The 71701-nt window shown below is 42.1% G+C and overlaps 4 protein-coding genes across 6 annotated transcripts; all 4 read left to right on the top strand.

Annotated features, from left to right (window-relative positions):
- Nucleotides 1-37839: 37839 nt before the first annotated feature.
- Nucleotides 37840-43301, top strand: gtpbp8 (GTP binding protein 8 (putative)). Its single transcript, XM_029137641.3, has 8 exons — nt 37840-37994; nt 38503-38687; nt 38787-38940; nt 40018-40116; nt 40570-40700; nt 41134-41233; nt 42231-42349; nt 42474-43301. The coding sequence occupies exons 2-8, from the start codon at nt 38524-38526 to the stop codon at nt 42562-42564; spliced, it is 858 nt and encodes a 285-aa protein (XP_028993474.1). The 5' UTR covers nt 37840-37994; nt 38503-38523; the 3' UTR covers nt 42565-43301.
- Nucleotides 43302-45071: 1770 nt separating this feature from the next.
- Nucleotides 45072-50422, top strand: slc10a2 (solute carrier family 10 member 2). Its single transcript, XM_029137438.3, has 6 exons — nt 45072-47612; nt 47809-47927; nt 48036-48124; nt 48247-48422; nt 48527-48684; nt 49530-50422. Exons 1-6 carry the CDS (start codon nt 47215-47217, stop codon nt 49715-49717), a joined length of 1128 nt encoding a protein of 375 aa, XP_028993271.1. The 5' UTR covers nt 45072-47214; the 3' UTR covers nt 49718-50422.
- Nucleotides 50423-51281: 859 nt separating this feature from the next.
- On the top strand, nt 51282-62078 carry si:dkey-3d4.3 (ras guanine nucleotide exchange factor F). Of its 3 annotated transcripts, none has more exons than XM_055505005.1 (8): nt 51282-51379; nt 57395-57582; nt 57737-57819; nt 58053-58131; nt 58750-58796; nt 59241-59361; nt 60515-60701; nt 61055-61220. In XM_055505005.1, the coding sequence occupies exons 1-8, from the start codon at nt 51375-51377 to the stop codon at nt 61077-61079; spliced, it is 735 nt and encodes a 244-aa protein (XP_055360980.1). In that variant the 5' UTR covers nt 51282-51374; the 3' UTR covers nt 61080-61220. The 3 variants fall into 3 exon arrangements, with proteins under 3 accessions (XP_055360980.1, XP_028993268.1, XP_028993270.1); XM_029137435.3 differs by having other exon boundaries at nt 51283-51379; nt 61080-62078; XM_029137437.3 differs by having other exon boundaries at nt 51287-51379; nt 57391-57582; nt 61080-62078.
- Nucleotides 62079-64032: 1954 nt separating this feature from the next.
- Nucleotides 64033-71196, top strand: inhbb (inhibin subunit beta B). The gene is made up of 2 exons (XM_029137614.3): nt 64033-64943; nt 68812-71196. The coding sequence occupies exons 1-2, from the start codon at nt 64556-64558 to the stop codon at nt 69609-69611; spliced, it is 1188 nt and encodes a 395-aa protein (XP_028993447.1). The 5' UTR covers nt 64033-64555; the 3' UTR covers nt 69612-71196.
- The last annotated feature ends 505 nt before the right edge of the window (nt 71197-71701 follow it).

The raw sequence follows: 71701 nt of genomic DNA, 5'->3' as shown, positions 1-71701 counted from the left end.
GCCAACAACAGCATAGCATCGATCTGTATTTAGTGGATTAAATGTGTGTGAATGAGCAGCTGAGCTGAAATCATGTTATATTCTCAGAAAACTATGTTTGGTTCCAGACAACTTAGAATGACATTATGTGGAAGAAAGACCCTATTATTATTATAATAATAATAATAATAATAATAGGCATTCACCTAAAGATAGCTCAGATGACTGCAGCATTGCATGCTGGAAACCAAAGTCTAAAGCTCTCTCTCCCTTTTCTCCTGAGTGGATCACAGCCTACAGCCAGATCTGGGTTCTGCTCCATCACCCTTGATCATGTAATTGCCTCTCAGAGGATCCTCCGAAGGCCACAGTTGCAAGCAAAGGCAAAGGTTTTGAGGTAATTTACCCCCATGCATAGTGCTGTGGTCTGTGGGATCAGAAGGGACAGTGTGAGGGTGTGATCAAGCTAAGGTAAGTGGCTCTGCATTGACATTTTCCAGTTTTACATGGAGGCATGGACAAACATCTTCAAATCTTTTCTTTTCTGCCATGTCAGTTTCACTATACAGTAGGAGACCTATGAACATAGTTTGGCAGAGAACAACACTGAACATAATAGATTATCACATCAACTGTAAAAAATGAATGACCAGGTAAAGGAGGCACGACCTGCACAAGATGGTTGATGCTAGCCTCTGAATGATAAAGGTAACTATTTAGTTTGATAGAATTATTTTAAAGAATCATAAATGGTAAAGCAATTGATAAGGCGAAGGCGGCACGGTGGTGCGGTGGGTAGCACAGTCGCCTGCTTCAGCAAGAAGGTTCTGGGTTCGATTCCCAGAGGCAGCCCTGCTGCCTTTCTGTGTGGAGTTTGCACGTTCTCCCCGTGTTTGCGTGGGTTCTCTCCGGGTTCTCCAGCTTCCTCCCACAGTCCAAAGACATGCATTAGGTTGATTGGACTCTCTCCATTCCAGTTCAGTTACTGTAAGTCATATGGTGAAACTCATTTGCTTTAGAGCACATTAGTGTCAAAAAAGGTTTGTTTTGTCATTGGAATTCTTTTTAATTTGGTACAAACCTTGTCGTCACTAAATAAATAACTGATTGGATCTTGGTGTTCTTTGAACAAATGTTTAGCTCATAGTTCTATTGGCATTTATAAGTTAGGACAAACCTCCATTTCTTGTGAATTCGCTTCCTAATTTCTTTGTGTTAGTACCCTCTTGGTTAATGATTTGTCCTTTCATTTCTTGGTTTGTCGCTTCCTGTGATTAGTTTGATTAGTGTCATCTGTCTCATTTAGTATTTAAGCTCTCAGTTGGTGCAGTCTTTGTTGGGTAGTTGCTGATGTTACCAGTTACTCCTGCCTCGTGATTCAGTCCTGTCCAGTTATAAGCCAAGGTTTGTCTTGTCCATATTTGTTTGTCCTCGTGTTTGTTGTGTTCTAGTTTTATTTTAGTGACTAGTTTTCCCCTGCTCTGCAGTGATTTTTAGTTCCTGTTTTATGTTTAGATGCATGTTTAGACTTATTTGCCTCCCCACCTAGCAGCTAATCAATCTGGTTAGTTAATTTCTGTTGTGTCTTCAGCTCTTAGGTATCATAGAGTTATCCTAAACTTGTGTTTTAATGAACGTTATCTTGGCGCTATCGCACAGTATATGGGGTGAGATCTCTATCTTTAATCAAGAGCGTAGTTTTTTAATTCGAGAGCGCACTTTAGCGATTTAATGTTAAGATTTTGTCATGCTTGCTCTCAAAACCTTTCCTGCGCTTTAAAAATGTCTCTGCAGATTCATTCTGCTCACGCTCAGATTCACTCTGCTTGCGTTGAAATCTTTTACCGCGCTCTCAGATTTCCAGCGCTCGCGCTCAAATCCTCCTCCTCGCTTTCGGTTCTTGCTGCTTGTTCTCAATTCATCGCACGCGTGCTCTCGCTTCTACGACCCGAGACAATCCTATCAAAAGTTACCAGCAAATAGGAGGCCAGGGCTGCTGACCAATGGCATGACGCTTACTTTTCCCATGGGGAAGAGAAACAATGAGAACGTAAAAGGAACATGGAGACAGTATTTTCGTTAAAACTCTAATTAAAAGCAGTAACATCACTTATTATGGAAATTATGAACATCGTTGGATGTCATCGTATTTTGTATTTAATTACATCGCTAACTGTGGTAATCGATTAAGCTAGCTTAATGCACTTGGATACAAAGCATTAACAGTCCAACATGATTTTTATTTTTTAATACGATGTTTGTTTGTCCATCTAGCTCTTACGTTGGTTTGAGCAAAATGGAGGAAAAAAGAGACATCAAACCATCAGTAAAGCTGTGATTTTTGATATGTTTAAACCTGTTTAGCAAAACTGTTTAACTTCATCGGAGCACAGGGCCTCACGCAGCGCCCGTTTATTACACTGGAGGAAACCGATTCATTGTTTCAATGAATGTGGAAGGTGAAGGGGAGATTAGTGATGTTTGGAGTTAACTGGGAAATACAACGTATTTTCTGAGCTGAGCAAAGTCCAAGGTGACTTGATTCTCCAGACAGATGTCAAACAAACGTTTCATTCGATTCCCCACACTAGCCGCAGAAAGAGGTGAGAAACAAACAAATCAGTTGACGATGTGCACAGAGAATCTGCCCTTGTTGCCGTTGACTTCAGCTGGTGTCTGTCCTGATCCACCGCACCAGATGATCTGCAGTAGCAACTGATCATTTTTTTAGTCTGACTGGTCCCCCCACAGGGGACTGTACTGGCCCCCTTCCTTTTCACCCTCTACACGTCAGACTTCAGACACAACACGGACAGCTGCGTTCTGCAGAAGTTCTCTGATGACTCTGCGATCGACAGCAGCCTGCTGTCATCCCACCGATGCACATCCAGGGAAGGGACATTGAGAGAGTGGACTCTTACAAGTACCTGGGAGTGCATCTGAACAATAAACTGGACTGGACTCATAACACGGATGCACTGTACAGGAAGGGTCAGAGCAGACTCTACCTGCTGAGGAGACTGCGGTCTTTTGGAGTGAAGGGGCCACTCCTGAAGACCTTCTATGACTCTGTGGTGGCATCAGCCATCCTGTACGGTGTGGTCTGCTGGAGCAGCAGCATCACAGCGAGGGACAGGAAAAGACTGGACAGGATCATCAGAAAGTCCAGCTCTGTCCTGGGCTGCACTCTGGACATGGTGCAGGAGGTGGGTGAGAGAAGGGTCCTGGCTAAACTGACATCCATCATGGACCAGGTCTCTCACCCACTGGAGGACTCACTGTCTGCTCTGGAGAGCAGCTTCAGTAGCAGACTGATCCACCCTCGCTGTGTGAAGGAGAGATATCGTAGATCCTTCCTACCTGCTGCTGTCAGACTGTACAATCAGAACTGTTGATCACATCCCACCACAGTCACTCACCCACTGCATCAGTGGTTTATATAGCAACCTGCTCTGCACAATATTTGTGTAAATCTGTGAACAATCATGTATATTGTTACCGGCACAAATCTTATACCCATTACTGTGCAATAACCCTGCAATGACCTCATACTCACTCTAACTGTACTGTACTGCTTTGTACTGTGCCAACACAAACTGTTCTGTACCTGTATTCTTGCTCATCTGTACTGCTGTTGTGAGAGGTAATTCCCCCACTGCGGGACTATTAAAGGTTTTCTTATTCTTATTCTTAATTTCCCTAACATAATTGGGGGCTCGTCCGGGATCCCAAGATCCTCGCTTTGCCGGGACATCGAGTCAACGACTGAAGTCTGTGCACAGCCAGGTTTGGAACCTGCAGAAAATCCTGGGAGGTGAATTCCTGCCCAGGTCAGACGTCGGCTGGTGGTCCGACGAGGCGAGGTGACGGGATCCTGAACCAGGGCCAGGACACAGATCAGGCGAGTATGAAAAGAGTAAATCCTAAGGTATCTTAAATTCCGTGAGTGGCTCACGAGGTAAAAGAAGATCAGGTCTTCAGAAAGTTCCATGACGAGGTCACGAGGTAAAAGAGGAAGGGGTCCTCGTAAAATAGATTAATGATAGTTTTTCTGATTGAAGCAGCGGCAGAGTGGAAACCTAATGGTGTTAACGTAAACTCTGTGATCAGTTGAAGTAAATCAGACTATATAAATAAGTGTTATTGTTTGTATTAAAGAACACTAAGGGTGAAAACCTTGAAGGTGATTGAAAATACATGTCTAAAAGACATTCTCAGTCGACTATAATAATATATATATATAACTTACCACAGTGGAAAAAGAAATTTCGATTTGATGGAAATTTAAAAAAGTAGAATTGTGTAAAAAATTTGATGGATGAAATTACTGTGATAACTGAAACAGTTAAAAGAATGAGATGGGGAATATAATAAAGGGACCAGTTAAAAACTCATGCTATATGCACAACAAGATTTTGAATTCAAAATAAACACTAAAGTGGTGTAAAACTATGGAATAAATTAAGTGAAGACATAAAAAATATTGGAATGATAGAAATATAATAGAAAATATATAATAGATATAATTTAAAAATTGTTTCATATTAATATAAAAAATAACCTATAATAGAACAATAATATATATATATATATATATATATATATATATATATATATATATATATATATATATATATATATATATATATATATATATATATATATATATATATATTACTATATGTCTTAAATATAAGTATAAAGGCATGCGCCAATTAAAATATAGGAAAGAACAAGCTCATTGATTAATTAGATTGATGTGGAAATGGTGCACGAATATTAACATTCTGTTATAATTCCTTATTGTTAAAATACTTTATGTGAAACTAATAGTCTATGTTCAGATATTGAATACAAACCAATGAAATGAAGCAAAAGCAACAATGTTTGTTGTAGACAGTGAAGAATGCTGTTGGCAAGATAACAGTGGACAGAGAGGATGTGACAGAAAAAGGTTTAGAGGACATGGTGGACGACCATTTAGGGTGAGAAAAGTGAGAGTGACGTTGATGAGGAGAAACCTCAAGTAAAAGTGTACTTATGTGAAAGACTGCATGATTACCCACAAGTTACCCTAACCATTTGTCAAAAAGGAAAACCTGCGTATGAGGTTGTTAACAGAGTGTATGATTGGAATCCAAAACAAAAGTGTGAATACAGCTCAATGATGGTGTGGAAGTGAATAGCTCTGAACTGAACAACCCAAACTGTGCCCACAGCCCACCTTAGAGGAAATCAACAATCAGCAACAGTGTGCTTTAGGTTTGGCAGAAAGACGCTGCCCATACTGCACGGCTGAGGCCACAGACCAGCTGACTGTCCACAGAATGATTCTGATGGGGCAAAGTGATGGGCGAGAGGCTGATTGGGTTCCAGTACCAGTGTAGATAACACTGAGGAGGGAGGTGAATGCACTGACACACACACACACACACACACACACACACACACACACACACACACACACACACACACACACACACACACACTGATGATGTTACAACTAACTGCAATGAAGAACGCTTGCAACGCTTAGATTCAGAAATGATTTGACAATGTTTGTCAAATGTAGAAAAGAAAAATAAAAAATCTTTATAAGTCATGTCAGAGACAATATTGGACTAATACACTCAGACCTGATGCAGAACAAGGAATAGCACTTGTGATAGACTCCCTGTTAAGAAGTTGTGGTACCTGATCCCTACATTCTGTTAAATAATTTACACCCAGATAAGCAGATCTTCTCAGTTATAGATATTAGTAATGCCTTTTGTAGCATCCCAGTTCACCCAGGTTCACAATTTTGGTTTGCGCTTACTTACAAAGGTCAGCAATGCACGTACAACAGGCTACAATAAGGTTATTGTAAAAGCCCGACTAGTTTCTCAGTGTATTCCAGCAAATTTTGCTAAATTTACACCCCCACACAGTAGTCATATATTACTGTACGTAGATGATGTTCTGGTGGCGTCACAGACTAAAGAAGAATGCAGGAAAGATACTGTAGCGCTTCTTTGATTTCGGCCAGAGAACAGTCACAAGGTCAGTAAAAAAAAAAACTGCAACTGTTGAAGAAAGAACTTAAATATTTAGAACAAAGTGGACAAAAATTGATCCAAATAGAGTTTTCAAAAGTAGAGAAGCTAGACCAGATTTACAGGACAACCCAATACCTGGTTCTGTATTTGTCTTCGTGGATGGACCAAGCACAAAGTCTGAAACTAGAAAAACGCAAAGTGGCTGTGTGGTTCTGACTCATAGTGAGACCTTGAAAGCAGAACCACTACCCCCACATTACAGACCACAAGCAGCAGAAATAATTGCACAGACTGAGACATGCCGACTCAGGTCAGATAGTTACCATCTATACTGATAGCAGATACGCACAATGAACTATTCATATATTTACCAGTCAATGGGAAAATAGAGGCATGATGACATCAACGGGAAAGACTACAATGCAGGTGATTTAATGAAAACTTTGTTAAAAGCACTACAACTACCAGCAAAAGTAGCCATTTGATGCACTGCACTCTCAAAAGTGAAAAAAAAAATAAAATAAATGGACTCAAAGGACAAACTGCTGAAAAGTTATTACCATGTTTGACGATGGGAACCTGACCTACCAACACCCTTCTATAAAGGAGCAGCAATATTGAGACGTGGGCCTTGCCATGTCTCAACGGGGGGGATGGTATGGATAAAAAACAAATACTATACTGCTTACGCATTTACAAATTATTCTAAAAAATTTGTTCCTGATGCATCACATGCGCTAAATATAAACCTCAAGGAAATATTTGACAAACCAATTCAACAACCCTTCCAATGCCTTCCTTATGTCAAAGGTGTAAAAACATCACAAGAAATGTTTTTCTGAAAATGCTTTTCAAGATGTGCCTTGTCCACAGGAGGGACCACTGCAGGTTGGTGACTGGGTGTTCACCAGAGTCATAAAGCGCAAGAACTGGACCTCACCCCGATGGGAGGCCCACACAGAGTGACGCTGACAACACCTACAGCCTGCAAAGTCAAAGGCATCTCTGGGTGGATACACAACACACACTGTAAAAGACAACAGGTACAGGCAACCGAGTAGTATTGTCCGTGAGAAAAAAACCCAACCGAGGGAGGGGAAAAGTCTGCCTACAAAGGGGGTCAGCAGCATTTAGAGCACTGGTCGTCTCAACGGCAGTGAAGAAACCAGCGGTACCTTCTCTCACTTAGGGGACATTCTCATAAGGAGATACTATGAGGGGACACTGTCCAGCCACGGGAGTTGTACTAACTGCCCTTGTACTGTTGATTGATGCTAGGCCACTCCCTGACCTCATCCAGGATGAGGAGAGACCTCCTGACCAGTATCTCACTAATCTGTGTTATTGTTAAATGAAGACAGAGCACTCTTAACTTTACTGGTTCAGTGTGTCTCTTAATATTATGGTATTGATTTCATGGGGACCCTCCCACAGTCTGATATCAACTATGTTTGTAGGCATACAATCTATGTGCGTCTTCCACCCAATTGGGTAGGCTGCGTTGCTCCTGTTTATGTTTCAGATGGCTTCTACGCGATAACACCACAGCAGACTACTTCCAAGGGACGGCTACAGAAGCAAGAGATCGGATAGTGGAAAGTGATCGGATCTGGGGATCAGACGTTCCCATGGACAAAAAAGCTCTGGACTACAGGCCCGAAAGTGGCACTAACCCTATTTCCAAGGTTGGGGGTAGGAACAAACATGCTAAGAGCTGAAACCATAAATTACTGCATGACCCAACAGGCAATCCGTGACCTGCAGCACATATCCAATGTGCAGGCGGCTGATGAAGTGAAAGACAAATCCTGGTTTGATTGTTTTAGGTCTGGCACATGGACTGACATTCTGATGAAGATTTTTGGACCGATTCTACCGATTCTTTTGGTTCTGATGCTGATTGTGTTGTGCGTAATTCCTTGTTTGAGGGCCATGATCATCAGGCTGGTGAATCAAGGCCTTCTCAGGGTGTGCGCAGTCATGCACTCTTGACAAATACACTATACACCTTTGAAGCTCGATAACTGTGAAGAGGATCTCCGCGATGTTGACGGAAATGGACACTAACCTTTAAATATTGTGCTTCTGTGCTTTTGACCCTTCCTACGATGTTGTAACATTTATTCCATGTTTTATGATGACTGCACTGATAATCAAGAGACGTTGTGCTGTTCTGATGTATGCATGATTGTTTAATGAATGTTTCAATGTTAAACAGAAGGGAAATGTTGGAAAAATACTACATTTAATCAGTGAAACATATTTTGCTAAAGCCTTGTTAGCTGTGCTATGGCCTTTAAGTTTCCTCCCTTCTGCTCTGCAAGAAATAGGGAGTACCGGTGTGTAGCATCCTTATCTGATGAGCCCAATGCTTGCTTTGTGCAGGAAATATTTCCCACGTACTGTGTGACTATGCACCTCCCAGAATGCAATACATATTATGAGCTGAATCCTTGTCTTCTCTTGAGTGAGAGGAAGTTGCCTTTGCTGTAAACTGCTCACTCCTTGCAAGTAAAATCCTGAAGAAGGTCTCAACTGATTGTGTCTGCTTTATTTAAGATTTACAAAGGGAACTAACAATTTCCCTAACAAGCATGACAAAAACTTAACATTAAATCGCTAAAGTGCGCTCTCGAATTGAAAAACTACGCTTTTGACTAAAGATAGAGATCTCACCCCATAATAGTACAGTCATATCATGAACCTCTCATTCGCCCCTTGTTCTCTCACTCACCCAGCCTCCTAGCGCCCTCTGTGGGCTACGTTTATATCAATACCACAGGTTCCTTGTTCACTTTGGTTCATGTATATTTTGCTTAATTAAACCATACTATTGTTACATTCTACATGTTTGTGGGTCGTTGCATTTGGGTTCTCCCCCTGGTTTTGTTTGAAGGGCTTAGTTGCCCAGTTTCCCTGCTCATGGTGAACGCAGACAGAGTTCAGTTTGTCCCCAGCATGTAACACTATTTAGACTCAAAGATGAAATGCTCTGAATTTATTGGTCAGAGGTCAAGGTAATTGTTCACCAGGACACAATCTCAGGAATGAGCCATGAGTTTTCTTTTTAAACCGCATTATTCTGAAATCTACACACAAAGAAAATCTCTTTTCCTTTACGGTGTAAAATGGAGTTTCCAGTTCTTCTGTGGCATTTTATTATAGTCACTATACATTAGACTTGATTTCCTGTGATTCTTAACATTCATTTTTCAGAATGATGTCATCTCTTCAATATTTTTGCTGGGAAGCATACAGTATTAGGAAAATGTACAACATTAATTTAATTAAACCAGGACAATTGTAGATTTTAATCATAAGATGAGAGGTAACAGAATGAAGATAGATGATTTTTTTCCTTTCCCCACCAGGGCAGATGAGAAATGCATGTAATTCATGTACTTGAAGGCTTCTACACGATGTTCAAAGGGAAACGGAGGCATTTTAAAATAGATACGAGGCCCTTTCTTGACTGGTTTTATCAGTAGTTAGTTACTTACTTACTCATCTCTAAATCACTCTCATCATGCGTAATCGAGAAAAAAATTGGACACACGAGAAAAAATAATTAAGGTGCCCTTTTCCATCAAAGAAATAAATTTATAAATACAGGAGATATGTTCTCTGAGCTTTCTCCCTCCACGGTGTGAACATTGAGCAGTGCTTTTTCTTGCTTTTTTACAGTTTCTTTCTTCCAAGGACACTCACTCATCAGACTAAGGACCTGACTTTTGTTCAGATGTAAGATGCTTTTTGGTGATTATACACACATCTTGATTATTAAAGTATATATACTGTAAGTGATGTACACACGGTTTCACATCTTTAAACATTTAAATCTTGTTATGGGAAGAATTGTTTCTTCCTTACTTCTATGCAGTTATTATACGATTTATGACTTATGTTCTGCAATTAATATCTTATGTTTTGTCTTACTGTATGCATTTGACATTTCACCTAGATTGTTCAATGGTTGTCTCTGCCTGATAGACTCTCAACTCTAGCTCCCAAACCCAAGGTCAGGGAGTTGTGTCTCTGTGTGTTGAGACTTGGTGCTCCTTTCTCACAGATAGTTGGACGTGAGCGATGCAGGTGTGAGAATGTAAATATCTTCACACACACTGCGACAGGGAAGAGATGGCGCATGTAATTTGATTGGGTTAGAATGACATTCCACCCTAGTCGGACAGAGAAGCTAAAAGGCAGAAGCAACTTGAGGGCTTGCTCTTTGCATGACACCTTCGTGGTGTGTGCACTGATCTCTCCAGCTGGTCTTTGGTTTGTTGATGTGCACGATCAACATCCATGCTTTTGATTTGATGATTTCCCCATTATTTTTATTTTCCTTTATTTTTATAATAAATTACACAAAAGCACAACTCTCTCATCTGCCTCTTTATGGAAAATTTCCACCACAATCTACACTGACTTTATTTACTTCAAACATATTTTCTGTACTTATTTTTCCTAACTCCAGTGCAAAACTCCTATAAGTACGTCTCATACATCATTGATTTTAATGATAATCTGAATGCTGACTTTGGACATTGGTTATCTGTAAAGAGTCTTGGGCTGAATTGTGTTTCACTGTAAAAGGCGTGTTTGGAAAGCCCAAACTGATGATGTTTCACTTAATTCATAAGCTGTCGTTGAGTAGCATTTATTATGGTTAAACTTTAAACCACGAATGCCGTAACGTAATGACGTTATGTATCAGACTGTAAATATACATTAACATTAAAAGTGCAATATGAGCTGCTGCTATTTGTTTTCAGTGCAGATAATATCAAGAATAAAAGGTCACGACTAGTCACATATCATTGACAGTGGCTGGCTCATGTTTCACCCACCAGTGTACAAGAAACAAAGGAATCAGTCTCCCAGTGGTGCTGTTCAGTAGCAACTAGACTTGTTTTACTCTGCTGAAAACGTTAGAACCACCTGAATGTCAGATTGAACAGCAGTCCCCTGATGAGGGTGATCTTAATGGAGGCCCTAAGATACAAAAGGAAACCACTAGTTTACAGGTAATTGTTAACCCAGTAGGAAGGGTTACTTGACCTGTATTGCTCCAGTAGGCTTTGTAACTCTACCTACTCATACTGATGTTAGGTCGTGACCTGTTCTAAATGTTGCAATCTGTAAGACATATGAATATGGGGTGCCGAATGTAACTAAGACATTTAATAAATGATGTTTTTTCACATTTAGTTATGTGAAAAAGTCTAAATGCTAAATATAAATGTAAAGGTTAAATATAAATATTAAAATATCATAAATAAAAAATCAAAAATATCATACTTAATGTAAATCTAAATATTATATATAAATGTAAATGTTAAATGTAAATGTTAAATGTTTGCCGAGTGTAAAAACTGAATATTCATGACATACTGTACGCAAATAAACTCCACCCCTACCCTCAGACATCTCAGAACAGTGACAATGTGTACATATTGTGATAACAATGCGTACAGCCCCGCCCACATCTGACTCTGGATCGGTGGACAATACTGAAGGGAAACCTGAAGTTAAATGAAGGCAGCATGGTCGTCAACTTCAGCTCTCTCCTGTTAATGGAGATTAAATGGGCTGTAATGCCAGACGTGTGGCTCCGCTGCTGTTCCGCAGGCGTCGTAAACACCATGAACGGTGAATTGACTAGGCTTGAACAGAAAATTTCTGTTGCAGCAATGGAGAATTAGTTAGCTTTACTAGCTAGCCGCTGTTTGTAAGTTACTTGCAAGCTATGAACGAAGGTTTCCAGGTCAAATGTGGGTGGGGATTGCGAAAACTGTGTTTGAGGTGTTTAAGTCCGATCTGAGATCAGCATTACAAGTGCTTTTTGAGGTTAGGGGTGGAGTCTACTTGTAGGTCATGAATATTCAGTTTTACACTTGGCGAACATTTAGCATTTACATTAAACGTTTAGCATTTACATTAAACATTTATTTAGATATATTATTCAGATTTACATTTAACATTTATTTTTACGTTTAATATTTACATTTAGACTTTGTCACATTTAGCTAAATGTGAGAAAACGTTTTGTCATTAGTTAAATTTAGAAAACTAGTTATATCTGCTCCTTTTACATTCGACGACCCATATATGAGCAGGATACAGAAAGACACAGACCACAGGAGGTTAGAGTACACACTGTACAGTATATAGAAGTGTTGTGTTATTGAGACTGTGTCTCTGTGGATGTGAGGGCTGTAGTGAAATTCATGATGACTTGTAATGCTGTTTCTGAGTTGAACTGACATAGTGCAATGACCAAATGTGACATACAGTACAGTAGTGTGCTTTAAATGTATGTAAATAAATGTAAATCTTTCCTGCTAACAGAGAGTATAAAAAGATGGAGTCAGACCATATCTGTTACATTCTGGGCAAACTCGAACCAGGACATGCTCACTACGAGACGGATGGCTAGGTCCACAATCTAATCTAAAAGGAAGGACCCAAATGCACAACCCACAGACAATATGAAGAATACGGAGAAGAATACAGAGAAGGTTTATTAAATAAACACACAAGGACACGCTACAAAATAACCGGGCCCAACAACGGTCGGGTTGAGAGGGGGCGGAGCCAGGCTGATAGGGGGTGGAGCCAGCCCGCTGGAGTGCAACTGCTCAGTCCACCTTGCATACAGTTACAGCACTTATATTCAATGGCTGGAGGTCCTGCTGTAGATTATTTAGAGGACAGCGAGTACTTCAGCCTGCACAGTGTGATATTAGTGGTTAGTTGTATGAGCCAGAGTACAACGCCGACAAGTTACGGGATTAACATTTAAATTTAACATTTACATTTATATTTAACATTTACATTTAGGCTTTTGCACATTTAATTAAATGTGAGAAAACGTGTCATTTAGTTAAATGTGAGGAAACTAGTTATAGGTGCTCCTTTTACATTCGGCACCCAATACACTGACACTTAATCTTACTAAGTGAGTAAGGTGACAATTACACTACATGTATCTCTATTTAAGTGAAAGCATGTAACATATAAGCAAAATTACTGCAAGATGTTATTTACTCAGGAAGGAGATGGCAGCATCACCCCTATACTGATAATGTGCCCTTGTGAAACAACACTGGTTTATCTAGCAAATATAAGATTACATATTCTGGGGCCTGGAGGTTGCTACTCAAATTGTTGCTTTGTTGTGACCTGCTCTTGCCGGAATCTCTTTTCCATCAGTTATTGGGATCTGCGGCCTCCAGATGATCAGTGAGGACAAAAAGGTAATGCTGTATCGGATACAGTCAGGTGGAGAATCACTGTGACAAAATGTTAGTGAAAGAAGGTTTGATAGTGAAGTTAATTAAAATGTTGTATCCACACACCTAACTCATGAAGTAAGAAGAGTTAGTTGAAAAGTTCTACTTTTGCAGATATTGTATCATTTAGCTACACTGCTGTCTTTGGAGCCCTGTGTTACCCAGGACTGCTCAAAGTGGGAAGTGAATAATGAAGTGGATTCAGTGGCTTTGAGGGCGAAAGCATTAATGTCAGATTTGAATTAATAGACCACTATGCTCTTCCAAGCTTGCTGTGTGAGGATGAAGGTACACCAATTAATAGCGAAAGAAAGAAAACATGATAAAAACCATGCATTGGTGATGAAAGACTTTTGCTTGGAAAAAGAAAAGCAATTATAGAAGTAAGCAACAACTGTAGCTGCGTCTTGTGTATATTGTCCACCTTCCTGCTCTGCTTGTATGGCTCACAGAGCCACAGCTATAATGGCCTGATACTCTAACAGCCACTGTAATTGTCACTCTGCCCAGGAAGTGTGCTTCCAGTGCTGCTTGGCTGACTTTGGTTTGCTGCCATTGCCATGGAAACAGCATTATACTTTTGTCTTCTGGTTTATTTGCAGAAATGCAATTTTACGTTTTAGCCAGATGAACATTACTTGAGTTCCACTGACAGGGAATTGACACCATAGATAACGGTTTCATACTGCATTTAAAATAGTCAAATACACTGATGTCCATGGGAGATGTACTATATGGATAAATTAGCCTCCTTAAACAATGTTAATTGTGTGTTTTATTAATATTTTTATTTTTATTTTGAGCAGATGCCAAAAGAAGTCACTGTAATATTTAACAAAATGTTACAGGAAATTACCTATTGTTCCTAAAAGAACAAGTCTGATTTAAGGCTCCCTACTGATATACATAATTAAAAGAACAAAGTAACAAAAAGCTATAAATATTAGACTGGACTACTCTAAGTCCTTACTATCTGGATGCTCCAGTAACTAAGACTGCAGCCAGATGTTCTGAATGGAAATAGCAGGAGAGGTCAGATTTATCTTAGCTTATGACTCTGTCTAAAATCTATCTATCTTTTTGCACCTCGCCCATGTCATTTCCAGTTCCTGTTTCCCCTCTGAAACTAATGGACCTTTAGTTAGACCTGTTCTCATATTCACTACGTAAGGACTAAAACACATTTGTGGGTTTGTTTCTTTTTATTATTATTTTTATCTTCATCTGGTTTGCTCATTGTCATTCATGCTCTTCCAAGTTACTCAGTTTGTTGGTATTTATTTCCGCCTGTTACAGTAGCTTCATGTCTTGCTGTTTTGAGATTTTCCTAGTGATATTCTTTGTTAGTTTCCTTTGTTTGTTCCTGTTTATTGGTGTTTAGTTTTGGTCCTGACTTTAGGTTCTTACAATTTTGGTTCTGAGTTTTTCTTGTTAGTTAACCTAGACTTAGCCACTTAGTTTGTCAGCTTTTCTGTAACATAATCTAATTTATTTATTAAATTTAGTCAGTTTGTGGCAGAAGTTACAGAAACCATTGAACTCCTATGAAAAAGCTCAATCTTCATAATTCCAGGCCTTCCCAATAGAACAGAGCTTTTATCTGCCCAGTTTCTCTCCAGTTCAGACTTGAGAAGCACAAACTTGTCCTTATCTCTCTGTCCTTTCACCTGTATTGGTTGGGGCCGCTCATTATGAGCCTGGTTCTGCTGGAGGTTTCTTCCATTAGAGGAGGTTTCTCCTCTCCACCGTTGAAATAATTTTCCCCAGGTAATTTTTTTTTTCTTGTTTCATTCATCCATCTTCTACTGTTTATTCACATGGGGGGTTTCTGGAGCCTATCCCAGCTAGGTGAGGGCAAGAGGCAGGGTACACCCTGGACAGTAGTGGTGGGCGATTCTGCAAGCTTTGGTGTCGATCCCATACCAAGTAAATACTGGACAAGTATTGCCAATACAGATACTGATACTTTTAATCCATTATCAAGTATAATTACATTTTCATGACTTTCCGGTGTTTTGTGTTTTGTTTTAAATTGTATTATTAGTTTAACAAAACCCAGACATAGTTTAACAGCAAATATAAATATATAATATAATTTGGCGGTGTTGCTACTCTATTTAACATATTGTATTTAGCATGTATTTTTCGCAGATTGTACAGGTTGCCGTTGTTTCATTCAATATAACCACACTCTTTCTTGCTTTCATCCTTCGTCTTCGTCTGTGTCCTCCTCATGCTTGTTTGTTTGCTGGCCCGAGTCGCTGAGTCACATGAGCAAAGCAGGTGGGAGGGGTGAGGGGGAGGGGAGGGCTGTTGCTGTGTGTCTGCTCTGCATAGCAATGCAGGCACGCCGCTTACACACAGGCACTCAGAGACGCATACAGACAATATAGTTACGTCGCCTCTTTGAAAAAAACGGCAGCAATGCAGAGGAGTAAAAATTCAACCAAAGTATCAATATTTTTGTCGGGGTATCGATGGATATCAATACTAGCTTTGGTATCGATATTATCTATATTAGGACCCTACTGGACAGGCTGCCAGTCTATTGCAGGGCCACACAGAGAGACGACCAACTATTCGACAACACTCTCACACCTACGGGCAATGTAGAGGAGCCAATTAACCTAACCGCATTTGAGGAAGCCGGAGAACCTGTGCTTAACCCAGAGAAAACCCATGCGAATAGGGGAAGAACCTCCACACAGAAGGCACCCGAGCTGCCCCAGTAATCAAATTCACCCCTTTCTTGCTTTAAGGCGACAGTGCTACCCACTGAACCCCCATGCAGTTTTTGTGCATTTGTTTTTCCTGGCTATAATAGAGGTTTAATCGTTTGATGCTTAACTGTGAGCACACAATAATCATAATTGGTCCAACTGTAGCCTTCTGCTGCTTTGCAAAAGCAGTCAGCTTTCCAGGGTTGTCACCTGTTTCCAATTGTTGATGCCTGCACCCTACTCTCAACATAACCATTATCATAATAACTGAGTTTGGAGCTGGCAAAATGAACGATGAGCAATGAAAGTAGATGTGACTGAGGAGATGACGACAAGGTCCCAGTCCACAGAAACAGACCCTCCCACCTCCTCTGGGAACTAATTTCTTGGAGATCCAGCGCTCCCTTCCAGAGGCCCCCGACCCACGTGCTGACAGATCACCAGGTGGCCGACCATAAGGTTAAAAGGGCCTTTTAGCAGATAGGCAAAGTTCCTTGAAGACATCAGGCTTAGTGTGAGATGATGCATAGCTAAACAGGTGTGGATAACAGGAACTGTCACCATCACAGAGACAGCCCACAGTGGACCCCCATTCCCTGCTAATTACTATACAGTAAAACATGTGGATGTTTCATTAGGCATGGAATGAATCATACAAAGCAGATTATTAAAAAAAATGTGTTGCCAATAACTGAAATCAGTCAATACTTAATAAAATTAATATATCAGCTGACCTCATGAGGCCATAAAACAGGTCCTGGTCTAATCATGGGACTTGAATCCAGACTTTCACCAATTCAACATGATTATTTAGAAGGTATTATATTCAGTATGTCCCAACCTAGTCCAGGAAACCATGTAGTGTTGAAAAACAATAGCCAAACAGAAGTACTGACTGGGTAAGGCTGCCACTACATGCAATTACAGGGACAGGGGGAGCATTAATTATTATAAGAAATAAATCTGATACAACAGATGGTCAGACAGGAATTTTAATCTGGTCAATGATTACACTACTGCAGCAAGTTGGTCCTGGAATAGGTAGTTAGTCAACTAGAAACTGGAAGATATCAGCTCAGATTAAGTTGGAGTGGGAGAAGCCAGCTTCTGAACGACACACACATGAATCAGAAAATCAGTGGTGGTTGTGGAAAACAATCAAAGCATGGTAGTTTCAGGAGAGGTTTGGGAACCACGCCCAGGATGCCTCCTTCAGATGAATGTTGACATTTTACATGATATCTTAGGTGTTCCTATATTTCGCCCATATAAATAATATTTCCTATAATGATCAGAATAAGTAATGAAGTAAAATAATATCTACACAGACGCTGATTTCTTAACTGGTTTAAAGTGCTCTGGGCAATGATATTCATTACAGGCTGGTTTTGTGTCATTCTGTGGGGCATATTGTAGTATATTAGATCTTTGTGATTTTCAGGTAATGTTACAATCTCTGTGTAATTGAAAGGTTAACTCCCTGAACATATCAGCTACTGTAAGCTGGTGAACTGAAAAAACACAAAACATATAATCCTAGCTAGACCAATACCAGTGCTTGATATTGAACTGGAACATTCCTAAAAATAGGAGTAGATTAAACAGAAACAATGAGGAAATGAAGCAGACAGCATGTGACTGCAGTCCTTATTGAGATAAATCCTAAAGTATTTCTCCAGACAGGTTTGTCTTTAATGTTATGGCTAAGCAGTACCAGGTTGTCTGACATGATTCCAAACATGTTTGACAGTAGCATCTCCCATCAGACACCAGGAGCAAACAAACTAGTGATGCAGTGATGCGAGGGACGGGGGAAGTCATCTCTCCCAGGGTGGGAGAGCCATTGCTATTTGGGATGTCTGTGAGTGTTTAGTAATGTTATAAAAGATAAAGAGAGGTAGCAACTTTAACAACTGCGACAAGTAATGACAAGGTTAAGATACAGGAATCAATTGCTAATAAGTTTGAAGTTTCACTGCATTTTAAATAAGTTGGAAAAACACCTGACTGCACTTACTGTCCTCCCCACAGGTTCTTATTTGCAGCTACTGACTCATCCAGGCAGCAAATACTGAGTGATATAAGTGTTTTGTCTCAGCTCAGATGGCTCCAGTTAAAGTAAACACATCCTAAACACAAAGCCAAGCCTGTACACCTCATTCTCATTATTATATTGTATGTATTAGGAACCTTCAAATTAAAATAGCCAAGGATAGTCATTCAAATTGTATTATTGTCCTGTGTAAAGATAATTCGAGACATTTTGAGATATAGTGTAGAGGCCGGTTGCCATGGGAATGAGATTAACTTATTTCATTTTAGCGTCAGCACAAAAGAAAAACAAACCGTACAAGAGCCTTCATCAGATATGGCCTCTGCAGCCTTGGGTATGTTTTGTTATTACCCAAGTGCTCAGGAACGGCAAAAAAAATCTAGAGGTCCTCCTGTCACACACATGAAAAACAAAGCACATGTCGAACAACTTAATTCAATTTTCAATTCAATTTTATTTATATAGCGCCAAATCACAACGAAGTTATTTCAAGGCACTTTACAAAGTAAGGTTTAAAACCTCACACAACTAAACCCAACAAATCCCACATACAGCAAGCATTTAATTTGACAGCAACAGTGGAGAGGAAAAACTCCCTCTCTAACGAGGAAGAAACCTCCAGCAGAACCAGACTGGATGTGGGCGGCCATCAGCCTCGACCGGTTGGGGTGAGAGGATAGAGAGATAGAAAAGCACAGCAACAGCAACAAGCAACAACAAGCAACAACAGAGCACAGGCAGGATGGTAGGACCAGGGACTGGATGCAGGCAGGATGGTTGGATCCGCAGCTGCCCATCACAGACACCAAACTTTAAGTCCAATGATACCTGTGGGTGAGGACAGAGAGGGAGAAAGAGTGGGGGTGGGGGGGGAGAGAGGAGAGAAGCACAACTACTGGACAGAAAGAGACAAGGTTAGTTAAACATTGGACAATGATGGGAGGTTATGGGACAGAGGAGGTAGAAGGAAACAGAGGAGCTCAGTGTATAAATTAAGTCCCCCAGCAGTCTATGTCTATTGCAGCTTAACTAAGAGATGGTTCCTGTGACTAACAATAATTGCCAGTGACCTGAACCATCTCTAACTATAAGCTTTATCAAAAAGGAAGGTTTTAAGCCTAATCTTAAAGGTGGAGAGTGTGTCAGCTTCTCGAACCTGAAGAGGGAGCTGGTTCCAGAGGAGAGGAGCTTGGTAGCTAAAAGCTCTGCCCCCTGTTCTACATTTAAACACTCTAGGAACCGCAAGTAGCCCAGCGCTCTGAGAACGAAGTGTTCTGCTGGGAGCATAAGGAACTATAAGGTCTTTAAGATAAGAAGGAGCTTTATCATTGAGTACTTTGTATGTGAGTAGGAGAATTTTAAATTCTATCCTACATTTTACAGGCAGCCAGTGCAGAGAAGCTAATGTAGGAGAAATGTGATCTCTCTTTCTAAGTCCTGTCAGAACTCTGGCTGCAGCATTTTGAATGAGCTGTAGGCTTTTTAAGGAGCTGTTAGGACATCCTATGAGTAAGGAGTTACAGTATTCCAGCCTAGAGGTAACAAATGCATGGATCAGTTTCTCTGCATTGCTCTGAGAGAGGATGCTTCTCTCTCAGAGCGAAGCTCTTAGTAGAGATACAGAACACAACTGCACTTCATTTTGCCTCTAATTACACTAATGGAAGTCCCTTTGTAGTCGTTGGTGATTCCAAACCACGGAGCTAAAAGAGGATAGGCCCTCTGCTAAAGGCTCCATTGTGCTAGTTAAGCCCTAGGCTTAGACAGAGAGGGAGACAGGACAAGCTGTAATTAGTTTAGCTCCCTCACTGCTTCACAAGCCTGCCAGGAGAGGGCTTTGCCCAGTGAAAGGTGTCTCCACAGGGCTCTTGGACTAAAAGGAGGGCGGATCACCCACTAAAGGTCCTATGCAAGGGGTAACCTTCAGTGTGACATACTGTGACTAAATTGGACAAGGGGGAGTTTCACAATACAGGTGGTGAGTTAGCGAAGGGACCTAATTATGAAGGTGTTAAGGCGAAATAGTAATGCATTCATTCTGTCGTGGAGACCAGCAACCCACTTGTAGGACTCTTGATATAAAGGTCAAGAATCTATTAAAGAGAAACAAGGCTGCAGTCAGGCACACAGCACTGGAAAATAACTCCTAGCATAATAAACACAAACCAGATGGATGGGATTAGCCGCGACAAAACAATTCAACAACACACGTGTGTTCCATAGAAAATGCTTTACCAACATCTCCATCCAATATTACGTCAGTTCGATATTAAGAACCATGAGAGTGATTCTACTTATCTGAAGCTTAATTATACTACTACATAATTATAAACACATTTGCTCTTACAATATACAATGCTGGCTGCTGTCCGTAGAGAGCGGGCTAGGGTAATGGAAGTCATAGGAAACTACATGGGAAATATAGAAAATCCTGCCCCACAGGATACTCTTTTAAGTCCCATTGTGAGCCAGAACCCAGACAGGCCAGCAATGTTTTGCATTTTCATTTATATATTCTTTCCCACTGTGGATGTTGTCTTTGGGAGATAGGTTGTTCACACCTCACTGAGCAGCTTCAATGGTTCCCAATGCAAATGCTACCATTTTTCCCAGCCCTTTGCCCTGTGTGAATGGATACCCTCTCCCCTCATTTACCCTCACTATGAAAGAGAAGGGCCTAAGTAATCTCCTCTTACTCTAATCAGGGAAGCTCAGGAGGATTTTTACAGAACCAGGGGGTTTGTGCCTTTGTACTGCCCTTGACTGCCTTGATTCAGTTGGCATTTTCTGGCAACATCCACCTCCCGGGGGCTTTTTAATTTGCTCTCTATTGACTCTGCGTTAATTGGGTTTGGGAGAAATGCATCCACATTTCAACCTCAAGTTTAGTCACCTTTTTTTCACGCTCACAAAAAACTGCTGAACCTGCTGCAATGATGGAGGAGGAATGGAGGAGGCAGTGAAGAAAAGTTGTTTTGATCCAGGGTTTGAACTGAAGGTTTTAGAAAGGAAGAAATAAGGGCCCTTCAGTTGTCTGGACCATTCATGAACGCCTTTTTGTTTGTTGGGATGATTATGATAAAGGGGTTTCGTGGGTTAACAAGGCCAAGAGTAACCTAGTATTTGTAAGATACTGTGTCTTAATAACCTACCTAAATATAATTTAAGAAAGCGTACGCATATAGAGACTGAAACATAACAGGCCAAATTACACTTAGTTACCTGTATTTGAAGAAAAATACTGAGGGAAACTACAGACTTTTCTTTGCAGTAAATCTTTCTTTGATCTGCTGTATGACTGTAAACACCCGGGTGCCATTCATTACGCTTTTATTCATACGCAATTATTCATTACGCTTTATCTTAAGACCAGTGAAAATTATTTTTCTCTTGCCGTAAGCATTTCCAGACTTGCTTCAGTACTCATCATGACATTCTGAGACCCCAGAAATGTGAAGTTTCTTGACAGCCTTGCTTTCAATTTATTTCCTCTGTGGTGGCAAAACTCATTACACAAGCCAACAGAAGTGGCCAAACTCCCAACTGGGCTTCGTAAACACTTTTTAAGGCTGACAAAACCAAAGAAACCTACGAGCCTAACAAAATACAAAGTAGCCCAAACACAAGCGTAAAATAGAAAAGTTTGAAATACATTTCTAGTTGTGTGTATGGTGTTGCCCTAATTTTTTTTTACTTAACAGCAAGCAAGTTCATGCCAAACCTGATGATCCAAGTTGGCTCAGCAGCAACATTTCAAAGAGTGATCACATCCCTTCACTCTCACTTTACCTGCCTTTATGCCTCTTCTGCCTTTACTAACCTTATATTGCTAAGCCTCAAAAGACTCAGATTCTTTGCCCCAACTGCTGAGTTTGTCATGTCTGCCTACTGCCTTTGCCTCGCAAAGGTGCAGGCACAAGAATAATAGGCTGAAGTTAGGACCGAATGAGTTGAAGTGTGTTCTGGCAACGACAATGAACACCGTGGCGTGTTGTCATTTGTTCTTTCCCTGTAGACCCACTACTCAGATAACAAGAGATGAACAATGAAAAAATCAGGAAATCAGAGCTCCTTACGTCGATGGTGGAGCATCACACAACTGTTTTTCTTCCAGAGTGGGAGCAGTCCATGGAGGCTTTAACTGGATAATAGTATTGGTTTCACATCAGCGCAGGAGCAGGAGGACCGCTGTGGGTAAGCTGTAGGGACAGCCTCCTGCTTGCCTCTGTCTCCGGCTTCATGACTGAGTAATTATTCCTTAAGCCCACCTACCCAGTCAACAAAAATAAAATTGATTTTTCATTATGTGAAGCATCGCTCCTGCTGGGAAGGTCCTGCCAGGGTGACCAGGCAGTGAACGGACACATCTAACCAGTACCTGTGAGACTTGATGTGTTCAGCTGCAAAGGGGTATCGATGTGATCTTGTTCTTCATTTCCTGGCCCAGAACAGTTGCATTCACAACAGGCAGAAAAGACTGAGAAAAAGATGGAGCCAGGCCTACAGGTCCCCAAGCCTGCGCTGAATAGTTGAAGTGTAGGATTTGGTATAAGTCTCTGCTGCAAGACGGCTGAGATCAAATCATTTGGGCTTAAACCCCTTACCCTAACCCTGACCATCACAAAACTCAATTCAACCCTAAAATCACATCTTAACCCTCAAACAGACCAGACAGAGGAGTGGCCAAAATGTATTTGCTATAACTTTGATGTATGTACAAGTACACTGACTCTCTCTCTCTCTCTCTCTCACACACACACACACACACACACACACACACACACACACACACACACACACACACACACACACACATACACACACACACAAATACTCAAATGGCCAGCGTACTCTAAATTTCAACATTCCATTATTTGCCACAATATTTGCTCTACACTGAGCAAATATTGAGCGCTGCAAACAATCAGAAGTAGCAACTCTAAGCTGTAAGATACTGAGAGAAAAACAGAATGCCTGTGAACCACATGGCTGAACTCATAAGTAGTCTGAGCTAAAGAATCTGAGGAATGTGAAGCGAGTGCAGGTTTCCTAAAGTAACTTCCATATGAGCTATGGTCTAAAAGACTGAGAACCTATTGGTACCGGTCTATTTGTTACAGTAGGTCAGAGAATGAAGAAACAGCCGCAAATTTTACAGCACACAATGGGAATAGAAAAAGCATCAACATCAACAAACAAAATGGTTTAAGTAAAAGTAAAACACCTGGAACACTGGAACACCTCCCCAGGGAGGCGTCCAGGAGGCATCTGAACCAGATGCTCGAGCCTCCTCAACTGGCTCCTCTCGATGTGGAGGAGCAGCGACTCTACTCCGAGCTCCTCCCAGTGACAGAGCTCCTCACCTTATCTCTAATGGAGCGCCCAGCCGCCCTAAGGAGGAAGCTCATTTCACCCACTTGTATTCGCGATATTGTCCTTTCGGTCACGACCCAAAGCTCATGACCATAGGTGAGGGTAGGAACGTAGATTGACATCTTCGACAGCAGAGGGGTCACCTGACAGGGCTTCCGCCTCTGAGCGCTGGGGTGCTGGCACCGGCGTCAACTGTGTGGTATAGCCCACCGTGACGCTGACAGCTGTGCTTCTCCCTATACGTGCAACTGAGGACCTCCAGCTGCAGGCTCCGGTGTGTTGTCCATGACACACCAGGTGTGCACATCATCTTTCTCATGCAGCTACACCTGAACGCACCGGAGAGGCTTCTTCAATGCTGTAGTGGTTATTACCTGATCAGCGGACTCCGGTACATCAGCAAAGTACTGTACCAGGCAGGGAGAATAAAGTCAGCGTCTTCCCAGTGCTGACCTGCGTGGAGCCGCATTCACCTCTGGCATAGTCCTGGTGGTGGAGCCCAATGGTGGCACAGCTGCTGATACAGGTCGGGGCTGGGAGTGCCACTGTGTTCCACAAACAAACACTCCAAGACAAAGACACAGACAGACCAACACAAACTAAGCGCTCCGCTGAGCTAACCTCCACTAACAAACACAACTGCAACACAAATCATAGGTTCTAATGCTCGGTTCATTCTGTTACAAACTGAGGACAAACTGAACTCGAAACGCACTCACTATGAACGGAGAACAGGCTGCTGAGGCCTATAAGCATAATAAACCCAAATGCAACAACCCAAGACTGACAGATGTGGAACAAATAATGTATTTTAATAAATGGTTTAACATTAACACAGTGCAATACAAAGACAAACATGAAACCAATATTAAATAACTAAAGGTGACTGCAGGGCAGGAAACACTATAAACTAAGGAATAAACTACTACTGTACCAGATATTTACTAAGACTTTAATTCAAACATGTAACACTGGACATGACAGTACACAGACAAACCTGGACATGACGCGAGACGGTGGTAACGCACAGGAACACAATGCCATGGAGAATAAGCAAGTGAACTGAGGAAAGAGGAGGACAACCTTAAATACGCACAAAACAGGTGTGGCTAATCACAATTACAGACAGGAACGGGAAATCACATGACAAAGATACTAGACAAGACTGAACAAGACTGGGCTGGGCTGCAACAACTGTGGGTTCATCATTTAGAAAGAATGCTTTCATCCCATTTTACAGTTGCAGTCGTCTTACTAAGCAGGTGCCAATCACAGCAGGCTAACTCACGCAGAGCAGCTAGAGCTCATTAGAAAAGCTGGACATCTTTTCGTGCCGTGACCACTAGTATTCATTTAGAAACCAATGTGAAATATTCTTTGTTGCAAGGAGAGGTTAATAGTGAGTTCAGGTCTAGCAAGTAGGTGGGTCGGGGGTGGTGTGGTGGATAGAGGACGGGTGGTGAGTTAGGCTCATGACAGTCAATGTCCGAAGAAGGAATGCTGTGTTGACTTTGAAATGAGAAAATCAAGGACACATGCAGGACACATGCAATGGTGATGGTCCACAGTCCATTTCACCCCTTGCATTGCAGGTCCAGAGTCAGAAAAACAAAAATACAGTTTGGAATAATGTTGGTTCGTTGCAAAAGAGTTCTGAAAAAAAAGCATGATTCACAAAGAATACTGGGGATTAATCTGCATTTCTTAGTAGCTCTGGGGAAGATCGTTTATTTTTCAGGCCAATATGTTTGGCTGAGGAAAAGAAAAAGAAATGTCAGAACAATTGCTAGCACACTCCACCCTCAAGGATTCTAAATACTTGTTGATAGTGCCCGCCCACCTTTTTCCAGTCCTCTGTCTTCCAGCTGTTGCCGCTGCTGGACACGTTCATTAGCATATCTGGTCATTTTCCCTTGTTAACATGCACTGGTATTCATTTGTGCCTCGGTTATCAGCTCACACCATATGCTGTGTAGGTGGTAGCAAGGAGTCTAGACACATCCTTTGGCAACTCTATCTGCTGGCCCCATAAGACTTTACTCTTACTCTGACTGCTTCACAACACAAGTGTATTCGTCCTCTTCTGTGTTTGACAACCCACCCACCCTGTGTCGTTTGGTTGTGTATGTGCGTGTGTGCGTGTGTGTGTGTGTGTGGGGGTGCTGGGTTTGTGTGAAGGTGCCCGAGTGTCTCTCTCTCCTCAACATGCATTAATCATTACTTGGCAGTGGTGTACATTATATGAGTCTGAACTGCAGTCACCACATGTGTTTTCTTTGTGCCGACTCTTATAGGACTGTATATGTTACATTCCTCATCACTAAACCTGAGAAACTGTCTTTGTTGTTGTGGCTGTGAATCTCCCTCTGGTGAGGTGTGGTTAATGTCTTCATTTACAATATTGAGTTGGCAGATATACACTAGTACTGCACGTACAGTAGCTTATTTCCTGGCTGTTTGACTCTATTATGAAGGGATTTTATAAAGAAACCTTTCTTACTTTTGGTCTAATATGCAACCTGAGACGTCTGCAACACCACCACTTGTTTCCTATTTGCTGTGCCACTGTCCAAGTTTACCAAGTTCTACGTAGCTTTCTGATCTAGCCAGTGTTTTAGCCTTTTCAGTGGCTCCCTACTGAAGCCAGAGCAGACTTTAATGTGCTAGTGAGGGCATGTGAATGTCTTCTTGATCTTCTTAAACCTTCCTCTGCCTCACGTTGTGCAAGGCTCCTGACTGTCCTCTGAGCTACAGTAACAGAAGAAGTCTGCCTTGGTTGGGCTTGGTTTGTAAGTAACCAAACCCATGTGGCTCACGGACGCCCTGTTGATGAGCCGATGCTCCTCGTGTCATTGTTTCCCTCCTCAGCTCCACATCCACTGTCTCTTCTTTCCTGGTTGCCGGTCCCCCATCATATTCTGTACTGTACTTGTCTTTTAATGTGTGTTATTGCCTGTTCTTCTTTTCCTGCCTCCCTTCCAAGCAAAATTACAGTTCTTCACCAGTATCTTCATTATTATTACAGCCATAATAATGCACTGTATAGTTTACATGGTATCAGTTTGCTTTCTTTTCTGCGGTGAGTTTTTATAAAAACCTCAGTGGAACGCTGACTAACATGGATGTCCATACTTAATGACTGAATGACAGAGCTATTATTTTTTAAGCATACATGTAGAAAGGGAAAGAAAGAAATGCCAGATGGACCATGTGAGCTCAATGTTGGACATGTGTTCTCATTAATTTATCAAAGCACTATACTAAAGCAAGCACAAGAATGATTATTTTACTAAATGGAGTTGTTGAAATCTCGCTGTGAAGTGCAGATGTTAGCAATTATGTGAAATGCTACAGTAGAACCCCATCTGTGCTGCCCCGTCCTGATCTTTAGAGGGAAGCAGCTGGACTTCACCCACGACCAGCAGAAAAGTTACCACCGTGACACTGGTCCCATCAAATCTCACCTGCAGACGCTCCATGATCCCTGCCCAAGCCAGATTTCCGATGGAGGGGACGAGCTGTCCAGACAGGCTGCTTGGGCATGAGCCAGCCCCGCAAGCTGTGAAAAGGTCCCGCTGACTAGCTCACTTTTCGCCAGCATTACATTTGTTCTAGCTCCTCTCCACTTCCCCTGCCATCTGTGGTCTTAATGAAGCTGTCAAGAATCTGCCATTCATTCATGAATGGCTGTGCCTCACAGCACGATGGCTAACATTTAGCCAACAGGGACTCAACAAAGCAAAGAGCTGTGCCATAAAGTTTCAGAATTGCTGTATGAAGAATATTCATCAGATTTGGACAACTTTTTAGTGACGATTGAACTAATTGATTCAAAGAGCCGCAACAATAAGGTCACAGAATGTACTAACAAAGCCCGATGCATTTCACAGCATAGTCTTAATAGTGAGCTGTCATGAAGTGTGTTGTCAGTGTGTTGCCGTCATGGCAGCAGCATGGTGTCACACGTGGCTAGAAGGCCAAAGGCACTTTATTTGGTCCTTTTAAACAGACTGAAGCATCCAGTCACACATTAGTGAACCCAAACCTGGAGGACCAGGAGTGACTCTTACTCTTGTGTTTCTTCGTCTTCAAAGTTAGGATTTGACCCATTGAAGTAGTGTAGTATCACATTTTTTAGTATCAATACTGAATCATTTTTTTACAAATTGCAGTGAATTGCAGTGTGTCATAAAGTAACTAATTTGCAGTATGTCTTATGATTTATCTTATATAATGTAACATATAAATATGTAAAGCCTCTCTTTTAATTATCAGTCTAATTCTGTTTTAGCTCTTATGACCATCACCTCCACGCTGTCAGAATCTTCCCCAGGCTGTAGTTTCCAGGGAGGGCAAGTTCACGGAGAAAAGGCAAGGCGAGTGAACACAGCGATTTTTAGCCATGGAGAGTGTTGCTGGTGTGTTTTTTTCCATCAGGCCCTGTTGGGATTGTGAGAGGTGGGAACTTGGCTGCTTTTTGAGAAGCACGGTGCCAACTGGGGATGAGTAAGCAGTCAAACCCAGAGTTGTTCTGGGCCATAAGGACTGTGGCCGCGCTGACGCTCTCCTTTTATACCGAGAAGGGTCGCATTAAGCCATAGGAGGCAGCGTGAAGCAGCCAAAGCTTAGCGCCTGTGGTCCGTTCTGATCCACAGGCTGCTGAGCTTGGACAGACACCCGCAACCGCAGTGCTCGGAGCAAACCGCTGCTCGGTCCTTTTCATTCAACCAATCACTCTTTCATTTCACTGCCACCAGCAGCTCGCTCTCACTCCCCACACGTCTATGTCAGTTCCTCGCTACACCTCTGGCTCCTTCTCTATTTGTCTTTTTCCTCTGCACTTTTTTGACTTGTCACTTGTCAGCCTGCTAAACCTATCAAGTATTACTAAAGGAGCAAAAATGTGGCGTAATGAAATAACATGGGGAATTACACATTGCTGATGATGAAGTAGGAACTCGCCTATTTGTGAACAAATGAACCCGATTGTGGATTGTGGGGGCACCTGGACCTCTCAGTGTTTCTGTCTTCTGTGTTTGATGGTAAAGAACAAAAGTATAAAATGAAAATGATGACACATCGGCGGCTCCATACTTATGTGATACAATGACAAAGACATACACAGGTAGACAGATACACGTGAACATCAGCATGCTGCCTAAAAGCACTAGGCATCTCTCCTAAGAGTGTTGAGGGACATAATATGAAAAACTTATAAGGCAGCATTCAGCACAAGTGCTGTTTCTATGGTTACATGGTTATGGCAGTATTATGCACAGTTTTACTGCACTGGGCACAACTGGGATGGAGTGAAATTCAAAAAATGATGGAAGACCTTTATGTCCATGTTCCAGATCTCCTGAGAGGAAGGTGATTACATACCCGGTTATCACAGGGCACTACAGTAGATCTGCACTTAGATCATGTCCTGATAGTTATCACCATGACAACTGTGCACAATGCATTTGTTCAGCGTGACTGTGAGACGTGCTTTAACAGTTTGGAAAAGTAGCGGACCTTTATTGTTGACAGCTTCCCTGAATCTGCATGGTTTTGAGGCACACCAGTCAACCGGTGAGGAGGGAGCCTGGGCATCTGCTCTCTATCAGTTTAGCACTGCACTGCTCCACCCTGCGTGGCATCGTCCCTGTCTGACCTCCAGCTCAGTAACCAAACACAGGGCTCAGGAGGCAGTACGGTAGATTTATTCCAACATGGACGACCACGCACGTGGCCAAAAAGTCACCTTTCAGAGCGCTGCTGTCCTCTGAAGCGACAAGGACAAAGAAGTGGAAATAGCCAATGGGGTCTCGGCAGCCACAACGAAGTGCTAGCAAGAGAGATCACATCATTTCCATCAGCTCCTTGTTTCTCATTATACATCTCCCTCCTATTGCGCTAGGGCCTCTCTTTGCTTTAGCTTCCTGTCACACGCACGCACGCACGCTCGCACGCTCGCACGCTCGCACGCACGCACGCAGTAATCCAGATTACAACATGCATCCAAGACACCAAAGCAGCTCTCACTGTTACACTGTTGGTTTCGAGGTGTCTTCATCACAGTCTCTGTGTGACACCTGACTGCACTTGTGTCCCTCAAAGGTTAACCAAAGCAATAAAAATGTTGATGAATGTGCAGCTTGTTTTACAGCTGCTGTTTAACCGTCTAATTTCTGCTATTGTAATGTGCATGTAAAAGCATGTCCTAAATATGTTTGTTAACAGCAGTAGTGAGTCTCCGTTTCAGAGAGGCTGGAGACAAACAAAGCTGGTTTTGCTGCTCTTCAAGAAGAACTGGTCAGTAGGCAGCACGGCTCTGATTAGGCTTGAGTGCAGCTAATAATATCTTTATTTGAGGGTTTTCATTAGAAACTGCTAAGATAATATCAAAATCAATTTGTGTGCTGAACGGTTTTCATCCCAGAAGACCAGCAAAGTGGTGATAAACAATGAAAAGACAATAATAACTAGGATGAGCTTTAGTTAAAGGCATTAGGTCTACCTCCTGTGTTTGACATCTTCCGGGACTCATGCAGAGCAACAGATGGTAAACTCTGAGTGACTCGGAGGCCTCTCGTTGATGAGTGGTGCTCCACTGCCACCTGCTGCCCACATGGAGGACGGAGCCACTTTGAAAAAATAAGGAAAACCATTGCAAAAAGCAGATTTTCCTCACCATCGTGTTAAATGCAGCCATCCATCCACACTCAGATCCAGGCGTGGCCTAATGAATCAATGCAGAACAGTAACTTAAGTTTAGACATCCATTGTGAGTGATGATGAAGACATCTCCTCTCAGACTCAGGCCCTAATGATAAACACATGTGAATCTTCCCACTATCTGGGCCAATTATAGACAGCAGACACTAAACAATCTTTCATAGTCTTATTGAAAAATGAGCCTCTTGATACAAAAGGAGAATGACAAATTACGTGGAAGGTGAAGAGGTGAGAGCAGATGGATTATGAACTATAAATGTATAACAAATGAAGTGAGCAGAGGGCTCCGAACCGCCAGGCCTGCTCAATCAATCACTGCTTTAACAAGACTGTGGGCAGCACGTCGTCGTTCCACACAGAAAGACTTTCCACACTGAGACTGTGGCGCGTTTGTTGTGAGGCTTTGTTCAGTTATGAGACCTTTTTTTTATTCACATGTTGGTTAAACAAGCTAGAAGATGTGGACAGAAGACAGCGCAGCTACAGATTGATATGAAACACCTACAGTAACAAATGTTTTTGCTTAAAAACTGACTACACTAACAGTAACTCTACAATAGTATATATATATCACACATCACTGGACTATGAGTGACTTTCTCACGCATTGTATTGATCAAGACATGATCCTCATCTTCAAAATATTTTTATCACAAAACTAGTGAGCAATTATTGCATAATCATAATAACACACAGTTGTTGTATCACTGTAAGATGTGATGATGCGACAATCATGTGTCCATGACTTACTCTTTTTAGCTGACAGACACACATGGGCCCATCTCCAGCAATAATTAAACACACTGACATGTTCCACATGTCCACATGAACTGTTGTTATGTTTGAGCTTCAGGGAGAAATTCCTGCCTGGACTGAAATGACTCAGCCTCATAAATATGCAGAACAGAGGAGTAGTGGAGTTCCTCATTGAGAGCATCAGTGCATTGAGCCATCACATCGCGTTCCAGAGTGGGTACACAAGAGCTGCAGAAGCAGTCAAACAGATTTCAACTAATATAATGAAGCGAAACTTGGCTTCATTTCCACAGTTCCATTAGTTTGCTAATGCAATTTGATCTCATATCATAGAGGCTTTGCTACAGTAACTACATAAGAAAAGGAACAATCAGGCTGGAAAGTTGTGGACAGTGTGTCTTAGGTTCATGTCCTTATAAAACTATAAACATTATTCATTATCCTATTAGGTCAAAAAAGTAAAAAATTCTTCTTCTCTTTCTACAGTAAAGGTGTGTCTGTGTAGTTGCTGTCCTTGTAGCTGCTGCTGTAACCCTGCTACTCACTGCTGACAACACATGGCCCTCCACACACAGCCTCCACATCCCCCCCCCCCCCCCCCCCCCCCCCCCCCCCATGTGCTCCACCGTGAGCTCACGGCCCTGGGGGCAACGTGTGTTGGTCAGTGCTGAAGCAACTGATATAACCCTGTCCAATAAACACATTCTCAAAGTCCAGCAAATCACATTGAGCCAACAGTGTGTTGACTAGCTGCAAGGAAGCCGTGGGAGAGGGTCGTCCCTTTGTCAAGGACATGAGAAAGAAGAAAGGGAGGAAGGCAGGATGACAGTGCTCTGAAGCATCACTCCACCCGGCACCATGCTGGTACACAGCGAGACGGAACAATGAGTCTATGGGGCAAGACAGTAACGCAGACGCAAAAGATCTTTGGTTTTGGGAGAGGAGGGAGAGTTTCTGTTACTTTGGGAATTTGGAAGGGTGATGATGGAAAGAGGCTGCAAAAGAGGTGTGTCACATGCAAGTGCCACCAAAAGACCTTTATTCCTATTATTTGCTGCACTGCATTTAAGGTTACACTCCATTGAGTTAACTTACGTTACATTCACATGGTGTGGGGTTTTTACAGAGTACAGTAATATGTGTGGTTTATGACTATATCCCTCAAAAAAACATACTGCATTTTATACAGAGTTACTTTTTAGTTTTTATTATGAGAACACTTTTATTCACACCTTATTCAGACATACAGTACAAGTATATATCACAGGACATACACTCTGTAGATTTGCAAACTCAGGCTATTGTGCAGACACAGAACTGCCAGTGCCCTCCTGCCCCCCTCCCCTCTTAGCTTCCTCCCTGCCTGGCCTTTGTGGGCAGAGCAGTGTGAAACCGACACAGCCATTATCTCTCCCCTCCTACTGCCCATCTCTCAAACAACAGGGGCAGGGGTCTCATAATGGAATGAAAGGACCACAACCGCTTTGTTAAAGATTCTGTTTTGAGGTCACTGCTTGGGCTGTGAAGCCAAGCAAATACCAGCGTGAGTTCATCGTCAAGACGAGTAATGGATCAAAAGTTCAGCATGCTGTCAAGGAGGATTCCATGTGGGACTATGACCTTATAGATTCTCCACTTCAGGTTTACATTAGTTATGTACATTCCCGTTTATTTCTCTTATATTTATACTGTGATCCACTCCTCTTTGTTCACGCTTAACCTCCACCGTACTTATCTTTGGTTCTGTGAAAATTAAGCCCTTTGTTTAATGTTCTTCTACTTATATATTGGTCTGGGGGTCAACCGTACAGCTTCCCTGTAGTCAACTGAAGTAAAGTGGAAACTTTCCAGCCTCAATAACTCAATAAAGGAAGCCTCTGCAGAGGGCCTAGCTTTGCTGCATCACCTTCATTAACCACCGTGCTGGAAGCTTCTCTGTCATCCCTGGGTCGATGACTTGACTCTCATCTCCAGCTTTGCTTTCCCACTTATCTGTTGTGAGGACAGGGGAAGGCAGAGATAGAGGATAAGAAAAGGGTTGGGGGATACTCAGGGCTTGGGCTGTGTTTTTTAATCTGTTCCCAAGTATCGGCACAGCGTCTCCAGTGTAGGGATTAAGAATAGAGACAGAGTGATGGAGCTTGGTACTGACCCCTGAGGGCAGCGGAGGACTGCAGGAGGAGAGGGGAGAAACCAAATAAATCATCTCTGTGGAATGAAAGGGAAAAAGACGCAGACACAAAGGGGAGGTTGGGGTATGAGGAAGAAGTGATAGAAAACAGTGGGAGTGAGGTGCTGCCACTGGTAAAATGGAGTCGGAGGTAGAGAGCAGTCAAGAATTTGAAACACAACCTAATAAATCTGAGGGTTATTTCACAGAGTTTCACAATACGGTGGTGCACTGACAACCAGCTGAGGGAGTGGGATGTGGGAGCACCACTTCATTTCCCCACAGATGAATGCATTAGATGAATAAACAGGTTCACGCTTTTGTGGATTTGGTCTTATCAGCTCAGAGGCCACAACTTGTTCCCTGTGTTTTTACAGTAGAAGGAAGTTTACAGTAACTAAAAGTTGGTTTGTAGTTTAGTAGAAGTAGTAAAACCTGTTTCCGTTTATATATAAGTGCTTTAAAAAGTCTGGGCTCAATTGCAGCTTTAACTTTAACTAAACTATAAACCGTCTGTACAATACAAGAGATGCTCTTTACAAACCATAAGCATGATTACAAGCATCATGTTCTCATGTATGTACAGTCCTTGTTAAAAAACAATTCTAAAGTTCAGCTGCCTAATGTGTTACGAACTCGCCCCGTCGGTTCCGAACCGGCGGGGTTTGACAGGGAACCAACTAACTCCTCCCGTCGGTTCCGAACCGGCGGGGCTCGACGGAACCCTGGGACAGGAGAGGGGATGTGGTGGAGAGTGACGGTGACAGCACCCGCTCCAAGCGGGGAGAACTACGGCTCTCACGGAGCCGGGAGGAGAACACGCTCACACTGAGCGGAGGCTTCAGGCACCACGGCCGACGTGCTTCCAGCACAGAGCTCCTCTGTGTAATCCCTCACACAGACACCTGGCCGCAACCGGCAGACCAGGTCGCAGGGAACACAGGAGAGGGAAGACCCCAAATGCACGACCCAACACAGAAGGTACAATTAACATTAACAGTTTATTTAAATACAACAAAAACTCACTGCACAGCAGGACTCAGTTCAACACAAAGGAAGAACTAAAAATCACTGCAATGCAGGTAAACGATTAACAACCTAAACTCACCATATAAACTAAACGCTCCGTACACGGGCAGAAACCTACACATGAACACAAGACATAAACTGAGGACAACTAAGAACGTAAAAGAATGTAAAAAAAGGCATGTTGAAAACTCACTGCCCTCATTGCTACAGAATGTATCAGGTAAGCGATCAAATTATTTTGTGTTCAAATCTCCTTAATGAATCTACAGTAATGGAGAAGCATGCAAACATTCATGTCGCTGTGTTCCACCAGGGATTTGTGCCTGCATGATCTGACTGGTTTGAGATGGAATTAAAACACTAGCAGATTTTGTAATTTCTCCTTCTGGACATAATCCAACATTTTGCTAGATAAACATGCAGCAAAGAAACAACAGGACAACGCTTGTTGTGATGTGCACTGCAACGTTTTGTGACCGTCATTTCCTTCCCGGGGATTTATTTTCGACTGCTTCCTGTCTCAAGGTCATTCCTCCTCACCCGTCCTCCTCTGCTCGATGCACTGATGCCAGAGAGACGTGCTTCTTGGCTGCTAAAGCAAAATCAATATCCCTGAGCGCACCGAGCTTGTGCACTAATATCCTCCAAACACCACCTGCCAAAATATTTATGCTGTATTCATGGGAAATGCTTAGAGAGAGACACATTGGAACAAGGACAGACATAACGGTGTGCTGGGAGTGTCCTGAACACAATGCTGTGTCACAATCTTTTAGACAGATCTTATTAAATGTTGCAGAGTGTTTTTGCTCAGCTTTAGCTCATCTTCTAGAATATGGCATAAACGCAGGTTGCAGCAGGGTAAGTGTGAGGGTGGAGCTTTCCCTCTGGCAGACAGACTCACTAGTGTGAACATACTGTAGAAAGTAGCGGTTAGGTTCTCTATATGAGCCAGGTGAGGTGAGGTGAGGATGCTCTAGGCCAACCAGACAGGCAGGAAAGAACACACATGCCTATCTCTGGTTAGTGGAAAGCGTGACAGACACATGTTTCATTGAGGCTCGTGATGGTTTGACCTCTTGTCTCCATAAAATCCCCTCTGCTTCTGCCCCTGTCACTTCCTGCTGGGGCGTATTGGAGGCTGGGCCTGGCTTAAGCAGTTAACATGCAAATCAACAGTTTAATGTGTTTGAAAAGGTCACTCAGGGTCAAGTTCTGTGATACTTCACTGTCAGATTAAACCACCATCACTGTTTGTGTGGGTGTTTATGTGGGTGCATGGTTAACGTTGCAGCTGGATGTTTCTCTTGTGCTACATTCTGAAAGAAGAGACAAACCACAAGGCTGTTGTTGCTGCATGGACCCTCTAAAGCCTGTCTGATGGCCACAGCAAAACAGAAACAGGTTATCAGCATATAAAGTCTAAAAGCAACAAATGGTGGCAATGGTGGTTTGCTTCATGATGCGGGTGGAGGAGAGCTTGAGGACAATCAATTTTGTTTTGTTTTCTATATATTTTTTATTGATGTGCACCCTAGGAAGTTAAATGCCATCATGGGCCTGTGCTACTGATCTCTGCTTGGTGACGATTGATTGGTCTGGCATTTGATCCTCTGGCTTGCAGTGAAGGATGGGGTGATAGAGTGTCGCCCTCCACACCACTGTCCATTCCTCTCTATTGCTCTCCTCCTCTACCGTCTTCCCCTTCCACCATTTATACATCACAAGATCTTCTCTTTCCACTCAAGTGCCTCCTACTGTAAGAGCGCTGGTGGAGTGGACTTTTGTGAGTTGATCCAGGCTTTTGTCATAATAGAGGCTGAGTGAATGGCTGACAGCTATATTAGGCATCCCATCAGCTGTTCATGGTGGTGACTGCTTCTTGTCTCGTCATCTCCCTGTAAAATAATAAAACGTTAGGAGTCTTTAATTTGCTAAGTAATCGAAGAAGTGAAGAACCTGTTATTTTAGCTGGAGCTACTGTAAGTGATTAACTGCCAAGCAGATGTGCTGCACTCATTTATTGATGTGCTAGACATGTGTCATAAAAAAGGCCCACAGACAGATTGAGAGAGCATTAAAATTGTGCTAGTTTAATAAGACACTCAGTTCATATACAGTAAAAACAGTATTCCCTTAAATGGGTGATAAATGAAAAAGGTGCACGTATTACCTCATGGCTCTCAAGAAGAAAGACACTTTGTAAAAAGGACATGAAGGATATGAGAGCTGTAATTGGATATGTGTGAATTAATTTGTTCAGCGAACATACTATGAATCACATCAGGTCATAAAGCCCAGATGGAACAGAGGGTGGATTGGCACAAGGTGGTGATGGCAGATTTTTTAACACGTAAGCCTGAGTGATGTTTCCAGTGGTCTGCACTGCCACCATGTGGAGCTACTGTAGAGGGAGGCCGCTGGAACCCTGGGGGCTTCATTCCCATTAAAATGAGTGAGTGCCAAATATTGCAAATATATTTGGAGTAAGCCCATTTATCAAAAATCTATGAACATTATTAATGTGTCTCTCACAGGGAGGAACATGGGGGACGCTGCAAGACGCAGTCCAACCACTTCATGAACCTGAGAGGCCCAAGCACCACTAGAAACACAGCTTCAGTGAAACTCTATTCCCTTGAGGGAGTCTCTGAGTAAAAGAATGCGATGGTAAGGAGACCCTGCCTCCTCCTCAAACTGGATTTATGAAGGGATTTTTGGGTCTGCTCTACATAAACTGCAGCATTATAATCCTCCATAATCCCCAGCAAAAAGGTGACGGAGAAGGTTTCTGACAGCCACAACTCTACCTTTCCCACCAGATGGAAAACCTTCTCAACCACAGGGCAGAAACACAGGAATTTTTCTGGATGTTTTGCCCGACATCCATCAATGTGAAGAATGTAGCTGAAAGTAAAAGAGTATCCGCACTCATAAATTATGTCTCACTGCAATATTGGAATAAGGCACAAGAATAGCAATGATTCTGTAAGACTGTAAGAGGTTTCATTTTCTTCCCTTTTACGCCAGTCATAATTCTTTTTTACTGAGCATACAGCTACACATCTTTTTGTTCTTTGCGTTCTTGGCTTTAGCACCAACAATATATTAAAGTGCTAATCTCAGATAAGAATTGTGTAGCCTATTTAAGACATAAGCATTCATAAAAATACTATCCATCCATTTTCCTCCCTGCATGTCTGTCCATATTGTGTATATAAAGGCACGGGACAATTGTGCCACCCACTGATTCATTTAAGTTTAGGAGGAGGCAACTACGAGTGGAAATAATATACACTTCAGGAAGTGAAATAAAGCATTTTTCCTCAAAGGAATACATATTAACTATTTGATTTTGTGACTAGAAAAAGTCAGAAAGAAAAGAAAAGAAATACTAACTCATGTAAATAATAGATGGAGAACAAAATATTTAATATTTGTTAAAAATGTTAAATTCGTAACATAAAATAAGAATGTTTTTTAATACTTTTTTAACAAATAGGTTTTTAGGGCGAAAGCAAATTTTAGGTTTCTGCAGGCAAATAATGTGGTTCTAGTTTTAGAGAACAACATTTATAAGAATATAATTTGTCTGTTTTTTAGGATTTATAGTGTATTATACATTTTACATTTTTACATATACGATTGGACTTTGATATAGATGTTATTATTTACCTAAAAGAAAATTTCAACGGAACGGTTACAGGGTTGAGGTGTTTCAGACGGACGTTTTTAAGCGCTGCACTCAACACACTGTATAGAGAAAACTATACAGCAGCAGTCATCTTAGTGGTGGCTTAGGCTTAGTTGTATTAAAAATATACCTCGTGGAGCAATAAACTAATTCATATTGGGACTGAGGTGGGTTTTCTACGTTTAACGTTGAATTAGTTTATGTCGGTAATTTAAGGCGTATGTTTGCGCTAAGACTAATGATGTGATGTGTTGTACACAGACACAGAACCAACCGGTTTAGTGACAAATCAACCTAACTTTAAGTTAATGGACGTTAAATGCATCAGTTTCTTAAATTAAGCAACTTATGTAGCAGTAATCTGTCTATGTTGTAATGTTATTGAAAGGTAACAAGTCTTCATGACATTTAGGACCAAATAAAAATAATGAGATAAAATAATAAGAAACGTCTTCCTAATATGTCTGTGCTCGTATGACAGTTCTACGTTACAGTGCACGGCTGTCTTTATATTGTGGCTTAAATGTATCCATGTCAGCTAATCACTTATAAATGAGCAGAGCTGCCAGCACAACGTACTGTAAGCTCCAGTTAAAGGTGCTGTATCACAACTGAACATACACTGTGCACACAACAACTGGTGATACTGGCTGTCTGACTCTGCTGTTTATGAAGGTGTAAAATCCAAAGACAAACATGCCTTGTCCGAAGCTGTGGCTTCAGCCCAGGACTCTAATTTGCACTGCTCTCTGGAGGAGGGTCCATAAGCTGGCCTCGCTTCAGAAGGCCTCAACACTTCCTCCAAAGAAAGTCCAAAGCTTACTTTACCCTTTCAGTGATCTGGAGCCTTACCTGGACAGGTAATGTATTCTTTGGATACATATGTAAAGTAACACTATTTTCAAAATCTGGGATATTCTATGCCCTGAAATAAAAATTGAATGGAACCAATTTCTCAGGTCTGTGGACAGAGCACAGTTCCAGTTCTTTCATCCCACTGTGGAGGACATGCTTACAGCAGAAAAACTCTTCTACTCTTCACCGTCTCATAAAATTGATTACTGCATCTCTGCAGAGAGGATGGACCATGTACCTGCACTAAAACAGCCAGAGGTTAGTGGACAGTTCAGGAAGCAGGTATTGCTGGTTTCTACATTCACTTATATATGTTTGCTCTTTTAAAAAGAAAACTCTGTTGCAAAACACTGTTAATGGCTGAAAAAAGGACGGCTAAATTGTCGCTTTATCCTTGCACCTCTTGTCAAGTTCCTATTACTGTATGTCACTTAAACAGCTGTTTCCATTGGTGGTAAATTATTCTCTGTTAAAATTTATCCATGTTTTTAAAATATTCTGCTTTTTTCAGAATGTTTGTACATTCCATCTTGTTAATGTGTCTGTGGTTTGATTGAAACCCATGTTAAAGACAACAGGTCTTCTAACTGTACCTTATTAGAATGTAACTGGAGAGAGAAGTAACACCCCAGTTAGTTATGAACTATGGTTTTAATTTATAATGATTCTAAAGCTGAGATTGTTAAATCGTTACTGTCTGCCAGAGAAGCAGGGTTATTTTGTGCAAAAAACGTTTAGGGAGGCACAAAAGATTGTTTCTTCTCCTGGTTTCTATTAATATCAGACAGTATAGTTTACTGTACACACTGCGTGCGTGCGTCAATAAGCCGCGTCAAAGCATTTAAAATATCGTGAGCTGTGCTGAACAAGTGAAGGCCAACATTTATATATGTGTGCCATATAAGCTACTGATTCAGCAACATTCACGTTGTTCTTAATCTTCCCAAAATTTATTACGTATGTAAAATGTTCCACAACGTTTCTTACTTCCTGCACAACAAAACTTTGTGCTAATAAGACCACAGTTCTCTTTGACATGCCGACTTAGATTCCACTCTGCCTTTCTGCTCTGTCTAAGGATGATGTATTTGTAGCAGCACCAGCTTCCATCCATCTGTCTTGTGTCAGAGATGGATGAGCCTGAGCCTTGTCCCAGGGGACGTGGCGGTCATCGGTACTGCAGCAAAGAAGGAATTACTTCTAATCGCAGTGGCCCATAACAATGAGAACATTGCTTCATTGCTTCATTCATGTTGCCTGAAGTAAAGCTTAAGGCAAAGTACAAAATCTTGCAGGATATAAGATCTTCCAATAGAGGAACTGTTCATTTTCCAGGTTTGTTTTATCGGTAGAAGCAACGTTGGCAAGTCATCCCTCATCAAAAGTCTGTTCTCGCTGACTCCTGAAGTAGAAGTCAGAGTCTCCAAAACCCCAGTGAGTAGCCTTTAACAACATGTACAGTACTGCATACAAAAACTGCTAGGTTTTTAGATTGAGTGTTGACAAGTCAGAAGTTCCAAACTGACTTGTGACAAGGATTTGTTTACAGAAATTAAAAGAAAGGCTGAGAGATCAGTTCACCCTTCTTTTGTGGACTGTACTGCTCCCTTATGTTTGGATCTTTGTCCTGTTGTTGGACAAAACTGGCTCAAATCAAGCACTGTCTATAGTGTATGGTGTCGCATTGTAATGTGGAGAAGATGTCATCCTCTCCCCAGACCATCACAGGCCTTTGTTTTTTGTCGTACACAGACCTTCAACTTTGTTTGTTCACAACAGTTTCTTGGTAATGTTTCTCTTTCCTCTGTCAGGGCGCTTCTTTGATTTTTAATCTTTAAGTTTCATTGGCCAGTCTGAATTCCTCTGTTTTTGCATTGGCTCTTACAGGGTCACACAAAAAAGATGAACTTCTTCCGAGTAGGAAAATCTTTTACCATTGTAGACATGCCAGGCTATGGACACAAAGCTCCCAAAGACTTTGTGGATATGGTGGAGCCATATCTCTACACAAGGAAAAAGTGAGGATTGCACCAGGCCTGTATCTGTATCTATAAGTGTGACTGAGGTCATTGCAGCACAAACTAGACTGAATGACTTACCAACATGCACATATTGACTACTGCAGTGATTTAGTGCTGCTGTATTTAGCAGTATGTCTTTGAACATTCTTAACTAATATATCACCCTGTAAGCCTATTAATGGTATTTGGTAGATCTATATAGTATATATGGTATATACAGTAAAGTTTCCTCCTGGATTTTAATACTCTTGCATCCCCACTCCACAAGGTGGTGCTGTGTTATCACTGTTCTGCTTTAGAATCAGTCTGAATTAGACATGCAATATATCTGAATGTGTTCTAGTAAACATTTGTGCTGGTATTTTTATGTCAGCAGTATATTAGAGGTTATTTCCTTTCCTCCATGTAATACTTAATGAATCTGTCGCAGCCTTGTGAGGACGTTTCTGCTAGTCGATGGCAGCGTTGGACTTCAGAAGGCTGACCTGGTTGCTTTCGAGATGTGCGAGGAAATGAGACGCCCATATGTGGTAAGACACAGGCATGCATATAGTCAGTCACATACATTTATAATTTATTTTACTGACTATAAGGGGTCTTCAGCCTGAAGACTAAATGTCAAGTCACCATCCTGCACAGGAGTGACCTTTTTGAGAACTATCTCATTTACTGTAGTCCATCAATTATTAACAAAGTATCGGATTTTTTTGGGGCAAATTTCAGTCACCTTTACTCTCTCAGGTAAAACATTAAAAAGGTCCAAACCTACTGTTGAATGATTGCACAGACTGAACTGAAATACTAAACCAATCCTCTATGTTACATCTGAGTTCATAAATAAATGTTCTGTGTCTGTGGAGCAATATGGGAGAGAAGAAACGGCACCAACCAGCTTTCATCCCTCCTTTGCACATTTAACTTATTTTTATTCTGAACTCTCATCATTATGTCCACACTAAATTAATGCTGAACGCTCCCACTCAGCTATTTAAAAACTGCTGTCCCTTACTGAAATACTACCACTCAGACAGCATAATAAAGCACCCCCTATTCTCTGCACACTGGGCCATCAATTATTTAAGCTTGCAGGTTATTAAACACTTTGACCATTATTAAAGCTGTGACAGTGCAGCTTTTAGCAAAGATTAACTCTCACTAGTGTTCGCTGCTGAATTAAAAAAAAATCTGCTCACGGCTTTGGTTGCTCTCCTCTTATGATATGTAGCCCATAATCCAGTATGTCCTGTCAACATGCAGGCCACTAATGAACAGAACTGTGTCTTAGTCACCTTTACATATATTATACAGCTGTTAGCTCCTGTATGTTTTATGTATCAGTGTCAGGTGTGAGACACGAGTTCATAAAGGCTTTGCTGGTACTGGCTTTACTGGTATTTGACAGGTGGGAGCAATGTCACACCAGTTTTTTAAGGACAAATTTCTAATGCAAATTCATATTTAGGCCTTCAGAACTCCATGTTGCCTGTGATGGGGAAACTGTAACATGCCAAACACTTTGTTGTGCAGGTGGTGCTGACTAAGATTGACAAATGTCGACCGGGAACCCTGATGGCCCACTTACTTCACCTTCAGGATGTGGTGAAAACACAGGCCACCAGCTGCTTCCCTCAGCCATTTCTGGTCAGGTGAGTCTTTTGTCTTAAAGGAAAAAGTTATTTTCTGTGTGTTGTTTTATTTTAGGTTTCTCTAAATAGGAAATCCTTCCTCCATATTGGTAACATGATTTACCCTTGTTTCTTGGTGTAAAAGCTCCCTCCAGTTTGGGGGCATCTACCTTCTGAGATGTTTAATTGCCCACTTAACTGGAAGCATCAGGTTATTGGACACCGCACAAAGCTGATGAGAAGCCAGCTTCGCCTCACCCGGTGGGATACATTGTGGATACAGGCAGATTGACAGAAGACTCTAGGATGCATACAGGAAGCGTGACTGTGAATGACTGTTTGTGTCCTGTGCAGAGACCATAGCTGCCCAGCTTCAGCACATCTGTAACCCTCCCCATGGCAGCTGAATAATAGATGAATGATTGTTGTTTCTGCCACCAAACCGTCACCTTGGTGGCCTGGGCTTCAAAGATTCTGTCTAAAGGCAAAGATCTTAATGCTCAGAGAAATGAACTCACTCAAAGTTTGGGGGAAAGGAGTAAAATATGTATAATGAACGCCATCAATCAGGATGAGGACACAAACGTTGGTACATGTAAGTGTGAATAGTGAACAATAAAATAAATGAAAGAAGACCATACCTGCCATCATGCACTCTGTGGGTCCATCCAGTTCATTCTGTAACAACATAAATGTTCGTACCAATTTGAAGAATAATAAGTTCATGACTATAAACATCAAGGGGCTTTAAAGAGTTTTCTTTTAAGTGGTGTTTCAAATTTACCGAACTGGAAAACGTAAGGTTTATCTTAATGGCTTCTACTTTTATTGTTTTATTGTGCTGCATAATCACTTACTTACATGATAACATTTTTAATGTCCCCCTGAGCAGGAGAATCGGAACTGGTCAATATGGAAGCACGTACTGTACTGTAAAAAGAAAAGTCAATAAAAAGATAATTTTAAAGAGTTAGAGCTGAATCGGTTTATAATCCACATTTGGTATATTTCCTTAGAACATTTAATATACAGTGTCTTTTGCCATGTTCTTTAATGTTCTAGGCTGTCTTGGTTTAAAATGACGGACAAGGGTTGAAATGTTAGCGTCTTGTGTTCAAACACATTACCTGCCTTCCCAACACACTAAATCCAAACGCAACCTCAACTGCTGCATTTGATTTCAGGCCTTATAAAACAAAATATTGTCTGTAGGCAGTATGTGTTTGTGTTTTCTCCTCACTATATTTTATGCAGATCCGACTTATGCATATTTATGTGTGTGTGTTATTTAGCTTCTTTAGAAGACTGTCCTCAGTGTCCTCATACAGTACATCATCCTTTAGTGCTTCAGGCCCTTTCCTGCAGAGATTGATAGAGGCTGAGAATGCAGAGCAGATCAGCAGATATGTAACTATAAACCTTTTTATAGAAGCTAGGTGGCAAGGGTTCAAGGTCTCAGTGAAACACGGCATGTCCTTTTTTCATTCAGTCATTCTGTCATATAAAAGAGAAGCCTTTCCTAAAACTTGTCTTATCATCTTATTTTACAGTGGAGCATGTGAAATGTCAGCCTATCAGATTAGATTGTTACAGTATCTGGTGTCAGATCACCTATGATAACAGTCCATGACGCAGAGCTTCACACGCTTACTGTATTTAGGCATCAGTGAGATAAAGACACTTAACGCAGCCTGAAGGAACTATGAATGTGTGGAAATGAGGGAAAGCTGCTGTGAGTGATCCATCATTTGTTTTTATCTGAGTCAGTAACTTGCGATACACAGCACATCATCAAATAATGTTATGTGTATGTTTAGAAAAGATGTCAGAGGCTACATGGCTCTCACAATGATAACTTTTTTCATCTTGTGATTCTGCCTTTACATACAAACGTCCTGTGAGTTCATGAGTCTTTTTACAGAGGCAACTCCCAGAACAGTATCCTCACAACCAGGCAAACCTACCTGATACCAGGTTTGTCTGTTTTGTGTGATCCAAAGGATGCTCATGACTTCTTTACATTCCATTTACATGCCATCCATGCATGCACTAAAATCTTCTTAACACAACATACAGTAAGCTACTGTAGTTCTTATTTGCATTACCTGTCAGCAGTTTTACTTCCAGGTAAGTCTGACATGCAGTATCACAGCATTGCCAACGTGAACATTTCTAGCACTGCTATGGGTTATGTTTCTTTTATGGACATAACCTGTAGCCTTTACCCTCCAGATGTGGAAGATTATTGGCAGAACCTATCTACAGTAGTTAGGTTTAGGAGTATGTGCACAATGTGTTTTAATATTTTGCCCTCATGCAGTCACGTCATCAATAAACACTAGTGAGCCTGTTCCATTTCCATTGATACAGTATATTCTCATGTCAGCAGTGTTTGCCTGTTAATGCATCTGGGCAACAAAGGATAACAAATTACTAAATTATAATAATTGGGATTATAAAATCTGAGTTAAATTAATTTTCAGCTAAAACACATTTTAGCTGAAAATTTACTGAAAATTAAGATTATTTGATTTGTTTCCATGGACCAATAGCTAATTTTGAGTCTCAAAGAAATAGTTACCTATATTGTAAAATATTTGACCACCGGTTACGATGAGCAGTGCGGCTCCTGCCTTTCTTAGTGCAGCTTCCATCTATTGTTCTTCAGACAATGCTGTGTTTGTGGAGGTTTAGGAGAGCTGGGAGCGATGCCTTATCCTTAGGGGCTTGTCCTGAGGCCATCAGTGGATTGGATGGACAATCCACTGATGGCCTCAGGACGTTGGTGTTCCAGTCGTGACTCCGCTTGACTCAATAGAAGGACTCTTGAATGAGTTTTATGGGTCAGTGGGTGGCAAATCATATGTTTGAACTTATAGAATTTGTATCTTTAGAATATAGGCTTTGCATGTCAGAGCACACAGAGGCTTCATGAATCTGCCTCTTGACTATAGTCTTTGACAATGTCATGTCCACCTGGCTTCTCTTCCAGAGTGTGACCAAATGATGAGCTGTTCTTTTTCACTGTAGACAGAAATGCGTCCTCCATTGTTTTTCAGCGTTGAGATCTTATTGCAGTTCATACAGGTACAGTAACTCTAGTACAGTTGATAAATGCTAACCTAATACTCCAGAGTACTTAATTTAAAGTAACAAAGCAATGGACTGAACCTATAGGGGTTTAGTGTAAAATGTTAGCCAGCAAACCTCAGATGCACCATTCATTTGATAAGACAAGAACTTTGAGTAATGTCTGGGGGGTTTGGGGCCGAACCATCAGACTTGATCCTGATGACTTGACAAATGTGATAATTTCCAGGGTGCTCTTAGTCATTTGATCAGTGAGGTGGTACAGTAACTGTCTTTATGGACTATAAACTCTGACCCACCCATACATGTTTCACATTGAACAATGGCACACATTACATTCTTTACGGATATTAATTGAACTATAGTCTAGTAGTACACTCAATCATTATGTGCAATGACCTCTTTAGTGTGCAGAGTCACTGTTGTTGTAGGTGCACTATATACTGTAGTAACATATTGACTAAAACAACTTTTAGTTTTGAACAATATGTTTTTAAATAGTTGTGGGCTGGTTGTCTTTTAACTTGAAAGTTATTCAGTGGCCCCTAAAACTAAAGGCAGACACCAAAGTACTGTGACTCGTCAGTGGGACCGTAGGGAGGTAAGTACATTTCTTGATCATTATTTATATCAATTCAATTATGTTAGTTGGCTAACATCTACACATTACACCTTTCTTTTATTGTTTGTACACTTGTCATGTGCAGCATACTAATATTAAATTCCTTTAAAAACTACCAAATTAATAAAGCAGCAGATAATAGAAAGAAAGAAAGAAAGAAAGAAAGAAAGAAAGAAAGAAAGAAAGAAAGAAAGAAAGAAAGAAAGAAAGAAAGAAAGAAAGAAAGAAAGAAAGAAAGAAAGAAAGAAAGAAAGAAAGAGAGAGAGAGAGAGAGAGAGAGAGAAGCATGTCAAAGTAGTTGTTTTTTACAGTTTTTACAAGTACCTATGAATCCAGAATGGAAAAGCTGCTTTCATCCACTACATTCAAGCCATTGTTTAGGACAGAAAGTACAGCTTTGGATGATCTAGGCATTCATCATATACAGTGTAAGTCTATACCTACTGTACTGTGCATATCCATCTATTTGTATTTTGATGGACATTTAGTGTCTTAGGTGTTTTCATTTTTTTTTTTGCTCTCAAAACTAATCGGCAATAATGTTACAATGTACTTTGGCATTTATTATAATGGATGGTTTAATTGGTTACTTTGGCTTTTACAACCTTTCCTTCATTGATCATTGTCAAAAAATCTACTTATGTTCTTGGATTTAATGTCAAAATGGTTTTAAAAACACGCCTGAAGACGCAATTTTTATAGGCCCTGTATAAACACTGTCTTCTGCGTGAAGGGTGTGCCCCGTCTCCTGAGAACAAGCATCTTCCTTCTTACTGGCAGAGAACAGTGATGATGCTGCACAGCATGACTGTCCAATAAAGTTTTAAAAGGCCAAAGGCCAATAAAGTTTGAAGCAATGGTGCAATAATATTTCACATTTCGGAATGATTCGTTTTTATGTGCATGTGCTTCTGAACACTGACCCCATAAAAACGTTTGAATTGGTTAATTTTTTCTTTGTTTAACCTCCTAATGTTATGCAGCTGAAACATAAAGAGCACAGGTGAGTGCTCAGCTCTCGTTGTCACCTTGTCTTGGATGTCTTCTCAGAGACGAAGATATACCTCATCTCATGGACTCTAAGCAGTGCGAACTCTGAGGAGACTCTCTTCCCCTATTTCCTTAAATCAGGACCCACTTATTTTCAACTTTTTTATTCATTACATCCTCCACCATGTCTACATCCATGGCAACAACTGTTCTGCTCGTGGACTGTGATTCCACTGCCACAGTCTGTTCAGGCAAAGACTGCCTTGTGCCTCCCAGCAACTTTAATCAAATACTGAGCTTGGTGTTAAGCACAGTGCTCACAGTGATGCTCGCTATGGTCATGTTCTCGATGGGCTGCACCGTGGATTCTAAAAAGCTGTGGGGCCACATAAAGAAGCCCTGGGGCATTATCATTGGCTTCCTCTGCCAGTTTGGCATCATGCCGTTCACGGCCTTTGCCTTGTCACTGGCCTTCGGTGTACTGCCGGTACAGGCTATCGTCATCATCATTATGGGCTGCTGCCCTGGAGGTTCCAGCTCCAACATCATCTGCTACTGGTTGGATGGAGACATGGACCTCAGGTAAAGTTGACTGACATTCACGCTTTTCTGGTTAGGAGATCATTTATCAAATATGCTGTACAGTATGATCAGAACTTCATGTTTACTGCTACAGTATGCACTTTCATTGTTATGTTTACACACAGAAAATTGTTCACTTTAGAAACCTAGATGGAGGAGCTTGTTTGACTGACATCCTGTGTTCTTCCTTCATCAGTATCAGCATGACTGCTTGTTCCTCTATCTTGGCTTTGGGGATGATGCCTCTCTGTCTGCTTGTCTATACCTCTGTCTGGACGTCTGCTGACACGATCCAGATCCCATTCGATAGTATTGGTATGTCATAGTCTATAAATAGTCTCAGCATTTCTAACATCTGTAAATTGTGATTGTGTGAATATGCTGCTAAACACTGATGTATCTATATGAACTATGTATTATCAGGTATCACCCTGGCAGCCCTTCTTATTCCTATTGGAGTGGGCATGTATGTTAAACATAGATGGCCTAAAGTGGCAAAAAAGATCCTCAAGGTAGGAATTGTCACTAGGTGACTGTGTACTGTGTACACAACAGTACAGTTGTCTGTTTCAACATTAACATTTTTCACAAAGATTCTGATTTGTGTTTTATTAATGCATCTGGCTGTGAACAGGTGGGGTCCATTGCAGGCTTTGTCCTCATTGTCATCATAGCTGTGGTTGGAGGAGTTCTTTACCAGTCCTCCTGGAACATTGCTCCCTCCCTCTGGATTATTGGAACCATTTATCCCTTCATTGGTTTTGGCATGGGGTTCCTTCTAGCACGCTTTGTGGGGCAGCCCTGGTACAGGTAGACTGTCAGCATCTGTGTTATGGCAGCATATAATGCCACCGCACTGGGTGACTTCATATCCTAGCAGATCTGACCAAGATTTGTTATGTTTGTCCACTCAGATGTCGAACCATTGCATTGGAGACAGGTTTCCAGAACGCCCAGTTGTGCAGCACCATTGTCCAGTTGTCCTTTAGTGCAGCTGAGCTGGAAGTAATGTTTGCCTTCCCTCTAATCTACAGCATCTTCCAGCTAGTTGTGGCAGTGATAAGTGTGGGAGGTAAGAACGAAAGAATCAGCGCAGAGGCAGTAATTGTACTATATGTTGTATCTATGTCCATGAGTCCACAGGGAGGTGTTGCCAGGCTATATGTTTGACTTGCAGTGCAGTCAAACCACCAGGCAAAGACCGACAGGCTACAGGAGACTTTATCAGACCTAGACACAGGGGCTAAAGCATGCTAATTAAATTGTTTTTCTTTTGTTTTTGTTAAATTAACATAAATATTGGGTTTTTGGAAACCAAAACTAAAAGAGCAATTTCTATAAACTGATCTTTGAAGCACAAACTTCCTTAAATGTGTTTATGTATCAAGAGGAGATTATTACACCAGCAGAGGTCAGAGGACACTGATCTAAGGTTATCTTGCAAAAAAATCAAAGTTACTCTCTTTTGAAATACTTTGCTATCTGATAAGAAGATTTTATTTGATGGTAGATTGTTTTGTTTGATTAAAATTCTGATCTTCTGAACTCCTGATCATTTTGTTCATCATCACTACCGGAGTCTTCTCCTTCTTGGAGAGATAGCATGGAGCTAGATATCATCAGAAGGATTTTAAGTCACACATTGGAAAATGCCATCATCATTTCACAGAAGTGAATATATATGTATTTCACAGAGATAAAAAAACACATTTGGTTTAATACAGTCTGAAGTAAAGTAGGAGGGGTATAATTTAATTTTGCATCTCTTCAGTTACTGTTTGTTGATAATCCCTTTAATTATTTAGCATCTTGTAGATTAAGGGACTGCACTACTAAACAAAGCTCAGTTTCATATAACACATACAGTATCAATACAGGACAGATCGGTGTTCCTCAATCTATGTTTCTTTCTTACAGCATACCGGGCATATAAGAGGGTATGTAGCCGTGGCTCCACTGATCGAGACAGCGAGTGTTCATCAGAAGACGCCTGTGACACTGAACCAGCCAAAGAAAAGATCAGTGCTGTGGAAAATAGAACCTTTGACTTTGACGAGAATGGTAACAGTGAAGAGAAGGGTAAAGGTAATGACACGCAGCTGTGATGGTACAGGCCTGCAAACCACAGACTCTGGACTATTGGTATGAGTAGCGCCTCAGAAGCAAACAGCCTGTCAACTGTAAGCACATGGCGCCCTCTGCAGGCCAGACATGTGCTCTAGGTCCTGATTTCAACACCTGGCAGGAGCAGGGGTGACCAAATGCACAGCCAGAGATTTCTGGGGGCTTTATGGGACTATTAACCAAAACAAATGCTTGTTACGTTTAATATATTCATATACAATTGTTGAAAACTATATTCATTTGCATGCACTTTTAAAAAAGCTGGAAACTAAATGTTTAAGCTCAACCACATACAGATATTTACCATATTTCAATCAGTGCATTTGTACACAATTAGATACATGTGTAACACTTGTAATTAAGCTAAGGTTACGCGCTATTCTGACAGCAAATGCACCATTGTAATTTTCTTTTTCCAAAGTTGTTGTTTTGTAATCTCTGTTCTTTCTATTTTAACTTATTTTAATTGTATAAATTATATTCATTTAAGAAATACATTTAACATCTTTACCATGATGTTCTGAAAATAAAAGTTTTCTGATCAAATGTTTCCACCACTCTAAACTATGTTAGCCAGTGCTGTATAAGTTCCAACTTGATCAAATGGGTAATTCGAAGGATATCAGTTAATATTTAGGATGCATACACTGTAGATAGCATGGTGGTCCGGGGTTTAATTTTCAGGCGTGGAGTTTGTATGTCGTCTATGGCTGATGGTTTGTGTCTGGGTTCTCCGGTTTCCTTCCACAGTCTGGACATGCAGTCAGTTTGACTGGACAGTCTAAACTGCCCAAAGGTTTAAATGCTTTCTGTCTCTATATGTGGTCCTGTGATGGACTGGCAAACTGTCCAGGGTGACCCCCTTTAAAAAACTTGAGGTAATAAATACATTTGGAATCAGAGCCCACAGTATATTGTCCATCGTCAGACGCAAATCGTTTAAAAGAAAATACATAAAAAAGCAAAAATGAACAGAGCAATGACAGAAATATGTCAATATAAAGGCGTTTCTCAGTTTATGTACTTTTACTGTAAACACGGACTTGAGAAACGACATCAGTCAAAGCAGTTGGGATTCCAATTCAAGGTACACATCCAGCACAAGTGCACATACTGTAGAATAAACTGCGCTACAACGACGTCCTTTCTTCAACTTGCCCCGCCCCCTAATTAGTACAGTAGCGTTGCCTTCACTTACGGTTAGTAAAGCTATTATTCCTAACAAAATGTTTCTTCATAAGGTTTTCACTGGGGTCTTAATACATTAATGGATAACTTTGCGAGTTATTTTCCAACAATTAAATAGAAAACTATTGGGAAAAAGTTTTTTTGTTGATTTTAAAGATATGTTGTTCTATGTGTAAAATGTTTGGTGTTTGTATTAGCACACAGGCTTTTATTTATTTATTCCTTATTGATCTGAAGATCACTCACACTGTAAGGTTCCTCTTTAATGTCCCAGGGCTAATTATACAGTAAGCGTCAGGCCATCATTAGTCTGTGGCAATGGCATTCCACACAGGTTATTTTTTACCTGGGCCTTTCGTGACTCTGACTCATGTCTGTCGTATGTGACATTTTCGAAGTGTCAGTAAACGCAACAGAGAGACAACTCCCAGACGAGGAGTAGCACTTTGGATGTCGTGAGTAACAAAACATAGTTAAATTAAAAAGTAGTTCAGGAGACGAACTTGCTTTGTTACTTGTGCATAATGTGATTCTGTGTTGGTTAAATTAAAAAGTTAAATTAAAAAAAAGGTTTTCTTGGTAAAAAGCTCAGTTATCTGTAGTGAATTCCCCAATTCCTCTTCAATTTCACCGTTACTCTGCGTTTGTGTTTTCGCTTTAGTTTAGCTAAAGGATCAAGAGTAGACGCTGGGATATGATACTAAACTTTTTACTTATTCCCTCTAATATACTGTAGAACATTGCGGGCAACCGTGAATTACCGTTTTGCATTCTTCCGTGACGTACCGTTAGCACAGCAGTACGGCCGAGCGCAATTTGCTGCATCGGCAGCTGCCACTAGGTGTCGTGGCACATGCCGCCGAGTCTACGGCTTCTACGGCACATGCCACTGTTCCTACGGCACATGCCACGGCGTCTACGGCATCTCCGGAATATACCACCGTAAATACGGTATAGATGTCGTGGCATATAACGATATTGCAGTGGTCCGGACTTCCGGGTCGCTGAGCATTGTGGGGGATATTGTTTTGGAGCGAGTTATGCAGCACCGTAAGGGGAAATATTGTTAGTTTAGGTGATCCTCGCAGTGCTGCGATATGTTAGTGGGTCCAAATTAGTGATGGGTAGATGAGGCGTCATGAAACGTTTCGACACATTGCAAAACTGTATTGATACTGTGTCGATACTGTGTCACTGAATACTGACACCTACTGGACATTAAAACTCCCTACAGGCAACCTAGTTGACAGACTCAGCTGACACTGATTTTGTGACTTAATATATACAATAATATAATTTAAGCCATTGTATGTTATATAGTATTATTTCATATCTTCATTTACATTTAAAATTTATATTTTTAGATACAGTCGATAAAGTGGACATGTATCATAACGTAAAAATCTAAGTGAACATGTTGTGAATGAAGATGCCTTTTTTTGTTTTTTTTTTAAACAAATTTGGTCTCTCTGCCCACTGCAATGAGGAGATCCTGCCAAAGGTTATCCAGAAACAACACACTGCCATTTTAGTACACCATTTCCAAACAACAAGAAATAAATAATGCTGAATAACATGCCTGAAGTGGGTGTAGACAGCTGCTGTTCTGCCTGCAGTCTACTGACGGCCTCATTGCACTTGGAGGAACTGCGGAACCAGAGTGATTTAAATCTGGGGTCTAGAAGTGTTGCTGGGGTCAACACACTGTGAGGTGGTTTTGTTTAAATAGTAAAGTTCTGTCGAATAAATACGAAATTTAACCTGCATAAAACAAAATGATTAGTAAAGAGTCACTTTAAATTAATCAAATTAATCTGAAGTCAAATAGATCAAGTGAAAACTTTCAAAAATTAATTAATTATTTTAATAATACACTTTCACTTTTTTATAAAATTAAATCAAAAAAGAAACCTTATTTTCTGATATGAGATGAATTATAGATGAATTTGACGATGAACGGCAAACGCTCATGGATTCCTTTCGGCAGATGCATCCCCACACATGCGCTTCCTTATAAACACTGATTGAAGACTGATACAGGAACTGTATCGGTCACGTGCTTTCCTGACGCGATACGCGCACCGACACAGTGTTTCGCTCTAAGAGTTCGACGCAGGCGCCGACGCATTGGTGTTGCCGGACCCATCACTAGTCCAAATGAAAACTGCCCATCTGAGCGGAAACTAGACAATTTGTTTTCTGTTTCTCTCTCTTTACTGTGATGGGACACAGATACTCTCACCAATAGGGCTCTGATCTATGGCGGTTAGCTGCAAAGCTAGCTAATGTAGCGCGACTGTCTGTGTCAGGCGTCTGCCCCCATGTCGTCACAGTATAAACAATATGCTGTCATATGAGGCTTTTCATGGCACGTCCACAGGTGCTGGTTATATAATTAGAATATCATCAAGAGGTGATTTATTTCACTAATTCAATTCAAAAAGTGAAACTTTTAACAAAAAATTTTTAGATATCTTCGCCAACTGAAAAGTATGAACATGAAAAGTTTGAGCATGTACAGCACTCAGGACTTCTTCTACCTGAATTACTGTAGTAATGCGGCATGGCATAGGTTGAATCAGTCTGTGGCACTGCTCAGGTGTTGAGAGCCCAGGATGCTCTGATAGTGTAATCCAGCTCTTCTGCATTGTTAGCTGTGGCATTTCCCATGTTCCTCTTCACAATACCACATAGATTTTCTATGGGGTTAAGCTCAGCCGAGTTTGTTGGCCGATTAAGAACAGGGATCCCATGGTCCTTAAACCAGGCACTGGCAGCGTTGGGACTGTGTGCAGGTGCCAAGTCCTGTTGCAGAATGATAGCTACATCTCCATACAGTTGGTCAGCAGCAGGAAGCATGAAATGCACTGAAACGTCTTGGTGTACGGCTGCGTTGACCTTTGACCTTGGAAAACACAGTGGACCAACACCAGCAGATGGCATGGCACCCCAAACCATCACTGACTGGAAACTTTACACTGGACCTCAAGCAGCGTGGACTCCGTGCCTCTCTTCTTCCAGACTCTGGAACCCTGATTTTCAAAGGAAATTCATCAGAGAACATAACTTTGGAGCATTCAGCAGCAGTCAGTCAGTTTTGTCTTTAGCCCAGGTGAGATGCTTCTGACGCTGTCTGTTGTTCTAGAGTGGCTTGATACAAGAAATGCGACAGCTTAAATGCATGTCAGCATATGTCTGGACGTAGTGGTTCTTAAAGCACCAACTCCAGCTGCGGTCCACGCTTTGTGAATCTCCCCCAACATTTTTCAATGGCTTTTGTTTCACAGTCCTCTCAAGGGTTTCTCCGAGATACTGAATTTGGGGTTTTTATTAGTTGTCAGTTATAATTGTTATAAACTTTTGAAATGTATCAGTCTGTGTGTAATAAATGAATATAATATACAAGTTTCACTTTTTGAATGGGATTAGTGAAATAAATTAACTTTTTGATGATATTCTAATTATGTGACCAACCAGTCCCATGGGACAAGTGTTGCAGTTTCTGATCAGTAAATCAATCGAGCGAGCAGGAATATTGTATCAATTAAAAACCTCTGTTTCATTTTAAACTATTTTAAAATAAAACTTAAACTTGTTATCGTGCTGTTATTTAATTATATCACTCTATAGTCAATCGATTTAAAAACTTGTGCTCTTTCCATACATTATTATGTTATATATAATATTAAATATTACATATATGTTTAAACGTAACAGTATGAAAAACAGTGGTGAACCTAAACTGATTAGCAACAGTTCACTTTTGGACAGGAGTTTAGCATGATTTTAAGGGATGCAGTTTGTGCAGTTTAGAATGCAGTCACAGCAATTTGGTAGATACCTGCTTGATCTGCAGCCTACAGTTTGCTCCTGTACCTCTTGCCTGATGGCAGGAGAGAGAACAGTCCATGAGAGAGGTGCTGAGGATTCCCCCATGATGGCAGCTGCACAGACAGAGAACACACACCGAGCAAACCATACTCAAGACAGTCACGTTTATTGCACACATGGCTACATACTTAGCCTGACACAATGTGTGAGCAGGTTAACAACCAGGTAACAGGAGGCAATAAACCAACAACGACTTAACTCAAACTAGGAAATTAAATAATAAACACACAGGTGGAAATAATGACACTAATCACAAGACAGGAAACGACATCCATCACAGGACAAAAACTCACCCCGGCAGGCCGGAGGGGCAAACCGTAACATATGTAGGTGGTAATTTATTAATATGCAAGTGCCAAAGCTTTATTGTACACAACAAGGAAAAGACAAAGGGACTTGTGTAGGAAAAAAACTAGGTGTAGAGACAGTGGAGTGTAAGTCATATTGGTTGTGAGGAGTTGCAGTGTCGTGTTTAGATTATCCCTCTTGAAAACATTACATTAAGTATCAGACCTACTGTAGCAGAAAAATGCTCCCATCTTCTGGAATAACTCTCCATATTGTGACAGTGTATAACAGCACCTCTGTTGTTACTAAAATCACCACTGCTAAACTAAAAACAACTCCATCCATCCATCCATTTTCATCCGCTTATTTGGGGCTGGGTCGCGGGGGCAGCAGTCTGAGCAGAGAGTTCCAGACTTCCCTCTCCCTGTACACTTCCTTCAGCTTTTTCGGTGGGACCCCAAGACGTTCCCAGACCAGCCGAGAGACGTAGTCTCTCCAGCGAGTCCTGGATCTTCCTCGGGGCCTCCTACCGGTGGGACATGCCCGGAACACCTCCCCAGGGAGGCGTCCAGGAGGCATCCGAACCAGATGCCTGAGCCTCCTCAACTGGCTCCTCTCGATGTGGAGGAGCAGCGACTCTACTCCGAGCTCCTCCCGGGTGACAGAGCTCCTCACCTTAACTCTAAGGGAGCACCCAGCCACCCTGCGGAGGAAGCTCATTTCAGCCGCTTGTATCCGTGACCTTGCCCTTTCGGTCATGACCCAAAGCTCATGACGATAGGTGAGGGTAGGAACGTAGATTGACCGGTAAATTGAGAGCTTTGCCTTTTGGCTCAGCTCCCTCTTCACCACGACGGACTGATACACCGACCGCATTACTGCAGCTGCCGCACCAATCCGTCTGTCAAACTCACGCTCCTTCCTTCCCTCACTCGTGAACAAGACCCCAAGATACTTAAACTCCTCCACTTGGGGCAGGAACTCTCCTCTAACCTGGAGAGAGCAAGCCAACTTTTTCCGGTCGAGAACCATGGCCTCAGATTTGGAGGAACTGATTCTCATCCCAGCCGCTTCACACAGGACAACATCATCTGCAAAAAGCAGAGATGCTATCCTGTGGTCCCCAAACCAGACCCCCTCTGGCCCCTGGCTGCGCCTAGAAATTCTGTCCATAAAACCGGGGAAAACTCCAACACATGGCGGATAAGCTGAGGAGCTATGAGCAAGCCCACACCAGCCCGCCGCCTCTCACCGCAGGCAACTCCAGAGTAGAAGAGGGTCCAGCCCCTCTCAAGGAGTTGGGTTCCAGAGCCCAGGCTGTGTGTGGAGGTGAGCCCGACTATTTCTAGCTGGTACCGCTTGACCTCCTGCACAGGCTCAGGCTCCTTTCACCCCAGTGACGTGACATTCCATGTCCCAATAGCCAGATTGGTTATCCAGGGATTGGGTCGCCTAGGCTCCCTCCTTCGGCTGCTGCCCAATCCACTTTGTTCAAGGAGGAGTAAAACAACTCAAAAATCAGAAAGCTCTTTGGAGTATGAGTGTGATTCCAGATTAGCAAAAAATAATAGACATAATAGACAAGCAAGTCTATTTTATATAAAGTAGCCTGCTACTGGTAAAGATCCTAAACACTGTATCAGAGCAGTAGAATATGTGAAACAATATCTAACAAGAATATTTGAAAGCCCAGTATCCGTCAGGTACATTTTCAGACCAATTTGTTGTCATCTTGCCAAAACTCTTACTGACAAACATGTCATGTGACTGACAAACATATCAGTAAGACATGGTTGTCAGTAAGACCTCTTGTGAGCTGCTGCCAAGGTGCACACACAGTATGGAGCTTGCTCTGCCTGTTACAGAGACCTAAATACTACTAACACTATATACAGTAAATGTTAAGCACTTTATAGAAACTTCAATTGTCATAAGTATATTGTACCTTTTACAAACATTTAGTTGACACATGAATCTAAGCTGGCACATATTTCTACATGTCAGTATTTCTGTCTTCTTTTTTTATTGTCTTCTAAATTTCTAATAGAGTTTTGTTTTATTTTATGTGATTAAATATAAGCTAAATGTTATAATTAACAATCTGCATATCACATGGCTTTTAGTTCATAAAGTGAAGCCATGTCTTTTCCTAAAAGTAATTTTTTGGTAAACAGTGAACTGTGGGTCCGTGTTGTTATGCCTTATGCAGCTTGTGTCAATAATGAATCTGTTTTAATTTGTCCTGGCTTATTCATTCATTTTCTAATACTTAGATGTCTTCTTTAAGACAGTGTTGCAATGACAGGACCCAGCTACAGTATGGGTCAAAGTGGCAACTCTCTTTGGACTCAGCTCTTCCCGAGCAGCCCGTCCCCATGTGATCGCTACAAACATGCCTCCTGCAGCTATGATGGGAATGTTTATATTCTGGGAGGCAGAGACAACAGCTGTCTGAGGGACTTCTGGAGATACAACATAGGTAGGGAGTAGATATACGGGCGCTCGCGTCATGTAAGTGCACAAAGATCTGTAGATTTTGTCAACGATGGCCTGAATGTCGTATTTGCCTGAGAGTATTCTAGAGAAGGCACTGTCCTACAAAAATAAAAGTAATACTGTATGTTATATCTTAGTGTGCAATGAATGGACTGAGTTGAGCTGCACCAGTGAAGCTGCGCCAGAAGAGCTAGAGGAGCATTCGATGGTGGCTCATGAGGTACAAAACTGTCACATTATGACACTCGTTTAAGAAGAACATGTTCTGTGCACATTTGATCTATCGTCACGTGTGACGTGCTTACTGGATAATTTTCTGTTTGACTTGAGTCTGACTTGTTCTGACGTCAAACATATAATACGTAGACAGGGATAACCTTATGCATGCTCTTTAGTTCTATGTTTAACATTTATATATTTTCTGCTGATATCTTACAACTTTGACCTTTCCAGGGCATCCTCTATGTGTTTGGTGGCATGCTGGATTCTGCATACACCAAGTGCAAATGTGCTCTTTGGGTATTTGACATTGGTAAGTCTGACTATGGTAGAACCTTAAGTGATGGCTAATTCCCAGTCTATTCCTTTCAGATTCTAAGGCACCACACAAAGCAAGTTGCCACATGTTGATCACAACACACTTCAAGGGAAATATTCAGTGCCACAAGTCAACGTTGGATCAAACTTAAATTTCCATCTTTCTAAAAATCTTTTTTTCTTTATTGAGCTTGTCAAACCGTTTTCTAAAATGTTTGACAAATAGACAAACTATTAAACAAATGGAATCTGTTGGTAGACAACTATAGGGTTTTAGTGCCATTTAAACTCCACAGTGCAGAGCACAGGGGCTACTGCAGAATAGACCACCATGTGAAAGTAATATCATTTCATTTAACCTGTAAACAATTCCATCAAATCGCTTTAATATCTATATATACGGTAATACAGATAAAATTTCACACACACACACACACACACACACACACAGTTGATAACAGGGTTTCAGCTTTTCCACGTTCTGTAATGTCTTCATTTGTTAGATTATCTTTTATGTGCATCTGTGATAGTTTTACCTGAGCGCTACTGTACCTTATAATTACTTCATTCATTTCTTTTCATTTTCATTCTTTCTCGTGGCTGTGTTTTTCAGACAAGCAGAAATGGGTGCAGAGCCAAGAAAAGCCCAGTATCCGTCAGGTACATGTACAGACCAATTTATTGTCATCTTACCAACAGTCTTACTGACAAACATGTTCATGTTTCGCATTGATCTTCCTCTTTTCAATAAAATACCACACGTTAAGCACTTTACAGAAACTTCAATTGTCATAAGTGTATTGTACCTTTTACAAACATATTAGCACATTTAGTTGACACATGAATCTAAGCGGGTAGATTTTATGACTCAAAGGGGGATTTGAATGTGTTGAATGAAAAACTGGAGCTGCTTTGAAGAAGCTCCCAGGTGCCTTGAACACAGCTGAAGTTGCACAGCTGTACTCTGTTCCTCCACATCATCCTGATTGCAGCTTATTATTTCCGTAGCATCCATACAATGAATGGACAGAGAATACAAAGCCAGTTGGCTAATGATGCTTAAACCCTCTTCAACAGTGTGTGTTTGTGTGTGTTTATGCATAGGCCCAAATGCCAACTAACAGAAAGGGTCACAGTGCTGTGGTAATGGGCTCTGCTATGCTGGTATATGGAGGTTATGTGGACATTAAAGGTTCTTCACCGGACTTTTGGAGTTTAAACTTTGGTGAGTTGAAAACAGCTTTTTCTCTTATTCAGGTATAATAAGACATCCACACCTCAGTACACATTTTTTTTATGGTTGTTCAACTATAAATTCTTAATCTTTAAAAAAAAGCAGCAAGGGTGGAATCTGTATATGTATCTATGATTTAGCAAGGGCTGCAGACAGACATTTTTCTGCAAACACGTACAAATCTGGTTACACACACACGGATTGGTTTACGCACGCATAGATTTGATTACACACAAACAAATTTGATTAGGCATGCACGCATCTGGTTATGCACGTATGCATCTGGTTACACATGCACAGATCAGTTTACGCACACACAGATCGGTTTACGTACGCACAAACCTAATCTGACCCTAATTTGACTCCATACATTCTAAAACTGCCACAGTGTCTGCAAAAATGCATCGACCAAAATGACGATTGTGTAGGAAAAAAAAAAATTTAACCTTTAAACTGATTGATACTGATACAGTAAATATTATAGAAAATAGTTGTGTAGTTGTTTGTAGTTCTAAAACAATAGGAGACCATACTTTTGGGATTGCCCTTGTACATACTGTATGACAAGAGTAATCCAGTCCCATTCAGGTTCAACTATAACCACATCATCACCTGTGGAGATTTCAAACAAACAAAACAACGTTACTTAATACGTCAAATAAAATATATATCTATCTTATTTCCCCTACAGAATGCAAGAATTTTTGACTTTCTACACAAACAGCCTTTTTAATGTTGCTGGAATAGTTGCTGACTCGTTTGAGATGAACTGTACCTTGTTTAGAAAGCAAACAGCAGGAGGCTGTTTCTAACTTTTCCTGCAGTATTAAAGAAATGCCAAAAGTGAAGTACCTGGGTCTCAAGAGATGCTTGTTATATGGATGTTAGAAGAAATCAGGATCAGGCCAGAATGAAATCTAGGCGGCACCGGTCACCAGTGATCAAATCTGCACACAGGTCTTCCTAATGTGGAATGAGCCTACTGGCTGACTGGAACACACTGGAGTTATGTCGCCGCCTTTTTTGCTGTCACCTGCCCCCATCTCACTTCCAGGCATCTTGAACAAGCCCTGACAGAATAATGTGACTCTAGTATTTACAGTACTTTCATTACTCATTTTTATGTGTTTTTTTTGTATGACAGATACAATGGCTTGGTCCCAGCTAAGTGAGTCTCAGAACAGCTCAGGTCCAGGCCCCAGACACAATCACTCAGCTGTTGTCTACGACAATTGCATGTATCTCTTTGGGGGCTTACGAGGCCTGCGAGAGCTAAGAGACTTCTGGAGATGGAATTCCAGTAGCCATATGTGGACTTCTCTCAGGACAAAGCAAGTATTTTGTCTCAGCTTGATATTGTAGAGATACAGTATAAGAACTTTAGTAAAGTAAAGAATAAGTAAAGTAGACTAGTAGAGAAAAACAATATCACATATTGATCGGGTGTGCAGGCATCAAAACACCCTTATCAGTTATGTGTAAGTCAGCACAACTGTAGCAGCTTAAAATGGCATTGCACATTCATGTGCTCTCCCTATGTCTAGAATAGTAAGTCTAGTAATAATGAGAATATTAATATTATTTTTGATTTATTTTAGAAGACACCTAAAATGAAATCTATCTAAATCTAAATTTTGAATTAAATGTGAACAGTTTGATATTTTTGTGTTGTTCTTTCATCAAGGAACATTATCTCATGTTCGCATTAGGTCTGGTCCTTCTAAGTTGATAGGGCACTCAGCTGCGACCTACAAGGACTGCATGCTTGTTTTTGGGGGAGGCGAGATCCAGAACACACCAACTAACAGCCTGTGGAGGTACAGCTTCACCAGTCACACGTGGTGGCAGGTTGCTGTACACCCTGGCTGTAATGCCCCAAGCAAGATTCACCACAGCTGCACTGGCCTGGGTTCAAGCTATGAGGCCAACACCATTGTTCCTTCTGTCGGCTCAAGACTAAACGACAAACACAGACCCTTTAAGAACAGGTGCTTTCCTGCTTCTCTCACTTCCCTCGAGTCAGAGGGAGCTATAGAGATGGAGACATTCCGCCTGGATAAGTGTTATGCTGGTGACTCTTTCAGTAGATGTTCAGAACTGGAGAGCAGCAATCAGGACTTGACAGGGAACAAGGATCCCGAAAAGACAGGGAACTGTCTGACTTTTGAGAAAGCCAACAGGACACTGTGGAGCTACAAAAAGGATGATCTTCTCCAAGGGGAGGATGAAGACATAGTCAAACACCTGCCTGACCTGCTACTAGTCATAGGAGGAAGACCGTTAACTTGTCACAGCCCTATCTCCATATGGCACATGACTCTGACTGCTTCCTAGCAGTGAGCAATAGAGTGATGATGGCAGAAGTGTTCTGAAAATTATATTATTTTAAATATAAATAAATATTATTACTGTTATAATATGACAGTAATATTAATATTGACACATCTAACTGGATTTATGTTTCTGTGGTAGAGCTGCCTTCACACAATTGGTTTGTCTATAAATTATAAATGAATTTATGCACATTAATAACACAACATTCATTGAAATCATGGGCAAAATAAGACATGTTTTCACACACAGATCTGTTTATTTAAATTTAACTTCTATACATGCATAATATATATTTTCAGAGGGCATCTGAGTGAGATTTAATGCTCTTGAATGAAGTGTTAACTGTAATGTTCCAATAAAAATTGAGCTTCACACCTTTCTTTACTTTGATAATTGGTTTTATAGGTATTTTGTTCTATCCCAGCAGGCATTTTCAACCTTGAATCATAGTTGAATCAATTTCATAATCATGGTTGAATGACCATTTTATTTTATGTTGATTTTGAAAAGTGAATCAATGTTGATGGGGCAACGATATTTTAACATCTTGCTGTCAACATTATAGCATTAGATGTTAGCATTAAACGTTTCAACATTACAAACATCACAAAAACAACTGCCATTACTTCAACATTAGTTTCGGAGTATTTTATTAACCTTTTTACAACCATTAGCAATAAATGTTGTTTCAATGTCACAACAATAACTGACATTACTTCAACCATATTTTAATGTTGAAGGTGGGTTGTGTGCCTACTGGGATATAGCTATTCACATTTTAGGACTTTGCATAGGAGAACAATGAGGCAAAGCAGCTCAGGGAAATACCTCTTCTCAGGCATCTGTCTGAGAAGTCAGAGTTTCTTGAACTGGGGTAAAATGAAGGAGGGGGAATCCATTCATCAGTTCACTGTCTGTTATCGAAGTCTAAGGTCAATTGTACCAGTCCTCTGCAGTCCTGATCAATTACAAAATTCATTCCTTTAAAAGCATGTTGGTTTAAAAGCATAGACAGCTTTATATTCTGCATTACTTTTGTTTTCTATGTACTTATGTTACATCTCACACGAAAGAATGTGTTTGTGTAACTGTAGGACAACACAGCAGGCTGGGCTGCTCTAATCCATCCCTTCTTTGGCCTATTGACCTACATTACTGCTTTGGCACATGATCTTATCAGTGTGATTGTGACTCCAACTCAGCTGAAAAGGTAGAAACTAAGCAAATATTTGCTAAATAATAAGACTCGTGTAACAAACGTTTTGATTTGTCCTTTAGTGTCAGCATCCATGATCCATCATCACACCTGGATCCATAAAACTTTGTGTCATTATAAATGTATTATTATTAAGCTTTCTATTTAACATTGTCCCTGTTAATTTTAGGTTATTACATAGGTCTGCTACTCTCTGCAAGTGTGTGGTGCATTTCATTGGCTTAAAGCCGTGGTACTGCGTACTGTAGCATTCCCTGCAGGCACACAATCGACCTCTAACATTAAAATGCGGCTGAAATAATGTCATTTACTTTTGTGACTTTGATGTAACGTTGAAATAATGTTGCCCCATCAACGTTGATTCACCTTTCAACGTCAACACATAGTCCAACAGTCATTCAACATTAATTATGACATTGATATAGCTGTGATTCAATGCTGAATTGTCTGCCTGATACAGTATCTATTAACCTTATGCTTTCTATATTACTCTTATATCATTACTATAGTACTGTTCACTATACACAGTCTCACACTCTCTTTTTATTTCCGTAAATAGTAGAACAATATTAGAGTTCAAGATTGTCCCTCCATCGTGTTCGTGTTGTTTTCTGCACAGCTGCAGTGTGTAATGAACGCTTTGTGTTGGTAGATGGCGCTTTTTGTATAGTAATGCTGCCTAAAACCGACCAGCCACTCACTTCACGCAAAGTTCCGTCTTTAATTTATCAGGCGTTGCGTTGATTCGTTTTAATCTTTCATGCATTATCTAATAGCCCTTCTTGTGGGATTATGAACAGAGATATGATTGCTGTTTCAAGAGGCCACGTGTTAACTTTCACAGGGAACTAAAGTTTGAATCATTGGCATCATCCTAGAGGATGCTGCTGCTCGTTTTAAGCGCGGATGCCGCAACGCACGATTCCATCTTTAAACCTTCAAATGATTCTGAGTTCGAGTGACAAAGTTGCGTTTCCGCTTAAAATCGGCGTTTCATTGTGGACGTCGCGGGAGGGGAATGCTTCCATCATATAACCGTATTCCAGTCGAGGACTTGTGTCTCCGGGGATGTAGTAGCCCAATAATCCCCTGCGTCCAGTTGGTGGAAATCCCCACGTGGTTTCGTCTCCTGTATAAAAACTTTGGGTGCGCTGAGCCCCTGTCGTCGTGGTTCCAAAGGGGCAGAAAAAGAGGGTTCTCTCCACTGGAGCTGGCGTTGTGCTCCACAGCACGCACTCACGGACCCTGGTGCACACGCGCGAAACACTCCACGGACCGCAGCAGCCGGACAAGTGGACTTTGTGCGCGTTTTAAGCGTGAACGGCGGGACAGGACACTGTTCGTGTATAAATGTAGTGGACGTAAACGTGGTTTGACACACGCGCGTCAACAATCAAACCTCCTGCGTGCGCTTCGCCAACTTTTGGTTCTGTAGAGGAAACACGCCAGATCCACAATGAGTGGATGGCGTCACGGCTGTAACCATGTCAGTCTGTCTCTGGGTTTCTTCTGGATATCTGCTTTCTGACTTCTGGAGCACAAGCGGATGTTCTTTGTGATTTACTCGAAACTTTGGTTTGTTTATATAATCTTGACTTTTTGCTCCACTAGTGCTGTAAATTCAGCTTTAGCACAATGAGCCTACACGTTGTGGCACTGGCCTGTACGTTTGCGTGCATTGTGTCCGCGCGCAGCAGCTCGGCCGCCGGGACTCAGAGTCGGAGCTCGCCCCAAGAGTCGTGCGCGTCCTGCGGACTCAGGGCGCCGGATCAGTCGGAGCGGGTGAACGTGGACTTCTTGGAGGCGGTGAAGCGGCACATACTTAACAGGCTGCAGATGAGGGAGCGACCCAATATCACCCATCCCATCCCCAAGGCTGCCATGGTGAGCGCCCTGAGACGGCTGCACGCCGGCAAAGTGCGCGAGGACGGCAGGGTGGAGATCCCCAGCTTTGACGGACAGGCTGCGTACAACAACGAGGTTCAAGCGGAGTCCTCGGAGATCATCAGCTTCGCCGAATCAGGTATCAATAATTGATTGCGCGCACACTCAATCGACCCCTGGTTGAACCCAGCCAGCATTTTGACTTTATGTAGACACAATGGGCGCAGTGCAGTTCGCCAGGTAAATGAAAGCCGGACTGAACCTCCGCTTGTTCTGATCCCTGTTAACCACCAGAGGAAACAGCCTGGATGGTTCATTTGATCAGTGCAGTTTAGTCATGTTTATCATCCTACTGAGTTCACACCTTTGAGCCCAGTGGATCAAGCAATATACCTTTAAATACCTTTAAAAAGAAGACTTTAAATACGAAGTCCATCTAAGGGCTAATGGCTTTTAAAAATGTGTATGTCAGCTCACAAAGAACACCCCCCCCCCACACACAGACACACACACACACACACCTCTAAAATCGTCTGTGCTTGTCAAAATCCAATAATTGTCAGTTAGAGAATGAGAACCACAACTTTGTCACAAACTCTTGGTTTAACAAAAGGAAAACATACAATTAAGGACCCTAAAATAGGACATCTTACCCCCCCCCCCCCCCATACACACACACACACACACACACACACACACACACACACACACACTAGCCTGTCGTGTTCAATTGGCCCTGCTGGTACAATTAGCCTGAATGAGCTGCTAGGTCCTGCCTTGGAATGGGAATGATCTGAGCGCTCTCATGACAAGGGAACAAAAGCCAGGCAATTATTATAAGAGCACTATGTGTTCCTGCTGAACTCAACATGTCAATGTTAGGGAGAAAGAAAAAAAAAACAGGGCCGAGAAAACAAAAGAAATTGCTCAGAATAATGCATGAGACATTTGAGTCCATGTGGGCTTAGATTGGGGGGGGTGCAGGTTGGAGGGACCATGGACCATAGTTGGGGGGGGAGACACTGTGTATTTGTGCCCCTATAGCATCATTAACAGTGTTTGGTGTTCTAAGGGTTCTTTTGGCTCCTTTGCTTCTTCTTCTTTTTCTTTCTTTTCTTCTTCTTCATTTTTTTTCATAGTTCTATTCTTCCTCACACCTTTGAGCTTTTGTGTAGCATTGTTCCATGGAGCTGGCTAGGATCCCTGATCCCTAGATCCATTCTACTTCCTGGCCAGCTGGCTCACGAGCGCCCACATTGGGTGCTGCCAGCAGGGGGCATGTCCCATAGGCAGGGTCTCCAGACCCCCCCCCCCCCCCCCCCCTTCACACACACACACACACACACACACACACACACACACACACACACACACACACACACACACACACACACACACACACACACACACACAAGCACAAGGAAGCCTTTTAAATTTTTAAGATTGATGGCTATCAAAACAAGATGGGTTAGGGGTGAGGCTGGAATACGGCTAGCCAATGAGATGCCAGCTAATGGACAGATGTTGATGCTGTTTACGTGCTTTGCGTATGTGTGGAGCAGAAGGGTCACTTTGCATCATCACAGGGTTAACTGCCCTCCTGTCAGCCAGGGAGCTGGCCTCCTATGTGTGGTTGCTGTAGAGCAGAGGTACGAGGTCTGCCAAGCAGCCCTGTGCAGGCGAGGGAGACAATGCCAATCTCCCTTCTCCCTTGACATGGTCCCTCCAGTCCACGCCAAGGGATTCGGTGTCCCGTATCCACGGGAGCGGAGCGGGAGAGCATTGGCAGGGCAGGGGGGGGGGGGGCTGAACAAGAGCAGGGGGTCGATGGAAAAGTTTACATATGCGCGTCTTGTTTGTTCACTTGCAGCCATTTGGACCCAGCGATCTTGTGAAGGGTCCAAGACGTGGAATTAGGACTTCATTACAGGAGGTCATTAAGTCTGGCCTGGTTCCTCCACTGGATCAGTTTGGCAGGTTGACTTCAGGACGCGCAACTCTTTGAGGTGGAGTTGTCATTCGTGGCGCTTCCGTGGACCCAGCTGCCAGAAATGATTCACGCATCTTGTTAGCAAAGCATTGAACACAACAAACATCCCTGATGCTTCTGGCTGCACGAGCTATTGCTAGAGAGCTTAAACCGCAGCCTGAGCGATGGCCGCTACACGTATGCATCTGCTGCTGCGTGCCTCACCCGATCCCTCCACCGTGCTGCATTCTGTCGACAGCAGCTTTCAGGAATGAGATGCCTCCACTGCCGTCTTCCCTATCTTGGTGGCGCAGGTGGGGACATGCTGAAGAAGCTCTTTATCCACACCAGCCCACCCAGGTGTCCTGCCTACTGATAATCACTAACAACGTTTCCACTGCAGGGTCAGGTGAGGCGTGTCAGGGCCAGCTCTAGGTTGTTTGTAAGTCGGGATGAAAAGAACAATTCATTCCACTAAAGGACTTCAGTTGAAGTCATGTGCCGTGCTGGTTGACACTCTCACTGCTAAAAAAGGAATGCATGATGGAAAATCTAGTAGAGACAGAAGAGAGAACCACTTTTACGCGGTAGGGTCCCTATACTGTAGCTCTATCCATCAACAACTACTGTGACTTGAGGGAATTACAGAAGTCATTAGAGCAAAGAGCAACATAGTCCTTAAATATATAATTAGTATCATTTTCAGGCTACACTCCACGTCTATCACCTTGTCACCAGGAGCTCAGGGCTACACAATCCCCCCTCGTTCTGAACTGGGAGTGTTGAGGCATGTACGAATGCAAAGCAGTGAATGAGGTGAGCTTAGTTACTTGTAGCCCTGAGGGGTCTTTACAGCAGGCGTGAGCAAAAGCTGCTGTTCAGCTGATTCCTTCAAGTTGTTCACTTCAGCGTGTTCCCTATTTGCATTTGATGTATTGCCTCTTTTGGGGGGTGGGCCTGTGTGCTGGTGCATGGATGAACACATATGCATTTGTACGTGTGTTTGTGTGCTTGAGTTCCCATCTGATGTGTTATAGAGTTGAGAGCTGGTCTGAACAGGCCTCTGTGTAAAAAGGAAGAGGCTTTAACTGGCCTGTTTGTGTGTGTGTGTGTGTGTGTGTGTGTGTGTGTGTGTGTGTGTGTGTGTGTGTGTGTGTGTGTGTGTGTGTGTGTGTGTGTGTTGGCACCTACACACACTCAGTCGGCAAACAAAGTCATTTAGCAGCTTAACCAGACGCTGCTTTGCTTGAGCAGATTTTAGCTCTTGAAACACAAACCTTTCAAGTTCACTGGGGCTAATTTGAAGGACATTATTAGGCCTAAACAGATAAAACAGCGCTGGGCAGAGCCTTTGCACAGTTCGATGCCTGCGATGTCTTCATTGTGCTGCTGTAGAAAGTGAGCAGTGTCATGTAAATGGCTTTTATTTTTGCCACGTCATGCTTTCTGCTGCACAGCCACACGTTTGAATGTGGAGCTGCTGTGTGGCTGCCTCCCGGTGCCTCACGGGGGTCTTTGTGTTGTCACTCTCAGGGTGCTCACAGTGAAGGAAGGGGCAGAGTGGGGGCAGGGTTTGTGAGAGGGGGCAAATGCAGCGAACTCAATGAACCCCTGGGGAGCCTTGGCCAGTGTCCCACAATTCTGCTTGCAACCTTTCTTGGTCTTGCTCTTCTGATCTCGCTTCCTCGCCTTGGTCCCTTTTAAGCGCTCACAAAGCTGGACCTGAGGCAAACTTGCCCAGTCCCAGAACTGGCCTGTTACAGCTGGCCGTTGAGGTCATTTGGCACAGAGTGCCAGTGAGCACAGATAAAACAAAGGGAAGATGTGGGCACATGTGTGTGTGCTCACGGCGTTCATCGTCTACTGATGCGACTGAGCAACAAATATGACGTCACATGGACTAATCAGGTGAAAACACGTACAACTTAATGCCAGCTCAGCGCATTTTACACAGTATACATTAGTTTAACAGATGCAGTGTTTTTCAGCATGATGTTAGCAAGAAGGTAATGCATTTTCTTTTTGATGTTTCCACCAGATGAGCAAACATCCAAGTCTGGTCTGCATTTCCTCATCTCCAACGAGGGCAACCAGAACCTTTATGTATCGCAGGCCAACCTGTGGCTGTACTTCCGCATGCTGCCGGCCGGGCCTGACAAGGGCCTCCGGAGAAAGGTGACAGTCAAGATCCACTACCAGGAGGCCGGTGCTGCTGCAGCTGCAGACGCAGCCAGCGGCGGTCGCTGGAGCCTGGTGGAGAAGCGCGTGGACCTGAAGCGCAGCGGCTGGCACACGTTCCCCCTGTCGGAGGCCGTGCGGGCCGTGTTCGGGAGAGGCGGCCGGCGGCAGGACCTGGAGGTCCACTGTGAGGACTGCGAGACAGCCGGCGTGGCCCCGGTGCTGGTGGACCCGGGCGACCCGTCCCATCGGCCCTTCCTTGTACTGCGCGCACGGCAGGTGGACGGAAAGCATCGCATTCGCAAGAGGGGGCTGGAGTGCGACGGCACCAGCGGGGGCCTTTGCTGCCGGCAGCAGTTTTACATAGACTTCCGCCTCATCGGCTGGAACGACTGGATCATTGCGCCGGCTGGTTACTATGGTAACTACTGCGAGGGGAGCTGTCCGGCCTACATGGCAGGTGTACCGGGCTCTGCCTCCTCCTTCCACACAGCCGTCGTTAACCAGTATCGCCTCAGAGGGATGAGCCCCGGCTCCGTCAACTCCTGCTGCATCCCCACCAAGCTCAGTACTATGTCCATGCTTTATTTTGATGACGAATACAATATCGTGAAGAGAGACGTGCCCAACATGATTGTAGAGGAGTGTGGCTGTGCTTGAGTCCACGCAGACCCCTCTGAACTGAACATCTGAACTTGAAACAGAACAGCCTTTTGTTGAAACGGGACATTATTGTACGGTACATATACAACATATCTATCCCCACTGTCTGTGCAGGCAGCACACACTCATATAACCCATGTCTCAGTGTTGTGGACATGCCTGCACACCTTTATGTGTGTGTGTGTGTGCGTGCGTGCGTGCGTGAGTGTGTGTGTGCGTGCGTGCGTGCGTGCGTGAGTGTGTGTGTGTGCGTGCGTGCGTGCGTGCGTGCGTGCGTGCGTGCGTGCGTGCGTGCGTGCGTGTGTGTGTGTGTGTGTGTGTGCGTGCGTGCGTGTGTGTGCGTGCGTGTGTGTGTGCGTGTGTGTGTGTGTATTTATCAGCCCGAGCTGCACGCTGGCTGTCTTCGAGGTCAGTGATGGGAAGAGAAGGGAATGATTAGCACCAAATGATACTTTGCTCTAGTTTGCCATTTCTAGCCAAAAAATAATGGCCTGTCATCCTCTCGAATGAAGACAAAGAAGCGCTTAAGGAAGGTGACAGGATTTCAGCCCTCCTCCTCCGACCATCTTAAGTACTTTAAGCACATGATAGACTTTTGTTTTGATAAAGCACTGACAATTCATCAGCTTGTACAATTCAATATACCAGCACTTGACTGTGGTCACAGAGTTCTACTGGCTTTTTGCCGCCATGCAGGATAATCCGCTGGTCTTCTTTGCATGGCCGCCAGTTGGCGTCGGCCTTGACCTTTCTTCCCGAAGAGACTGCTGCCGGCCAGCTCTGCTGTCGCGACAACTAGGTGAAGACAGATCTCGTAAGTGCACTTCACCCGAGAGCTGGGGGAAACACGAGCCTCTAGCTTCCACGCAGTGCAGTGCAGCACTGGCAAACAAACAAACTGAAATGCACATCCTGAAAAGCACTTGTATAAAGAAATGCCTTCCAAGGGCTACTGAGTGTCCTGTCCTATTGGTAAATAAGTGCCACATGAGCTATGCAATGTATAGTAAATTATAACCATACTTCGACATGCTCCATTAGACTGAACTCCTTCCATTTTCCTCTTCCTTCTCCTCTTCTCTCTTTTTCAGTCTCTGACTTTTTATCAATACTTGAAATGTGATCTTTCACTTCCTTTCCAAAGCGAAAGATTGTTGTTATGTTTGCACTGATAAGTTGTGGGTTTGGTGAAACAAAAACTGCCATTAAAACTTTATTTTTATAGAAGTAAATTGAATTATGTTTCAAATGTATTTTACTAAAATAATGGAACCAAAGAGGCCACGATTTGAGCTATTGTCCTGTGATGGCAAGGCCACTGAGATGCTGTGTACAATGTTGTTTTTAATCATTTTGCAAAAGGCCTGCCACTGTATCAGGGTACGATTTGAGTTTCATTTCCTTAACTCTATTTTCATTTTCTGTTTTGTACAAAAAGCAACACCTTGTTTTTCATCTTTAATTCTATTTTTTTTCAGTTTTCTATTTAATAAGAAATGTTATTTTTAGTTCCTCTCTGAGAATCACTTAGTCAAATAAATGTCATCTGTACAGTTTATGTAAAATAAAATGTTTTCTTAAATATTTTGTAACTTTAATGTCTTCTTGTGGCTCAAAATGTTGGCTGCACAGATACAGTGTGTCGAACGGAAGGAGCTCTGGGCTGAAATGTCTCAGACAGAAAAAGGTGGGGCTCAAATAGCTGGGTACAAAAACACACAGACACACTCGGTCCGTACTGGTTGAAACATTAAACTCTCTCTGGATGCTTGTCAGGTCTTAGTGTCTGTCATTAGCTGGAGCTGTAGAACAGTAATTACGCCGATGATTAACAGCCCCAGCAGCGTCCGCGGCGGCTGCCAACGTGCAGACCGCCACAGTGGCTTGATTCCTGTGTTGGCTGCAGATTCCTGTCCATGTGTGTGCAAGGAAATGACTGCACATCTGGGCACATGCACATGTTAGGACACCTGTAGTGTTTCAGCTGTCGCCATGCGGTCGTCTTACATCAGACCATGACACTTACTGTAGGTACGTCTACAGTTGCCACAGTGTGTCAACACTTTGTGCAACAGCATAGGGCTTGC

This window comes from Betta splendens, chromosome 21 (assembly GCF_900634795.4).
Source record: "Betta splendens chromosome 21, fBetSpl5.4, whole genome shotgun sequence".
NCBI classification, from domain to species: Eukaryota; Metazoa; Chordata; class Actinopteri; order Anabantiformes; family Osphronemidae; genus Betta; species Betta splendens.
This window is presented reverse-complemented; position numbering and strand designations above follow the sequence as displayed.

What these genes read in the sequence shown, in the direction of transcription:
- si:dkey-3d4.3 (XM_029137435.3), top strand. An exon ending in CTTCTGGAGATACAACATAG is followed by an intron (nt 57,583 to 57,736) that starts GTAGGGAGTAGA and finishes GTTATATCTTAG; the next exon opens with TGTGCAATGAATGGACTGAG. An exon ending in TGGACTTCTCTCAGGACAAA is followed by an intron (nt 60,702 to 61,079) that starts GCAAGTATTTTG and finishes TGTTCGCATTAG; the next exon opens with GTCTGGTCCTTCTAAGTTGA.
- gtpbp8 (XM_029137641.3), top strand. Translation starts at nt 38,524, where the DNA reads ATGCCTTGTCCGAAGCTGTGGCTTCAGCCCAGGACTCTAATTTGCACT. An exon ending in CTGCACTAAAACAGCCAGAG is followed by an intron (nt 38,941 to 40,017) that starts GTTAGTGGACAG and finishes TTCATTTTCCAG; the next exon opens with GTTTGTTTTATCGGTAGAAG. An exon ending in TATCTCTACACAAGGAAAAA is followed by an intron (nt 40,701 to 41,133) that starts GTGAGGATTGCA and finishes AATCTGTCGCAG; the next exon opens with CCTTGTGAGGACGTTTCTGC.
- slc10a2 (XM_029137438.3), top strand. Translation starts at nt 47,215, where the DNA reads ATGTCTACATCCATGGCAACAACTGTTCTGCTCGTGGACTGTGATTCC. An exon ending in GTGGGGCAGCCCTGGTACAG is followed by an intron (nt 48,423 to 48,526) that starts GTAGACTGTCAG and finishes TTGTCCACTCAG; the next exon opens with ATGTCGAACCATTGCATTGG. An exon ending in GGCAGTGATAAGTGTGGGAG is followed by an intron (nt 48,685 to 49,529) that starts GTAAGAACGAAA and finishes TCTTTCTTACAG; the next exon opens with CATACCGGGCATATAAGAGG.
- inhbb (XM_029137614.3), top strand. Translation starts at nt 64,556, where the DNA reads ATGAGCCTACACGTTGTGGCACTGGCCTGTACGTTTGCGTGCATTGTG. An exon ending in CATCAGCTTCGCCGAATCAG is followed by an intron (nt 64,944 to 68,811) that starts GTATCAATAATT and finishes TGTTTCCACCAG; the next exon opens with ATGAGCAAACATCCAAGTCT.